At 34.8% G+C, this 72,089-nt stretch overlaps 4 protein-coding genes and 1 long non-coding RNA gene across 5 annotated transcripts; 1 reads left to right on the top strand and 4 right to left on the bottom strand.

The window, feature by feature from the left end:
* The first annotated feature begins 8,155 nt into the window (after positions 1-8,155).
* LOC112765463 (uncharacterized) lies at positions 8,156-9,509 on the top strand. The gene is made up of 2 exons (XR_003183786.2): positions 8,156-8,696; positions 9,169-9,509. It is a non-coding gene; the product is annotated as an uncharacterized lncRNA (long non-coding RNA).
* Positions 9,510-22,995: 13,486 nt separating this feature from the next.
* On the bottom strand, positions 22,996-26,497 carry LOC112764998 (uncharacterized). Its single transcript, XM_025810852.3, has 2 exons — positions 26,039-26,497; positions 22,996-25,065 (listed from the first exon to the last, which is right to left on the bottom strand). Exon 2 carries the CDS (start codon positions 25,051-25,053, stop codon positions 23,170-23,172), a length of 1,884 nt encoding a protein of 627 aa, XP_025666637.1. The 5' UTR covers positions 25,054-25,065; positions 26,039-26,497; the 3' UTR covers positions 22,996-23,169.
* Positions 26,498-31,059: 4,562 nt separating this feature from the next.
* LOC112762832 (uncharacterized) lies at positions 31,060-33,723 on the bottom strand. The gene is made up of 4 exons (XM_025808661.1): positions 33,271-33,723; positions 32,128-33,216; positions 31,780-31,836; positions 31,060-31,617 (listed from the first exon to the last, which is right to left on the bottom strand). Exons 1-4 carry the CDS (start codon positions 33,721-33,723, stop codon positions 31,060-31,062), a joined length of 2,157 nt encoding a protein of 718 aa, XP_025664446.1.
* Positions 33,724-36,444: 2,721 nt separating this feature from the next.
* Positions 36,445-41,200, bottom strand: LOC112764619 (probable methyltransferase PMT11). The gene is made up of 9 exons (XM_025810304.3): positions 40,313-41,200; positions 39,881-40,030; positions 39,512-39,782; positions 39,095-39,205; positions 38,568-38,724; positions 37,939-38,196; positions 37,725-37,847; positions 37,524-37,601; positions 36,445-37,077 (listed from the first exon to the last, which is right to left on the bottom strand). Exons 1-9 carry the CDS (start codon positions 40,967-40,969, stop codon positions 36,870-36,872), a joined length of 2,013 nt encoding a protein of 670 aa, XP_025666089.1. The 5' UTR covers positions 40,970-41,200; the 3' UTR covers positions 36,445-36,869.
* Positions 41,201-52,019: 10,819 nt separating this feature from the next.
* LOC112762831 (blue copper protein 1a-like) lies at positions 52,020-53,605 on the bottom strand. Its single transcript, XM_025808660.2, has 2 exons — positions 53,377-53,605; positions 52,020-52,428 (listed from the first exon to the last, which is right to left on the bottom strand). Exons 1-2 carry the CDS (start codon positions 53,540-53,542, stop codon positions 52,064-52,066), a joined length of 531 nt encoding a protein of 176 aa, XP_025664445.1. The 5' UTR covers positions 53,543-53,605; the 3' UTR covers positions 52,020-52,063.
* Positions 53,606-72,089: the final 18,484 nt, after the last annotated feature.

Raw genomic sequence — 72,089 nt, 5'->3', positions numbered from 1 at the left:
AATCTAAAACGATGGTTAAAAATAAATAAAGAGGATAGATTTAATTCTTCTATAATTGTATGCGTTTTATTTTTTTCTGATTTGCGTTTTTATCACAATCCACAAGTTTGATGTATTATAAATTAATGTTAATTCATATGTAGTATATAAATAAATTTAATTAGAATAAATAACAATTTATTTATTTTATTTTAGACTTTATAAATAAAAAGACTAATTCACTAATATAACGAATTATAATTAATGTAGTATAATTAATTAAGTAATATAAATTATAATAAATTATATTAGTTATATTAATATATCTAATTAAATCAATTAGTTGATATAATTAAGTTAGTGCAATAAATTATATTGAATGAATTAAAATAATTAAATCGAAAAATACTCTCCAAAACATATCACGTTAACTTCATTATTAAATATAGACATCTAATTTTTATATAATAGAATAAATTCTGACAACTATGCTATGTTCTAAATAAAGACACTTATATATTTAACTGAAATTTAAAGGCTTCAAGATGAAGAAACTTCTACGCGTACGGCGTACGGCATACGGCATACGGCATAATATAAGACACTGGTACATATATTTGGGAGAATTATTTGATGTTCATCTTTTCTACAATATACTTATATATAATATATTATTAGTTTAATATATCTATATGTAATGTGAATGGTGATCGCGTTTATATAAGCCATAATAGAATTTATTAAATTAATAAGTACTATAATAGTATTTATTAAAATTAATATATTAAAAGGAGTTTATAATGTCGGCTAATTTTTTTGTAAATGGAGAAGTTCATGGAGTAACACCATGAAATGGAGGCATAGCAAAATATTGCACTGCTATGGGTCAGTGATTGTGTTTATTTATTTTTTTTGAATTTTAAAATATACCAAACGTAGCTTACGTTTTGGTTTTTTTTTTTTTTTTTTTCGGTTTAATACTAAACGCAAGTTGCATTTTACTATGTTAGAAAAAGAAAAAAAAATTTGAAGCCCACAAAACGTAGGTTGCGTTTTGTTAGGGTCAGAAAATTTTTTTTAGAAGCCCCAAAACGCAGGTTGCGTTTTGTACACAAAATAATATTTAAATCCACAAGTTTGCCTATAAATATGAAGTCCGGTGATGTTCATCTTCATCTTCACTTCTTCTCTTGTTTTTTCTTGCATAAAGTCCTTAGAGAGGTGTTTTTTTGGCAGATAACTGTGTCAAAAAAATAGAGTTAGTTAAGGCTGAAGTTATGGAATGTGTTGCAAACTTGCGAGTATATTATAACGGTGAGGTTGTAACAAACACACATGAAGGAGTCACTTTTGTTTGTGAATGTCCGTTGTCATTTGCCATTCCATGTACCATGGGTTTTGTCGAGTTGCAAAATGGTCTTTGTAATAACATTCAAAGCCACATTTTGAAAAGGGTGAGCAATCTTTTATACAGAAGTCCTGTGCAAGTATTTGGTGGCTTAATACAGTTTCAAATAATGCCCATCACTGACGATACCAGTATGCAGCAGATGTTGTATATTTATCAACAAACCCGATCTCACGTGCCGATGATAGAGCTATACGTTGAGTTTGAACAGCAGCCGGGGATGAGTATGGTCGACAACGAGATCAATGTTGATGAGCTCGGGGATATAGATTGGGAAGAAGATAATAATGACAGTGAAGACGAATTCGAAGCTAACTATGAAGTCGATGACGAAAACGATGACAGAGACTTAGCAGGCAATCCGGCGGTGCAAGATGAAGCAAATGCGATTGTAAGCCAGCACCCGTTTGGTGTTCCGTCTTTTATGCGGACTCTAGATCTCGAAGCCATGCATGCTCTGGAATTTCCTGAGTATGCGAATACATGTATGTCATAATTATTAACTAAAGTTTTCTATAGTGCTTATTTTATTTGCCTTGTCTAACTGATGGCGGTGCGTATGTCGTAGGTGAAGGCAATGTTGCGGCGGAAGATGACGAGTTTAGTGTCAGAATGGAATTTGGTTCGAGAGAGTCGGTGATATCTGCAATCAAAAGTTACACCATCTCTAGAGGAGTTGATTACACTGTGTATGAGTCTAAGCCGCAGACATTCTATGCGAAATGCAAGGGGTATGGTGCAGGGTGTGACTGGCTTATTCGAGCTAGCTTGATTCGAAAAAAAGCTTGTTGGGAGATCAGGAGATACAATGGCAAGCACACATGCACCATGGGCACGATTTCACAAGATCATGCCAAGTTGGACTCAGACACAATTGCAGATGCCATTAGGCCATTGGTCGAAGCAGACCCCTCGATAAAGGTGAAGTCTGTTATTGCAGAAGTTCAAGGCAAGTTCAACTATACTGTGAGTTACCGCAAGGCTTGGTTGGCAAAGCAGAAAGCTGTCGCAAAAATTTTCGGCGATTGGGAAGTTTCTTACCAGACTTTGCCAGTATGGTTGAAAGCAATGATAGTGAAGATGCCAAGGTCTCGTGTTCAAATTAAAACGCTCTCCGTTTACCGCAAGAGTGAGGAGGTTCAAGGTGTAAGAGTTCTGCACCGTGTTTTTTGGAGCTTCTATCCGTGTATTGTAGCATTCAGACACTGCAAGCCGCTGGTGCAGGTTGATGGTACGCACCTGTACGGAAAATATAAAGGAGCACTTCTGGTAGCGGTTGCACAAGATGGGAATCAAAACATTGTGCCTATTGCATTTGCGATTGTCGAGGGCGAGACAGCAGACGCGTGGGAGTTTTTTCTAACCAATTTGCGGAGATATGTTGTTACCATTGATGGTGTGGGTATTATTTCTGACCGCCATACCTCCATCAACGCTGCAATAGCTCGCAGTAACAGTGCATGGTCACCACCAAGGGCGTGGCACATGTATTGCATCAGGCACATCGGGTCCAACTTCTTGAGGAGGTTCAAGGCTCCATATTTGCATAAACTTGTGGTGAATACAGGTATTTCAAATTGATGTTATGGTTCTATTCATAGTAAATTTGTGGCATCTGCTTATGATTAAATGGTTTGTTCAACAGGCTATTCTACGACGGAGCAGGAGTACAACAAAAACTACCAAAGGCTTAAAGAGCGGGGTGAGGCATATACTCAATGGTGCGATGAGATCGGTGTTGAGAGATGGGTGTTGGCATTCGATGGTGGTCATCGTTGGGCACATATGACGACAAACTCGGTAGAGTGCATAAATTCTGTCCTGAAGGGTGCACGCAACCTTCCTGTAACTGTCCTTGTCCGGTCAACTTTTTATCGGCTGAATGAGTTGTTCACTCGGAAGAGTACCGAGGCTCATGAGCGTCGCCGCAACGGATTCACGTATTCAGAATTTGCAACGAAGAGAGTTGAGGAAAGCTTTCGACGTGCAGGAAACGTTGTGGTCAACCGGTTTGACAGGCGCAATGAGATGTTTGAGGTTCGCGAAATGCAAGATGGTACCATTTACACGGTCAACCTTGCGCAACGACACTGTGACTGTGGCCATTTCTAGGAATTAAAAACAATACCTGTTCCTGTTGCTCATGAGGCGGGACTCCCTGGTGAGGGCCAGCTGGTTCTTCCTGTTGCTGCTGTGGTTCATCGGCGCCAATCTCTCCGCCTGGAACTCTATCTGACAGCCGCAGGTGAATCCCATACTACTGCGTGTACCACTCGTAGTACACTGGGAGAGGATGGAAGTCAATAATCTCCTCGCCTAGCTGCAATGTGTTATAGCGGTCAAATGTCCATCTGTTAACTCATTGACTGTAAATCTGTCCCCAGTCATGGTTCTGTGCTCCTGTCAGCCGCTTGCAGTGATCACGACCAAGGTTGAACGCAGGGCCTGGTGGTAGCTGCTGCATCCCGAACTGTCGTCTGACCCGATCTGTCGCGTGCCATTCTATGCACTCGAATGACACTAAAGGCGACTGAGTGGAGCATATGAACATATGGGCCAACTTACGTCGTCAATTCCCATGTCGTCGAGACCTCGCCTAAAATGCGTAGTGGGCCGCCGTATATATCTCGTATGTCGGCGCCAATGACTCCACCTAACGAAAACATAATAACATTATTAATAAGAAGAACAAAATAATAATAATAATAATAATAATAATAATAATAATAATAATAATAATAATAATAATAATAATAATAATAATAATAATAATAAGCTTAATAATAATAATAACAATAACAACAACGCTAAAAGCCAATACAGTCGCGCTAGTGGAACACCAATATTGCCGAGTTGATCGCGGGGTATAGGTGCCAGGAACGGCATACGCTCCCACGCCCAAACGGCCATCCATTTCCTTACAGTTGTATCGTGAGGCATGACACAACGATCTATATTGGTGTGCCAAACTGGCTGCTCCCCAACTATACCCTGAAATCCGGTGAAAATCCCTAAGTAGCGGTAGAAACTTCGAGTTCAGTGAAACGGTCGACTTATCCGGAAACACAACTGTACCAAGCATGCAGAAAATGTGCGCTCGGACGTACCGCTCGAGAGACTCCTGAGTATCACACGGCTCGGTGTCTCTGCACCGCCGGACCCAAGCAATATTAACCTTTTCCAACACGTGATCGTCCGGACCGGGCTCCCGACTAAAACACGCAATGCAGTTCTCCACCAAAAACTGGTGGCTGCTATCTGATCTACCCGTAACAGCATCCCATTAATCGGGAGACCAAGAATATAGCTCACATCTTCCAGTGTTACCGTCACTTCACCGACCGGAAGATGAAACGTGTGAGTCTCCGTCCTCCAGCGTTCCACCAAAGCACTCAGTAGTGCAGAATGACCTCTCATTTCGCCCACTCGCGAAACATGTTGAAAACCAGTCAATGCCAATGTCACTGCAGCTACCTCATTCAACGTATCTGGCGGATCCAGTTTTCTGGGCAACAAATTTCTGATAGCCTGCAAAAAAAAATGATAATTATTAAATTCTAAATAATACTGGTTAAAACATAATAATAATAAACTGTTAAAAAATCACGAATATTTATCTATTATTTATTAAACAGTATTATTAATTATTAAAAATTAATAATAACTTTTTCTCACTATTATAACTAGTATTATAAAATAATCATAATAACACTCTAGTTATAATAATAGTTATCCAAATATAACAATAATAACAATAATAATAACCATTTATTATAATAACTATAACCTACAAGGCTTGTTATTATTAACATACAGTATTAATTATTATTACAAAATATTACTGAAAAAAACCATTTATTATAATATCTATAATAATAATTTTTTTCCAACGTAAACATTATTAACAAAACCATTTACTGTTGATGACAGTATTATTATTATTATTATTACTATCATAAAAAATAATAGTAAATCACTAAAAAATAATAATTTATTACACATTATTTTTATTAAATATTATTAATAAATTATTTTCATTAACAGATCCACTATAATAATAATAATAATAATAATAATAATAATAATAATAATAATAATAATAATAAAGAGATTAATTTATTAGAATATCATAATTAGGGAATAAAATTAGGAAAATATCAAAGAGGATTAGAAAAAAATCAATGTAATTTATTAGGATATTATTCCATAACGAGTGTACTCTTAACGTACTTTTGGTCTATATATTGATAAGAACTTTATAATCACAAATGAGAAATATGAATAAAAATAATACTTTTTTAAATAATTCTTCATTTTTTTCCTAAACTCTTTGTACCATGGTAACATAATTTGCCTAATAATAATAATAATAATAATAATAATAATAATAATAATAATAATAATAATAATAATAATAATAATAATAATAATAATAATAATAATAATAATAATAATAATAATAATAATAATAATAATAATAATAATAATAATAACGGTATTAAAAAATTTAAGACATAAGGCAAAATTAATAATAACATAATATTAATTATAATAATATTAATAACCTCAATATTACTAATTACAACACAAATAAATAAAATTTAAATAAATTTATATATTTATTGTTAAATATTAAAAAAATTTACTTACAAAATGGGGATGATCCAAATACTCAATAATATGATCTTCTGGTTTGGTATAGTCACGCACCATTTTTTTTTCCTATACCATACCATGTAGCTCTTCTTCACCGAGCTGATTCACAGCTCTTTCACTCTCCCCCAACTATTTCTTTGGTAATGAGTTTACTTCGGTAACTATGCTTCTTCAATCTGCGTTTCTCACTTATAAGGACCCAGCTGAACCCCTCCCAAAACACGTGGCACGCATGCATGTATGGAGCTTACAAAACGCAATCAGCGTTTTGCTCTGGTTCACTAACAAACGCATTCTGCGTTTTGCTCAGTTCGAAGTTGGTCAAGCTTTGGTCCTGTCGGCATACAGGACACGTTTCAATTTCTTGTTCCATTTTCACGCCAATCACAGCCTGCGTTTTGCAGGACCTGCAATTTTCTGTTTCTTGTTCCTGCAAAATGTTACCTGCGTTTTGCAGGTCTCTGATTTTCACAGGTCCACATTTATGGACATCACTCCATGCATCCATTTATCTGCACTTCACCGTTCTGTTATCCATTTAGAAATTAATTTCTGTATAATGTCACTATAATAATATTTAGGGATAAGTACTTTTTTCGTCCCCAAGGTCTGGGGTCAAAATCGATTTCGTCCCTAGCCTTTTTTTTTTGTTAAAATCATCCTCAACGTTTAAAAACGCTTTAAAATCGTCCTTTTCTATTTTTTTGGACCAAATTACCCTTAACTATTAATAAAAATTAAAAAAAAAACTCCACCCTCACCCCCCCACCCCCATCAGATCTCTTCGTTTCTCTCCTCCCCCCCCCCACACACAATTTTCCTTTCCTCCTACACCCACCCTCCATCACCCCCAACCCGCAGCCGCCTCGTGTCCAGCCCTCCGCCGCCGCCGCCGCCCCCGCGTCCAGCCCCACGCCGCCGCCCCGCGTCCAGCTCCACGCCGCCCCGCGTCCAGCCCCACGCCGCCGCCCCGCGTCCAGCCCCACGCCGCCCCGCGTCCAGCCCCTCGTCGCCGCCTCGCGTCCAGCCCGCCGTCGCCCCTGCGTCCAGCCCCCGCCGCCCCTGTTTTTCTGTTTTTGCTTTCTGCCTTCTGCTGCTTCTTATTCTTTTCTTCTTCTTCTGTGATTTTTGATGAAATTTGTTGTTGTTGATGAAATCTGATGATGATGATAATGATGACCGAGTGGGGTGAGGGGTGGGAGGGGGAGTTACGGTGAGGGGAGTGAGGGGGTACGGTGAGGGTGGGGGTGAGGTGAGGGGGTGAGGGGGAGGCAGTGAGGGGTGGGGGGTGAGGTGAGGGTGGGGGATGAGGTGAGGGGGTGAGGGGGAGGCAGTGAGGGGTGGGGGTGAGGTGAGGGTGGGGGATGAGGTGAGGGGGTGAGGGGGAGGCAGTGAGGGGTGGGGGTGCGGTGAGGCGGTGAGGAGTGGAGGGTGAGGGGTGAGGGGTGAGGGATGAGGGGGTGGGGGGTGGGGGGTGGGGGGTGGGGGTTACCGAAAGGGTGAGGGAGTGGTGGTGGTGGTGGTGAAGAGGAGGAGAATGATGATGATGAGGGTAATTTGGTCCAAAAAAATAGAAAAGGACGATTTTAAAGCGTTTTTAAACGTTGAGGATGATTTTAACAAAAAAAAAAGGCTAAGGACGAAATCGATTTTGACCCCAGACCTTGGGGACGAAAAAAGTACTTATCCCTAATATTTATTAACAGTATTTAATATATTAATAGTCATGCTTATTATAAATTTATTAAATAATGAATAAAATAGATTTTTTTATAGAATTTATAAAAAATTTTAAAAATATTTTTATATTTTAATATCTCAATTTTATTTTAATTTTTTTTTAATTTATATTAAATATATATTTTTTATTAACAACGTTTAAATTATGGACACGTATTAATGACGTTGCAAATCATATATCTAACATGGCAATAAAATAAAATAAAAAATATAAATAGACAATAAAAATATTAAATAATGTGAACAATAGATATATCGGAGTTTCAATTCACTAGGTGTACAAATGATCATCATAATATTAAAATTTAGATAAATAATTTAGGAGTATAATATATTTTTATTTTATTAGGCTAATTTTAAAATCTATTATTTACAAAAATTATTTTCTACCTAACAAAATCTAAATAAAATACCAAATGTGAATTTTTTTTATTTTGGATCTTTGTTGGACTAAAGCCCAACACCAACACACCTAGAAATTAGGAGACGAGTTCTTCTTCATCCAGTATGTAGTCACTGCTACAGATGCCACCATATTTGAAACTCGTCAAGTGCCGCAGGTTCTGCCTTGAGCTCCGCTCCCTGAAAGCACCAACCATGTAATCCTTCCGAACGAGGGCTTTGTTTCCTTTTTTTTCTCCATTCTTTCTCCTTATCACCGATCCAAAGCTCCAACCTTTTATGTGAATTAAACCATTAGTCTTTCTTGTTTTCAAAAACCACTCTCTGATTTCTTTTCCTTAGCCACAAAGGAAGAGAAGTGAGAGAACATAGGAACACAAATAGTAATAGGGACGAAAACTGTCACGCCATTCTCTTATCTTTGTCTAGGCGATATGGTGAGAATTATGGGTAGCAACGCTGTGGAGGCTGTAAGGTTGTTCATAGATTGAATTGGATCTCCATATGTGTGGTATTTATTTGAATTTAATTTAAAAATTGTGAATATTGATTTGATTTACAATGCTATTGGGTTAGATTGAATCGAATTTGTTTATTGAATTACGGATTTTAGGTAGATAATAGATTCATATAACATAAATAAGTAGATATTTTTTTTATATTTTATTTTAAATAATAATTATTATTATGTATATTGTATTATTTTTTTATTATTTAAAAAATATATTTAATAATATTTTAGAAGTAAATATATTTAAAAGAGGAAAAAAAATTTATTAATATTTTAATAATTTTTAATAAAAATAAAATTTTTTAAATATTTTTATATTTTGTAAATATATCCGATATCTGATTGGATGTGCAAATATGCGAATCGTTTAAAAAACGCGGATATTGGGTTTGGTCCTACGATTTTAGTGTAGATTGGATTGAAATTTTGGCTATATCTGATTCAACTCGATCCAATCTGCATTCATTCCCAGTGGAGAGGCACATTGTTCGACGATTAACGGAGAAAAAATCATGGCGTCATTCTCTTCTAAACGTTGAAACAAAGCATAACGAGCTTCATTGCTAACGAAGGAACAGAAAATGAGAGCAAAAGTGAGAACGACGAAGACAAGAGAGACGAAGAAACAGAAAAGAGAAAGTGACGACGAAGGATTCTCTTTTCAGCGAGAGTTTTGGTTTGATTTGATAAAGATTGTGTTTATTGAGTTTATTTGATCAATGTATCTGAATTTGTAATCTATGGATTAGGGTTTATTTATTTGTTTGATATTTGATTGTTAAATTTGAAATGCATAACTGAAGGTTGAGAGTTTGATGGGTTTTATGACTCTATTATAGGGAATTTTTAATCATGACAGGGAGAAAAATAGAGGATTTTAGAAGAGAATGAAAAAAAAGAAGAAGAAGATAACAAAGATAATGAAAAAATTAAAATTTAAATTAGAACTTTTATATATTTTTATAAATTTAAAAAAAAAATTATTAACTCAGTCAACCACTTATGAACCACATCAGATATCAGTTTGCCAACTCATATACGTTAGCTTCTAATTTAAATGGTAATAGCTACTAGGAATATAATTGTTGTAACTCAAAAATTTAAAAGACAAAATTAGAATAAATTAAAATTTAAAGATACTTGTAAATTTTTTAAAATAAAAAATACTTTACTCTTAAATAATTTATTAAATTTAAAAAAAATTAATACCATTATTAATTCTATATCTATATTAATAAATTTATATATTATTAGTTTAATAGCACTATTAAATTATTTAGATGCAGATTGTGTTTGATGAAAAAGCCTGCTATTTGGATGTAAACGCAAGGCAGCTAACGCTTTCTGAGCCTTTCTCCTGCATGGCTGCCATTTTACATAACTGACATACCACATACTTGTATATTTTCCCAAATAAAAGTCTAGTGGACCAGCAATTTTTTTAAATTCTGGCCAGCATGTAACCAGAAGAAAAAGTAATCTATTCGATGAAATCTCACACCAATTTTTCACCATTAAAATCATCATTGATGGCTATTTAATGGTTACAAATCACCAAAATTGCTGGCCCCTAGCACTCCTCTTCTCCCAATATCCAATATATTTACATTACATCTTTACTTTTATCATAAAAAGATTAATTTTTGCTTATTTTTACAGTAGCACTTCATCTTCTTCTTTTAAATAAAAAAGGGTATTTCTCACTTTTAATTTTTTTTCCTCAGCATATACTTATCATGTTTTTCTTATGTAAAATTTATTATTGAATTATTAATTATATTCTTAATATATCAAATGTGAAAAATGCTGTTATTATTCTCTATTTTTATAAATCAAAAGTTGTTTGATAAAATTGGTTTCTAAATTACAATTTTCTTAATAATTATGTATTAAAAAAAGAGGGATAAGAAAACGGAAGAGTAATATAAATATAATTACTCAGCAATTAGCATATGTTCTTCACCGAGTAATTAGTTTGCAGTTAGAACTTAGAATAATATAATTGTACCCTATAACAAAATGCCACATAATTTTATCATAGGAATGAAAAATTATAAAAGTTATAGATATTTGGGAATTGGTTCCTGTTGGACCCACTCGAACATTTAATCAAAAGTGGCCACGTTGCATGGGTCTCTTTTTTAAGGGTCACAATCTCTTAGCTGGACTAGATTTGCTCAGATTTGATGCCCTTTTGGTTGGCCTATGGACCAGTTCCATCTAGGTATCCATTTTAATTTCCTAAAATTATTTTCATTATTTCTAGTATCCCTTGACCAAAAAGCTAAAGAATATATTGAATAACATAACATGAAATAATACAACAATTTTGGGATAAAACTGAGATTGACCTTAAATTAGTCACTACAATAATCTAACATGTTCCATAAATACAAAATAATTAATAATGATAATAATAACCTAATGCGTGTTTAAGATCGATTTAGCTTACCTAATTTAGAAATTAAGATAATCTTTTGAATCTTTCTTCATATGGCAAAACCCAGGAGACAAGTGTTATTCTTCTTGATTTGCAACATGGCATCCTCAAATTAAATGCTGCACATGACAACACCACCCCAAAAAAAAAATTATGGATATGAGACTAACTCCAACAATACCTTTTGAAATATATACTAATAAAAAAATTTCAAGTATATTAAGAATATCGGTGTTTTAGTTGTTTTAACCATTGATTTCAATTAATATATATTATATATATTTTTTATAATTCAGATCAACGGTTAAAATAACTGAAACATCGATATTTCTGGTACACTTAAAACTTTTTCTGTATTAATATCTGATAGGTTATCACTTAGGAGGGATAAAAATGTTTAAGAAGTCAAGAAAGAACTAACGACACAAAAATGACATATTAGTTTACCACCCAAATTAATTAAGAGATATTTTTAAAGCTATGATTGCATTAGTCAATCCCCACTCCCATGGATCAAATAATCTTGATAACCAATCCAACTTTTGGACATGAAATTTGTATTAATATGATTAGTCCCCTTAAATTTCTAGATGTATGAGATGGCACCATCTGGTGAACAATAGTCACACATAGTTGATTATTACACAACATTGAAAAATACAAAATACTAAATGTTCAATGAGAATTGAGAACCATGCTTATTATTACATCATCAAAATGGAATTTCTAGACATACATTATTATTGCATTATTGAGTTATCGTAATCTTTCTCCCTCCCCAATTCTAGATTACCAAATTTTCCATACAAAATTAGTCATTCTTTCTTGCATTGACTTAGGACCAAAATTAAATGATTCACATTAATTTACCTAACGTGTAGCATATAGTGCTGGTTTCATGTAACACAAAACACTTTTTTTTTTTTTTTTTTCCCTTTTTGCCTTTTTCTTTATAGTGTTATGAACTGTTGTGAGGATAAGGTTGACATGAACACATTCAAAGGTAATAAGCTAAGGTTCTAAGGACATGAATAAACATAAACCACATTTTCATTCTGCCTCTGGTATAGAATCGGATAAGGATAAAGAAATTTTTAGCAACAATAGTTGTTATATGCTATTATTCTATCCAAACCTTGTTACATAGAATCAATCAATTGCCAACAAAGCACACACTATAGAAGAGTCCTAATCAACAGGCCAAAACCCATAATGAAAAAATAAATAATTAAATAAGAAGAAGAAAAGGAAGTGGCAAATTTAATGTGTTTCCATGCTGGAAAATCAGAAGAGAGCCACGTACATTATTAATATTATCACGAGAAGAATATTATTTTCTTGTTTTCCTTTTTATATGAGAAAAAAGTTACATCCACAATTCCACATGTTATAATATTTTAGGGATATAAAATGCACACGTTTCTCTAACGTCCTTCTATTTTTTTAGATAAATTAGGGAAGGCAGAACAAAACCTTATGAATATGTTTTTATTTAGAAGCATGGTGTTGCCAAATCAACCACACATATCTAAAACTTCCACGCCTTTTATGCTGAGATTGATGGTGAATGTTCCTCTTTTGATGATTTCCTAAATATACTATGATCCATAGGGAATAATGTTGGTAAAGGAATAATAGCTTGAGAAATTAAACCGTTATATTCATCCAAGATTACAATGAAAAAGATTGGCCAATAATTTTTATTTTTTATTTTTTGGACTTTGGAGCATCAGATTCTTGTATAATTTTATTCATGTATGTCGAAGGACAAAAAGTGGATGCAACTCCATCTTACACAGGATGATTGAATAACGCACAAGAAGGATAACACCCTTGTGAAATCCAATCTCTTAAATCTAACTAATGAAATAATAATTATTATTATCGTCGTCGTCGTTATTGTCGTTAAAATTATAATTATTGTCTATGTGAATGTCAAACCACTACATTACTTTTGGCAGATAGCAGCAATTTTTAATTGTCGGAAAATAGATAGTGATGATTTTCGGACCACTCTAAAATTAAACGTTGCTAAATTTTTAGTGGTAGGTTCTTCAAACCACTGCAAGTTAGAATTTTACTGCGGATTATTTTTACGGTAGTTATAACCATTGCTATATTGAAAAATGAAATTGTCTCATCTTTATAATTGCCGCAAAATGCCAATAGAATTTTGAAATTTTAGTGTCCATTTTGCGGCGAATTAGCAACTGTCGCCAAATTTTTTATTTGTGTTTTTTCTTTTGGGTATAACTGAATTTTTATTGTATGTCACAATCAATATTTTTATATCCTTTATTTTGTGTTACTTTTTATGTTAATTTAATCTATTAAAATTTAACTAAAATAAATAACATTCCATCAAATTAAAAAACAAAATGCTAGAATATATATTAAAATACTATATATAATAGTAATTTGTCATAAGTGCATCATTGTTTATAAACTAAAAAAAAATATTAGGTAAACAAGCAATGAACACAAAAAAAAATTCTATAATATCTATTTCAATTGATTTAAACTCATAGTTTTTTTTTAGATCATAATTGCTAGCGCACGATAAAGTCAGTGCTCTTCTCAAAGAATCTAACTTTGCAGCAATATCATGTGGCAAATTATCTTATTGTTGTTGGATTAGGTATTTTTTTGCCATCTCTTCTACTACCTATACCTTTAATTCTACAATCATCTTCTGATACTCTTCAATTTGCATACCAGAGTTCGACTGTTGTGTAGTATTACCAAAAAATTAAGTTGGACATAGTACAAAACCTACACCATGAACTCGTTTTGAGTGCTCATTTTCAAGGACTTGTGCAAATGAATCGTTTTGTGAAAGCTTCTTGGAGGATTCATCTTGACTCTCAATATTCGTAATTACTTTCTATAGACTATTAGAATTGGGTTATAATGACTCTAAATTTATAGCCAATATAAATACAAAAATTGAAGTAGAAAATTTTAAAACAATATTTACACCAATAACACGTGTATCGTCATGGATATACGAACCATCTTTCTTTTTATGAACCATATTTCATATCTCTCCCCTACTAATGTGTTTTTTCTGTAATTACTCCTATAACAAGATTTATATTGACAAAAACATATAACTAACAAATGAATATTACAAAAAAAAAAATTGAAATAAAATAGAAGTTGATTCCCTCTTTTATCTGTTTGTCTTGCGAATGTTTTGAAACTCCCAATATGTGTAAGTTTGCTTTGAACGATTTAAGATATTTTGTCTGCACTTCTCCTATAAATAAAAAGACAAATACAAATGAGCGTGATTTAAATTAATAAAAGTTAAGAAGTCTTTTACGTAGGCATATTTGATTTAGGAAAAAGAAATTAAAGTAAGGATATTTTAGAATTTTGTTATTATCAGAGTCAATTAAGCATCTTTCAAAGGGTTTAAAATTAGATAGAATAAAATACCAATTCATTATTTATTACCTTTGTGTCATCTTTCAACATCTATTGAATCAACCATTTTCAGTGATTTACATCTATTTTTGATGGGTGATACTTAGTATTCTCATCAAAAGTCTTTGTCTCGTCATAAAACTTATGAAATAACTTAAATCTTGTATCTTTCTAGTTTTTTTTTTATATCCTTTGCATAATTTTCTACTTTATTTTTTTCTATCGTCGTCTTCGTAGTGAAAGACTCGCTACAAAATTTTGACATCGTTAATAATCAAAACCATTAAATAGGTATAAAACTAAGATAATGGATTACGGAAAAAAAAGTTAATCAAAATAAGTTAATCAAATTTAAACATGTGAAATACAAATTACGAAAATTCAACTACTTGTATAAAATTTTCAACAAAAAATATTTATAATCAAATTTCCTTAAACTAAAAAAAAAAAAAAAAACTAAAAACTTATACCTTAACTATGTTATAGGCATGTTCTTTGATAGCCTATTCATTGTCCTTCAACTCTTTTCACAAATGAAAAATTGTTAAAGGTCAACACCCAAACTTTCCAAAAACTTATTTAATAAACCAATCGCCTGATCAATTGGTTACAACTCTCTGTTAATTCGAAGTATGATCTTTCTACTAGATGGAAGTATTATAGCCTCCTTGATGCTCAGACTCATCCTTTTTATCATATGGTCCTCTAAGAAAAAAATTTTTTTTTTTTTTGTGATTATCATTATACACTAAAAAAATAGAATACAAAGAAATAAAAATCTAAAGTATTTAACATAGAAAAAAAACTATACAAATGACATTAACAGTTCAATAATCCGTATCTTTACAATTATTAGCACTGTTGTGACCTTCGATTTCTTTGGCTGTTGGCAGCTCACACTTTTTCACTGCAAAATGTCTTTTTTACAGCGGTTCAGGTCAAATCGCCGCTAAATCTTGACAACATTGCAACACTGCCTATTGCACCACATTATTGATTTCTTTTTGCAGCGATCTCGGTGAATCGTTGCAAAATTTTCGCTGTTATTTGCCAAATTTGTTGTAATAAATTCTCAATGCAACTAAGCAAATGACCTAATTTTGACGAGTTGGGCTTGGGCAGATTGGAAATTCAGTTAAGGTCTTTCGACCCAACACTAAACCCTAAAAAATATTGGGTTATATTTAAGAAAAAATGTTACTCCGAATAAACGGACCAATGTTTTAAAGTTGGTGTACAAATCGAATACAAAGTATGGTACGTGAATACGGTATATATTTAAAAAGAGTAATGCTACATGTATACTAAAATCAGCTATCAAAGTCAGCTATCAAAATAAAATATATGTTAGAATACAAATACATATTGAAAATAAATTAAGCACACATGTATTTATACACAAATATATTAGTGATTAATTTTAGTGGTTGATTTTAGTATATAAATAGCATTTTTTATTTAAAAACTATCAAGATATCACGACCCAAAATAAATAAATAAAATCAAGATATGGATACGTTGGATAAACGAGAATCAATATAAATCACCTCATTAAATATGATGAAAATATAAAATATCATAAATTTGTAATTTAGATATCTGAATGCATTTACTTGGTTATTGTTGTAAAACTTCTCTAACTAGTCAACTTCATTCATATTAGTACCAAAATACTAAATTGTATAAACTACAAGTAGAGATATCTATAAGTAAAGTAAAATATCTTCTAATTTTATGATTTAATATGGTTCAAAGTATCAAGTATAACTACTATCTTGAAGCATTCATGAATCTCAATGAGTTGATGAGAAACAATGAACAAGCATTATTTCAACTGTTTGAAGTTGGAACCATTGTCAAAACTCATAATTTCATCATCAACTGGCAGTAGCGTCTAGGCAACAAATATATTAATACTAGTAATGAATGTAAAAAAGAAAGTCAAGAATGAACTACTTCCAATTTGTTGAAATAAGTTTATGGATTATGGATGGCAATCATGGTCAATCAAGTAAGGTAGTTGGCGAATGAACTCTCTACTAGTCTCTTCTAGTCCGACTAATTTTTTGGACCCGTGACTTATTCATTTTCCTTAGTGGTGTTATTATCATTACTATTAGAGATAAGTATTGTTTTGGTCCCTCACGTTGAGGGTCGAAATCGAACCCGTCCCTGGTGTATATTTTGATTTAAAATCATCCTTAAAGTCGTATTTGAATTTAAAATCGTCATTTCTAATAAAATTTTTTAATTTATTCCTAAACTACCCCTATAATAAACAAAATTATAAAATTAAAAAAAAAAAAAGAAAACACGTTGGTTGGGGGAGAAGAAAAGGGTATACAAAGGGAAGGAGGAAGGGGAAGGGAGGGGGGATGGGGGACGGCGCCGGCGGCGAAGAGAAGGAGGAGGGGAAGTGGAAGAAGCCGGAGAAAAAGAGGAAGAAAATGAAGGGGACGCAGGTTCGGGGTGGGGGTGAAGGGGAAAGGGGGGAGGGGGACGGCGGCGGCGGCGAAGGGAGAAGGGGGAAAGGACGCGGGGTGGGGGTGGGGGGAAGGGGAGAGGAGAAGGAGGAGGGGGACAGCGACGCGAAGGGGGAAGGCGGAAAGGACACGGGGTGGGGGTGGGGGTGGGGGGAAGGGAGGGGGAAGGGGAGGGGGGAGGGGGACGACGAGCCACTGCCATTGGAGTCCGCCTTGCCGCCTCGCCTCGCCACCTCCGTCTCACTTCTGCCGCCTCACGCCTCGCCGCCTCCGCGTCGCCACCTCACGTCGCCACCTCTGCCTTGCTTCTGCCGCTTCACGCCTCGCCGCCTCCGCCTTGCTTCTGCCGCCTCACGCCTCGCCGCCTCCGCGTCGCCGCCTCACGTCGCTGCCTCCGCCTTGCTTCTGCCGCCTCACGCCTCGCCGCCTCTGCCTCACGCCTTGATTCTGCTTTCTTGCTTTCTGTTTCTGTTTGGTGTTGTTTCCGTTTCTGTTTGGTGTTGTTTCCTGTTTTCTTGGTGGTGGTCTTGGTGGTGGTGGTGGTGGTTGTGGTTATGGTTGTGGTTGTGGTGTTGGTGTTGGTGTTAGTGGTGGTGCTGGTAGTGGTTGTGGTGGTGGTGTTGGTGTTGGTGGTAGTGCTGGTGGATGAGGTAATTGTGTTGGTAGTGGTGAGGGTATTTTTGTCCAAAAAAATTAAAAGGACGATTTTAATACGAAAGAAAACGTTAAGTATGATTCTAAATTGGAAATTACGTTGGGGACGGTTTCGATTTCGACCCTCAACGTGAGGGACCAAAACAATACTTATCCCTTACTATTACTATTAAAATAAGTATGGAGAACCAAATTTTAATTAGTTACCAGCCATTAGTCAACTCTTTATTGTAAAATTATTTTGTTAACCCTCGTTCCTTTGAAAAATTTGGAATTTGGGATTATGATTTAGGATATAAAATAAAAAAAAATAAAAAATAGTTGATATTGACAAAAAAATTTGACTCCCTAATTGACTATTAAGACATGATGTAACAATATCAATCATGGATCACAAAATATCAGCCATATGGGTCCAGCATGCTTCCCAAACATCCAGAAAATCATAATAATTTAAGAAATAAATTATCATTGATACCATGGTTACAATTGTCCTTTTATTCTTATATGGGTACATTTATCAGTATCTATATCTTTTATGGATACAAATGATAATTTATTCTAATTTGAGGGTGAGAAATCATATGAACCAATATATGAATCATAAGCAACTTCAACGAAAAACAGATGTTATTGTAATAAGCTAGATGAAAATCTACCAAAAAAGAACAAAAAGAAAGAAGATAATCAAGAACATGAACAAGTAAGAATATTGGATGAAGGCTTCATGATTCTAAGACATTTTTCATCATCCTTGCTTTCCCCCACTCAAAAAAAAAAAAAATCTTGCTCATTGTAATGCGTATGATCTATGCAATGAGTAATAACTAATAACTAATAAGAAGGAATATAACTTTTTTTATCTTATTGTTTTTTTTTTCACGATTCTTACTGGTCTTGAGATGGAATAAAATATATATAAGGTTATGTTTGTTTATAAGAATAGGACAATAAAATACAAAATTATGTTTAGCAGGTGAAATATAAATAGAAATATTATGTCTGAAACACATGTGTATTTTGTATTCTTTTGTATGAGAAAGACATAGAGACATAATTTTTTTTTATATATTTTCTTTTATTATCACTATTAACTTTTTATTATTATATTTTTTTATTATTTTATTTTTATTTTAAATTTTATGTGAAAAAAAAATAAATTAGATTTTTTTATTATTATTTGTTCAATTTTATATTTAATTTACTATTAAATAAAATACAAAAATACTAACTTTTATATTTCTATGATTTGTATTCTGTTCTCGGTGTTTTGTCCTCCTATTTTCAAAACTAATCACAATCCAACAGCTCCTTTTTTTTGGTTCGAGATATATTTTTTTTGGGTGGTATTTTTGTTCGAGATATACAACTGCTTGTTCCTTAAGTAAACCAAGCCTAACTCCTCTATTGGGCTTGGACCCCATTACCAACCCCAGCTAAAGTAGACCTTTTTTCTCGAGGCAAAAAAAACCCCAAGTAAACTCCCATGAAGTATTTTTACTTTTACTAGCTCGATCTTTTTTATTTTATTTTTTGAAAAAAAAAAAGAAATTTGCTATTTTCCTATCAATTATCTTAATAATTACTTTGTTGTATCTCAAATAATGCAGTTCAACCCTAACGGATTTGGGGTTGCAAAATATTGTAAAATAAATAAATAAAAAAAATGTACTAAATATAAGATAAAAATGTGTAAATAAAAGACACTAGTATTAATATTTATTAATATAATTATTTCGATATAATAGAAGTAATTTATATATTTACTAGTATATTGTAACTTAAAAATCTACTAGAGAAATAGAAAGAGAGAGTTTTATATTTTATTATTGTGTGTCTTATATTTCTGGCTATGAAGCCTTATTTATACATGTACAAATTCATCATTTTCAACCTTTATTAAAAGCGGTAATGTTAGATAGCCAAAGATTAATTACAATATAAAAATGTCACGTAAAAATTTTTATTCTCTTGATAAGCAAGTGACACACCTTCTTATCACTCACCCTCCTTATCATCCACCTTTTTTCTGCGTATTTAGAGTCATTAATATTCTTTCCAAAACCAATTTCAGTTTCTTCCAAATCAAATCCCTAATATCTCTCAATCACATTATTACTCATTAAAATACAATTTTTTCTACAAAAATTATAGAGGTCAAAATAAAAAATTGTAACAACTTCTACTATACAATTCATATTTTACATATAGACTATTAAAAAATAAAAAATAAAAATAAAATATAAACAAAAATTAAAAAATAAATTTTTAAAAATAATTATTAATTCGTTATATTAAAATCAATAAATAAACATATATATGAATATTAAATAAAAAATATTAAAATAATTAAAATTATGACCTATTAGTGTACATATGAGATAATTTAAAAAATACAATAAGATACATAATTTAAAATTTGGTAATATTAATTATAAAAATTTATTAATTATAGACATCATATATATGAAATTATAAATATTATGAGTACAAAATTATGGATGTAATTAATATAAAATTATGGATGTTATGAGTAAATTTATCAATTGAATAAATTAATTTAAGAATTTGACATTTTTTCAAATTCAATTATGATAAAATTTAAAAATATCTATGTTAATTTGATAGTTACTTATGTAATAACTAAAAAATGATATGTATATGGATGTAATATCTAATAAACATGAATTTAATCTTTAGATGTTAGTTGTATGTAATTATAGATGTTATATATTAGGAAAAACTACCAAAAGTACCCATGAAGTTTACGAACGCTGACAAAAGTACCCATAAACTAAAGAAATTAACGTTGTACCCATGAAAGATAGGTTCCGTATGACAAAAGTATCCAAATTCTAATTTTTTGTTGATTTTTTAATAAAATTCCTAAACTATCCCACCCTAACCCCATTCTACCGTCACTCCCTCTCTTTTCTTCTTCCTCTCTCCTTATTTATCTCTCAAAAACCCTCACAAAGTCATAGAAACTCTCCTCCTACCTCCTCATTGCCGTCCGCTACCCACCTACTCCATTACCGCCAATCTCTTCCCCTCTCACTATTAAGGTGACTACAATACCTTCATCGCACACCTGTGACCCAACCTGAGGAAAATGCTGCCGTGGCGCGCCTGTTGCAGCCGAGGAGAACGTCGTTGTGGCGCGTCTGACCCAGCCGAGGAGAACACCGTCGTCGCACACCTGAGAAGAGAGATGGGTCGTGGTACTCTTGCATGCAGAAAGCGGGTTCGGTAAAGAGAAATCAGAGAAGAAAGGAAGGCGGCAATGTGGATGGAGGTTCTGCCATTGACGATGTTATAGTCGGCCGGCGAAGAAAAAGGTATTTCTTTTTTAAAAAATATTTTTATTTTATTTTTCTTCTTTTCAAAAATTGATTTAGTTACTACTAAAATGATACTATTTTTTTTTAATCTGCTTCTATTTTTTATGAAGGCTGAGATTGATTTACAGAAGATCCAGTTGATGGCTACTTCTACTTCTGATTTTTGCTGAAATAAATTTCAAATTGGATTAATGGATTTGTTGATTTTTTATGGTTGATGGCTTTTTCTATTTCTAGTTTTGCTAAAGTGAATTGAAATTGGATGAATGGATTTGAAAATTTTTATGTTTTGAGTATTTTTTGGTGTTTGATTAATTTGATTTGGGTATGGATTATAAACTTATGAGTGAATCGATTGAGGTCTGATCCTCTACCACCACCACCACTACTATTGATTTCGGTCTGATTTGTTGTAGGAGTAGTTTTGGATTCCATGGCAAATGTTGGTGCAAATTGAGTTATGAAAGGGTGAAAAAGTGAGTTAAGGTTGAATATAGGGTAGTTTAGAAATTTTATTAAAAAATCAACAAAAAATTAAGATTTGAATACTTTTGTCATACGGAACTCATCTTTTATGGGTACGGCGTTAATTTTCTTAGTTTATGGGTACTTTTGTCATCGTTCGTAAACTTTATGGGTACTTTTGGTAGTTTTTCCTATATATTATATATATGAACTTATGAATGTTATGTGTATAAAGTTAGTTAGTATAATAAAATTATAAATGCACATAAAAACAAAAACAAAAAAATTAAATTAGCTTATTACCATACCTCATCAAAACTAATATGGTTTTTCATATTCTCAAAAATTAGTTGACTGATAACAATCTCATCGGGTGAGTTTGTCTTTGGTTCAAATTATTCTTCAACTCTTTCTTGTAAATTTTCTTAGCATATCCTAATTGTGCTTGTAATTGAAATAGAATGGTGATTTTTGGCTTGGGGAATAAATAACTTTTTTTATTCAAATTAACAATGAAAAATCTATTAAACCAAGCTTTCATATTTGCCAATGCTTGCAATGATAATAAATGAATTAAAGAAAATAAAAATCAATTACAATTAAAATTATTTAATGAATATTATTATTACTGTTTTTAATTGTTATTAGTCTTTATTGTATTCTTAAATATAACATTCAAATTATAAAAGGAAATATTAAATAGTGATTACAAGAATGTCTAATAATTAAGGATATGATATTATAATTAATATCATTAATAAGTGAGACTGATAAAAATATGATAAGTGGATTGATAGAAGAGTGAGATAAAAAATTAAAATATTATTAAGTTATATAAATGAAATAAATTATGAAAAATTTTGGCTAATTATGGCTAAAAATTTTTTGTTACCAAATTTTTTCCTATTAAAAGTTGGTCTTTTTAATAATCTTAAGTCTCTCCTTTGAAAATCACAGCTACCTATATTATTAATGGGCATCCTCCTCATTTGTTCTTATCACAACACACCTCTTTTGATGACTATTTATGATTATGCTTCATTAAAACCTTACTAAAGAAAAACCCAATGCGAAAAAACTTTAGTGAAGAAAAAAGAGTACAATATCCGGAAACTGCCTCATTAAAAACCTTGTTAAGAAAAATCCAAAGGGAAAAAACTTGACCAAGGAAAAAAGAGTACAGTCTCCCCCTGTTGTCAACATCATTTAGTGTCTCAAAATCGGCGCATCCTAATCTGATGTACTAATTTTTTAAAGGAGGATTTTGGAAGTGACTTTGTAAATAAATCTCCCAAATTATTGCTTAAGTGGATCTGTTGGACATCAATTGTTTTTTGATTTTGAAGATCATGAGTGAAAAAGAATTTGGGAGAAATATGCTGTATTATATCACCTTTGATGTATCTACCCTTAAATTGAGCAATACATGCTATATTATCTTTAAATAGAACAGTTGAAATTATCTTCTGATCAAGCAGTCCACGTGATGACAGATAGAACTATCTTCTGATTTCAAATAATTATTAGATAAATAGTTTATAATCCAAAATTGATGTCCTAGACCATCTTAAACCGTAAGCTAATTTTATCCTTAACTTTTCTTGACAACATATTCTACAATCTACACAACTGTAGCCTCAATTAAAAAAAGGAACTTGCCTTTAATCTTTCCTACCAATCTCACCATCCAAAATTGCATGCCTAGTTAAGACAATCTCTTTAACAAGATTCCGGTAAGTGAATGGCCTAATGGCTGCTTGCAGAAACATCTCCGGCGGAAGTTTGCTCTTCTTGATCCTTTTTCTAAATGGACCAACCCCAATGTACTTCCACTCTTCCGGTTTAACCTTAGCTCGCTTCCCTCTCAAGAAGGTTTCGTCTCCATCTGCTGATTGCTCTGATTCTTCCTGTCCTTCCATCATTTTCAATTGCTTCTTATATAAATTTGTAGTGAACTCAACACTCTTCTTCGCCAGATTTTCCATCGCGTCTGCACTTTTTGTTGCCTTTTCAAACTCCTCATCCCAATCCTCCTCATTTTCGTCTTCATCGATGAGCGTATCATCTTCCATGGCGTGAAATTTACCGTCTTCACTTTTTTCCATGTCCATAAATTCATCATCATATTCATCATCCTCCTCATCTTCTTCCTCCTCTTCTTCCTCTTCATCTTCTTCTTCATCATCATCATCACTATCTTCATCCTCAATCCAATCAAGAACCTCAGTTTCATTGGGATCACCAGCAAAAGCATGGTTGTCATCATCATCTTCGGGCGCATCACATCCCAGCTCCTCCTCTTCTAACTTGGCCTTCCACTCCTTAGTATACGGATGCAACAATTCCACTGGATGATTGCCCAACAAAAACTCCAAACACTTAGACTTCTTCTCGTCACTCAATTTCTGATACGCATTCACCACATCATCAACAAATGCCTTTTGACTTATTTTCACAATCTTACACAATCCACCAAAATAAGTACATGTGTCAACAGTTCCATCATCGTTTTCCAATTCAAAAAGAAAATCCTGTTCTGTTTTAGGATCAAGAAGTGGAATTAGTGGCTTGAAAAAGTTATCCTGTGGCTCAAACCTACACTGGAAAACTGGCTTCTTCACATATATAATATCCGGTCGCATCCAAGCTGCACATTGCCCTATCAATGACCTCGCCTTGCTTCCAAGTCTTCCCATCAAATTCCACTTATCTAATCTCTGCTTACCAGCTTCAAGTACTACTTCGCAAACCAATGTCCACTGCTGCCAAGGAAGCTCCGAAAGTCTCCACTTTGGGTGCCTTATGAATACCCAAAAATATCTTAATTTACTCTGATCAAGCTGCTTAACTTTTTTCCCAAAATCGGCAGCCATTTCAGCTTTCTCAATTTCCTCCCACTCCTCATGGTCCCTCACTTCAGTCATTAATGTCACGCGTTCATCTGTAAACCGGCCAATAATCGGTTCACCAACAACAACTCCACGCCAAGAGTAGGGTCCATATTGACCATATTTATACCAATCATAAGGGTGACGTATATTTGGATCATCCTTCTCCATGAACCGGACCATTCGATCATACCCTTGACCAATTTGTTGGAGCAACTCCTCAGAGACATTATCAGCATAATTACCCCCTCTTGGGTTTTTCAGTCGGTAGAATAGAGATTCGGCACGTTTCTTGTTTTTTGCCCTGGCACTGCGCCTTATCCGTCTTCGTAACTCAGCACCGCCTTCAATCCGGCCACCGGAAGAGCCACCACCTTTCTTCTTGCTCCGACCTGCATAAGACCGAACATCTCTTGTGCAGGCATTATGTTGAGTAGAATCTAGTGGATTCTGGCCAGAAAAGGGGAACTTGGCAATCTGTTTATGGCCTTCGGAGAATGAAACAACCGGAAAGCATTTCTGTGTCCGGAATTTCAGGTTTGGAGAATTCCGAAAAGGGTTTGAGAATGGTCCAAGGGGTGGAAATTGGAGGTAAGGTGAAGAAGATGGGTTCAAATTTCTAGGCAAGAACTCAGTTCTAAATTGGGGAAGATCCATCTCAAAAACCACCTACCAAACAGTACCAACACAATGTTTCAGTATTCCTAACTTGACATAAAAAAGGCATAAAAGCGTTGTTCAAGTGCACTTCAAAGTATCACCATTTGCAAATAAATAAATAAACCACAAAATAAACGAAGAAAGGAACTTATGTAACTGTAATCTATAAAAGAATTGAAGAAAACTTGGAAATCAAAGAATCATAATTAAGTTAAAAACCATAATTAAAACAGAGGGGGGAAAATCAAAAGAAAAAACTTGAGCGTACTAGCATAGCGCAAATAAAGTGAAATAAAAGCAATATAAAGTTAAAATCAAGCTGCTGAAAAACAGTGTGAAATGTTGTGAATAGTTCAGTTTCAAGGAAACCAACCCAAGTCCGAAAGGTTTCAAGTTTGAAGTAAGCAAAGCAGAGAAAACCGAAACAAAAGAGACAACATGCATAAACAAGTTCAAACATTAATATTTATGACTAAAGGAAATCAAACCGCACCTAACTGACAAACATGATGTTCCACCACCAAAGGAAACAACAAGAAGAAACTAGTTTTAGACACTACTTACATAAATTTCTAATTGTTGAACCCAAACTTACACAAATTACCTACAGCCAACAACTAAGTATTGATTATTGAACACAAACCTACACAATTTCTATTCACATCAGCAACAAGCCAACAATACATACAACCTGAAGATACAAAATTAACAATTACATACAGAACACAAACTCAGAAGTCAGAATTAACAATTCTCATCAGCAATCAACAAAATTATTTTAGAAAAATTAACTCAGAAAAAGAATTATCAAGAATAAGGGAAATTAACAAGAATAATTACCAAAGAAGTATAGATTAATAATAATTCATAATCATAAACATTATTCCAAATTACAGAATCATATAATTAGAAAGATGGAAACTCAAAATCATCAAAATTAAGTAATTAACAAAAGAAAAAAAATCGAACAAGCACTGCTTACCGGCGGCGAGGAAGGCACGAAACTGACGGCGAGGCAGGAACAAAACAGACAGCGAGGGATGGAGGAACGATGAGACAGAGACGCAGAGTGAGCAGCTCGGAGAGAGAGAAGAGAAGAGCTTGTGCGAGAGAGAAGAGGGCCAGACGCGACGACGTAGAGGAGAAGCGGATGGAGGAAAGAGGGCGAGCAGAGCTTCCAGAGGCGACAACGGCACGCTCTGGCCGACGAGAAGAGTTCAGCGACAGCGGGCTGGGCACTGGCTTAGTGGGGGGTTTTTGGAAGCACTGCTACAGTGCTACTGTGGGTTAGTGGGTTTAGAGTTCGTTGCTGCTTTTGAAAGAGAGAGGAGAGGGGTATTCCGTGGGTTGCATTACATCTACTGATCTACATGTCCAAAATGAAATTCAACTCACTGTATGAGATATGTTAGTATCTGAGTTAATTTGATTTTGTTTTTCAGAGGAATGCTAGGGAGCAACTTTTGAGATTTATAGCTATTAAATAACCATTAATGAAGTTTTAATGGTGTGAAATTAGTGTGATATTTCATTTAATGGCTCACTCTTCTTTGCTGGTTGTTGTTGCTCCCTACTAAACTTTTCTATTTTTTTTATTTAAATTAGAGTAAATAGTCATTTTTAACTATGAAAGATTTGGACGCTGACAAAACTGACCATAAAAAATTGAAACTAAAGTTATACCCATATAAGATATGTTTTGTTCGACAGAAATAACCAATTATTAAATTTTTGTTCATAATTCCATAAATACCCCTAACTTTTTATCTTCTTTTATCTCTACACCCAATCTCTAACCCTAGCAATTTAATCCCGCTCACTCCTCCTCTGCCTTTACCCTCAAACCTTTTCCGTCGTCACAATCCCCTTCCACCGCCATTCCCTCCATCCTTCTCACCTCCTTTTTCCTTCAACCATCACCAACTCCAACACCACCACCACTCCATTTCCTTTCTCACCCCTCCTCTCTAACCACCTCCTCTACACTATTGAAGACCTTCCTCAGTCCTCACAAATATATGTTTATTACTATATTAATATATGTTGAGAATGTCAATGAAAATTGAGAAAAAGTGTAGGAATCTGAAAGACACCAAGTTGTGTATTAAAATCATATTCGGACATGAAAAGAAGCAAAGAAACATAAAATATATGACCAACAGGCACACTTATATGCTTATCCCTCTTTATTCTTTCAACAAAATCACTCATTCCCCCATCAAACGAGAACACAGCAGAAGAATTTTAATTCTTCAGTGTAATCAAAATGCAAATTCTCTCTAACTACCACCGGCTCTTCCACCCACAGCTTCACCAAACAAACCCCCAAAATCGTTGCCGCAATCAGAACCAAGAACAGAACCATGCACAAGTATGCAGCACTCAGAAGCCCAAGCCCAAGTTTCTTAAAGAAGAGTGCCGTCATGGTGGTGGTTGTGGTAGTTCCTACTCCATGATGAGCTTGTTGATAAAGTTCTAATGATTCTACGGTGGTGTATTTGGTTTAATAATAATAATAGCATCCTTCTTCTTTTTTGTGTCTAAAAATATGAGAGACGGTTTATTTGGTTTAATTTTGGATTTACTTGGTTCTATTTTATTTGTGAGGACTGAGGAAGGTCTTCAATGGTGTGAAGGAGGTGGTTGGAGGGGAGGGTGAGGACTGAGGAAGGAAATGGAGCAGCAGTGATGATGGAGTTGGTGATGGTCAACGGGGAAGGAAGGGTGAGGGGGCTGGAGGCGATAATGGTGGTGGAGGGGATTGTGACGGCGGAGAAGGTTGGAGGGTAGAGGCAGAGGAGGAGGGAACGGGATTGAATTATTAGGGTTAGAGATTGGGTGTAGAGATAAAAGAAGATAAAATGTTAGGGTAATTTACGGAATTATGAACAAAAATTTAATAATTGGTTTTTTTTTTTGGTGACTTAAAAGAAAATAAACAAAAACTAAGAAAGAAAAAAAATAAGAAACTGCTTAAGAAAGGCAGTCCCGCTGAATACTACTCTCAAACTCCTTCCAAGGCAATGGAAGCTCCACTTGGGGAGAAATAGTCCTCATTGCAGTCTTTGCCATGATGTCTGCTACTGTATTTGCATCTCTCAAGATCAACCGAAGATCAGCACGCCATTTCCAAGACATGATATCTCGGATTTTTAACACCAAAGGATTAATAAACCCAGAGCAATCTTGTAAATTATTGACAATAGTAAATGCCTCCACACAGTCTGTCTCACATATAATGTCTCTTTGTCCCGAGTCCCATGCTAAAAGAAAGCCTCTCCAAATAGCAAACAACTCTCCTTGCAAAATGCTACGACTCTCAATTGTTCCCAGACAGCCTCGTTGCCACCTTCCCTTCCAATCTCTGCTAACACAAGCAAAACTAACTCGAGCACCACTGCCAGGATAGCTAGCATCACAATTAATCTTAAAGGTACCCACTGAGGGGGGAATCCAAGAGCCACTAATGGTTGAGGGGATAGATAGTCGTTGCAACTCAAAAATATTTCGGACCTCCTTTTCTAAGGACAAAGCCATACCAATCACCTTGTCTGTGGTCCAATGCTCGTGAGGATGAAAGATCTCGTTATTTCTCGAACACCAAATCCACCAGAGACCAGAAAAGAATCTAAAAGGGCGCTGTTTGCTATTATATAAGAACCAATTCATCAAATCCACTGGTTGATCGGAGATCCCTAAAGCTTGCCAAACAAGTTGGGCTTTTGGACAATCCCGAATACAATGTAAAACCGATTCCTGACCTGAGAAACATCGTGGACAGCTATCCGTGTGCGAAATGCCCCTCCTAAAACGAAATGCAGCAGTAGGAAGAGCCTCCCGAAGACATAGCCAGGCCAAAAATTTGTGCTTTTCTGGAACATGTTGACGCCAAAGCTAAAGCCAATTACCCCTATCCTCCCAACTAAACATCTTCTTACTGAGCCACAAATAACCACTATGAGCATCATAAACCTTTGAGGGCGCACCAGTCCAACACCAACCGACCTCTGAACCAGCTTGAACATCTGGGTTGTAAGAGTTAATGTTGCTCTGCAGAGACTGATTCAGATGAGAATAGATATTCTCAAGGTTCCACTGTCCAGATGACCAAAGGTCCAAGATCCTGAGATCCGAATCAGAAATGTGAACATAATCCATCTCCTGACATAGTCGTCCCTCTCTTCTCCATTTAGAAAACCAAAAGTTCTGTTCCAAATCCCCAATGCACCAACTAAAACCTTCCTTCAGGATATCCCAAGCTCGACATATACTCTTCCAAACATAAGATCCCCTTCCTCGAGACTGACTAAAACAATCAGCCTTAGAAGAATGGTATTTCTCCGTCAACAGTTGAACCCATAGCTTGTCGGGATGGTGAAAAAGTTGCCAAACTAGTTTTCCAAGAAGAGCAATATTGGCACAAAAAGGATCTCTAATTCCCAGACCCCCAAACTTCTTAGGAGTGACCAACACTTTCCAGTTAACTAGATTCAGGCCTCTACCATCAGCTTGACCCTTCCATAGAAAGTTTCGCATCATGGATTCTATCTTATTAGTTACCCCTTTAGGGAAGAGAGATACTTGCATGCGATAAGTAGGAATCGCAGTCACTACCGAGTTGAGCAAACAGAGTCTGCCTGTCTTATTAAGCAATCTCCCTTTCCAGCTGGCTAGCCTTCCCCGAATCTTGTCCAAAACATTGTTGAAAGTTGCGCGTGTCACCCGAGAGTGATTAAGGTTCACCCCTAAATACTTTCCCAAGTTCTGGACGAATCTGATGGAGGAGACTCTAGTGAAAATCTCTTTTCTTGTCGCTGAAACATTCCTGGAGCATAGCGCTTTAGATTTTTCCACATTAACCTTCATCCCAGAGGCTCTGCAGAAATTTTCCAAAGCTACCATTACAGTTTGAACTTGTTATTTTTCAGCTTTACAGAAAAGAAGCAAATCATCGGCAAACATCAAATGAGAAATTCTTGGACCCCCTCTAGAAACCGCAACTGGCTTCCACAAGCCCTTATCAACTTGCTGATTAATAGAACAGGACAATCTCTCCATACACAACACAAACAGATACGGTGATATAGGATCTCCTTGCCTAAGACCCCTGCTCGGAGTAAAGCTATTTAATCTATCCCCATTCCAGAGGATAGACAGTGAGGAAGCAGTGACACAACGCATAATCAGATTGACTGTCGGAGGAGGAAAGCCAAAACTCACCAGGGTTTGTTTCAGAAATCCCCAATCCACTCTATCGTACGCTTTCTCCAAATCAATCTTAAAGGCCAGGGTGCCTTTCTTTGACTTTGTCTTCTTCATAAAATGGAGAACCTCTTGTGCTACAATGATGTTGTCAGGGGTTCCTCTCCCCGGGATAAACCCTCCTTGAAGGGGCCCAATAATCTCTTTGAGATGGGGACGAAGTCTATTGACCAGGACCTTCGTTATAACTTTGTAAACCACATTACAGAGACTAATTGGTCGGAAATCCTTCATGGAAACCGGGTTTTCTACCTTCGGAATAAGAACCACAAGAGTTTCCATCATCCTTGGATCCATATCCAAACCAGAGAACGCATGACAAACCATAGTCCAAACATCAAAACCAACAATCTTCCAGTATTCTTTAAAGAAGAAAGCATGAAACCCATCAGGGCCCGGTGCCTTAAAAGAATGCATACTGAAAACAACCGACTTAACTTCTTTCAGAGTAACTGGCGCTGTGAGGCTACAACAGGCTTCATCATTCAGGGAAGGCAGCGGCACATCACCAAGACAACCTAAGTCTACATCCTCCGACTGGCAGAATAGGCATTTATAGAAGGATTCAGCTTCCTTTCTAAGGACATCCGGGTCCGTTTCCCACACCCCATCTTGAAGAAAGAGACCATGAATCTTATTATGCTTTCTCCGCACAAGAGTCTGGACATGAAAGAACTTGGTATTTCTATCCCCAAATTTTACCCACTGCTCTCTGGATTTTTGAAACCATAGAAGTTCCTCCTACACAAGCGTGTTATTAAATTCCTCAATCAGCTGTTTTTCTTTTTGCCGCATAGACAAATCTTCCATTACTTCAAGTCGCTTTTGAAGGAAATTAATCTGTCTCTCCAATTTGCATTTCCTAATGAAAATGTTGCCGAACACTTTAGAATTAAACTCCAAAGAGTTCTTCTGTACTTCTGAAAGCTTGCCATGCATCTCTCTGTAGCCAGCCTGCCATGACTGGTTCACAATATTTATGTACCCCGGATGAGTTGCCCAAGCTGCAATAAACTGAAAAGGTCTATTCTTTTTCGGTTGGGGACGACCTGTACAGCGTACTAGGATAGGACAATGATCAGACTGAAGCCTATTTAAAATTTCTGCGTAAGCCTCTGGAAAGAGAGATAGCCAGCCACTATTGATACAAACCCGGTCAAGTTTTTTCGCCACCTCAACACCATTTTTAACCCTTCTGTACCAAGAAAACTGTCTTCCAATAGTCTTCAAGTCAAACAGATTACTATCCCCTAGAGAGGCAGCAAGCCGATCTGCATGACGACTCGAGAAGAGGCAACCCTTAGATTCATGAGAGAATAGTACTTCATTAAAATCACCAAGAACAATCCATGGTCCGCAGAAAGACGAAGACTGAGTAACAAGATAATCCCATAGCAGAACTCTGGTATTAAATTGAGGACTACCATAGATACCACTGCACCTCCAAATCACATTATTTACCTGAACCTCAACTGTAACACACTGATCGAAAGCATCAACCCATTTGCAGTGAACACCCTGTATTGCAGAAAGGAACCAAATACCCCCCTTGTGTCCTGACGCCTCCACTATACCAATAGGGTGATAACCAAGTCTTTCCCAGAACAGTTTCAAGCGTTGAAAAGGACAGTGAGTTTCAACCACAATAAAAATTACAGGTTTAAATTTCCTAACCAACTCTTTACAATTCACCCGGGCTAACTTATTAGAAGCACCCCTAATATTCCAAGCTATTATATTTAAACTATCCATAATATAAAATATAAAAATATAAAACAAGGAAATCAAAGTGCTTCACCAACCTCAAACCGAGGCTTGCCCAGCGGAAGTGACTCCCGTGACCTTCAGGTTTGCCGAATCTCCCTGAAATATCTCCTTAATCCCGCCTACCGACGCAGTAACAGCCGGCAATGCGCCTTCCTTCTCCAATGGAACCGCCACGGTAACACCCTCCTTCACGGTTGCAGGAAGACATGACGATGCTTCCACCACCGTGCCTCCATTCTTCTCAACTGGCGAGCTCTGTAGGGACCCCGGCCTTGGTCGTTTCCGGAGAGAGGACCCGCAAGGCACTGGGGTGTGTCGGGTTGAGGAGATCGACGTCTCACTAACACGGGAAGCGCTGTGTCCGACCTTGACTCGTGACCCGACCCTAGCGCGATAGGAGCTGGATCCATTCGTGTGAGAGAAGTGAATGGTGGGCCTGATTACTCTACTCGAATCGGTTTTGGATTGAATGCCTCTTTGGACCTTGTTAAATTGCTTCTGACCCAGCTTGATTTTACCTTTCCTCACAACTTGCTCCCAGCCTGGTTCATCATGCATGCAAGCCTCCTCAACATTATTTCCTTCCAAATTATTAGCCTCCAAATCCTCTTGCAAATTCGATGCAGGATTCTTGCCAGTAACGCCACCTACCACATTAGGTTCTACTTCATTTGAATTGTGAATTTTTGTCTCAGGATGTGGCACTGCCTTTATACCGTCCCATGGCTTGGTGGCATCGGAATCAACACTCTTTCCTTCCCTAGAGTCTCTACCCAAGCACTGTGCCATATCGTGACCATAACGTGCACAAGAGTTACAAATTAAATTTAAACTTTCATACTCCACTACATGAGTTACGCCTTCCACAATGATACGCTTGATCACTGGCAGTCCTAAATTTATTTGAACACATACTCGGACATATCGTCCCCTCTCAGCCAACTTAGTGGCTAAGTCCACTTTGATGGGAACTCCTATTGCAGAAGCAATACGCATCATGGCCTGTTCCTGATAGCACCAGATTGGGAGCCCCGAAATCCGAACCCATACAAGCGTAGACCCGAAGGATTGCTCACATGGCCGAAAATCTATATCCCACGGTTTTACAGCAACATAGTGCCCCTCAATCAACTACGGGCCACCAAGCATGACCTTCTCACGATCTTCACATGCATCGAATTTTACCATGAAGTACCCAAACCCCACATCAAGCAGATCAAAGCCACCTTTGATGCGCCAAACCATCCGAAGCTTGTGTGAAAGAGCTGTGTAACTATAATTTTTATCAAGAACCTTAATCACTAAAGCTTCTCGATAAGGCTCTGCCAAACAAAGCTTGGCTTCTTCAGTGAAGTTTACACATGGAGGTTGGGAATCGCCCTGCTTGCCCACCACCGTGGCTATACTATCCCCAGATAGAGATCCTGCAAGTGCAAACGCCTTCGATTTCTCTGGCCCAATGACTTTATCTCTAAAGGAGATCTTTGTAGGATTTGAAAAACCCCCTCGTGAAAAACCCTCCTTGACACCGGATGCACCCCCACCCACACTCTCCCCCTTATCTCTTCCGACGGCATGGCCGCCATCCTCACTGTGTTTCGCCCTCAAACACTCGTTCCCGCTCTCTCCTTCTCTCATTCTCTAATAATTGGTTATTTTTGTCAAACAAAACTTATCTTGTATGAGTATAACTTTAGTTTCAATTTTTCATGGTCAGTTTTGTCAGCGTCCAAATCTTTTATGGTTAGAAATTGCTATTTACTCTTTAAATTATGAGGAAGTATAGGAGCGAATGAAATATCTGTACAATGTGTACAATGAAAGTTTAAGGATGTCCGAGAGATATAATTATTAGTGTTACTTTTTCCTATCAGCTTAAGCTTAAGTTTTTGGAATGAGTGGTTTCATGACATGGTATCTTCTAGATCCGAAAGGTCAAGAATTCCATTTTTGGTGAACCCCAAAATCAGCTTAAATTTTTGGGATGAGTGGAAAATCACATTAACACAGCATGATTCAAAATATTATATCAAGTTTAATTTTGATGCATGAAAGTGTAAAATTTGTTTGGATGACTATTTACGCCGTTAATATAAAAAGTAATTATTTTTTTTCAATGTCGCGTTACGTAATTAGATGCATGTATAAAACTACTTTACACTAACCGTAACCGTAACCGTGTATTAAAATTAAATTCATATTATATCAACAAATTAGTTAGTTTTGCACATATTTTAAATGTATTTAAAATTTAAATTATTATTTTTTAATTTAAATACTTTAAATTGTTTTTTTTAATTGGATATATAAACATAACTAATCATACAAGTATAATAATATGAATATGTTTATTTGTATTGAATTAAATAAATTATTAATTTAAATTATATTCGTCAAAACTTTAAATTAAAAAGTTTATAATTTTAAAATATTAAATTATTTGAAAAAATTGAATGAAATAAAAAAATAAAATAAATCATATCATAACATATTTTAGATACACAATTTCTTTTGGTTTTATCCCGGTGCTCAATACTTTAAATATGTACATCTATGCATATGTATTTTGAATGTACCCGAAATTTTTTTAAGTGCATAATATCCGATTTTTGTGCTTTTTGTCTTCTATTTTCTGTACCTGAAATGCATAATGACTAAAAAAAATGTAAATAATTAAATATACTCAATAACGTGTATATTGGTAAATAAAATAAATCGTTTGTTGAAGAATTAGGAATAGGAGAATTCTTTGGAAAACATATGATTGACTTCAAAATTACTCCGGTTATTTTTTTTAATTTATATTTATATTTATAAGACTTTAGTTAATATGTGTCTTAAAGTAATTGGTTCGGTTTACTATATAGCTATGTAGCAGTCTGATTTTCTTTAACGGTAAATGTTATGGTGCCTAAAAAGTGGTTCCTATTTATTAAAAAGGGTTAAAAATTATTATTTAATTTAAAAGATATAAGAATAAACAATTTTTAAAAAATTAAAATTTACTATAAAAAGTAAGTTAGATAAAATTTAAGCAAAAATTTATAGACACCATAGAATTGGTCTTCTTTAATAGCTTAAGAGAAAAAAATCTTTTATTAGTGAATCAAATCTTTATCTCAATTATAGCTGGTTTTAAATTTAGTTCCGATTTAATATAGATTGATATTTTTCATAGATACTAAATTGTTAAAAATATTTTATCAATCATTTGCTTTGATAATATATTAAGAGAACAACGTGTTATTACTGTTTTTTTTTTTTTTGTAAATATTATTATTTTTGCACAGATAATACAAATAATTTAATTAAATATATTTAATAAAATTTAGCTAAATACTTTAATACATGAATTATATGATTTAACACATAAATCAAATCTTAAGTATGAAAGTTGCCATGGTATTATTCTTGTTGTTTAATTTTGTTTAATTTGAATTTGATCTTAAAAAAATAAAATATCTTTATACTTAATTTTTAAACCACTAAATAATCTTTTAGAATAATTTTAAAAATACTATTACACTTTAAGAAGTAGAGTTGTTTGATTGTGCGAATAATTAAAAATTTGAATTTGATTTAATTAAAAAACTAAAATACAATCTTTTAGGAATCAAAGGATTATAATACTTATATAAGTAAAGTTGTTTACCTTTGCTAGAAGTTAGAAATTTGAATTTATGTTAAAAATACGATAATAATACTTTATAATTAATTTTAAAAAGATAAAATAATACTTTTTTGGACTAAAGTTATTTAATTCCGGTAGATATTAGATATTTGAACTTGATTTATTTTAAGAAGAATAAAATATTATTTTGTTAATTAGTAAATGAGAAAACTATCATTTTAGTTAATTTTAAAAAAACTAAAATATCCTTTTATGATTATGGTTGTTTAATTGTATTAGAAATTTAAAACTTTGAATTTAGTTTTAGAAATATGGAACAATGCAAATCCACAAAGATCAGTTATTAAATCATTCACTATATATATATACACGAGAAATATTCAAAGTTTGTTGTTTTTTGCCAATATTTTTAGTTATCAACCCAATTCCTTTAATATAGTAATCCAACTACATACTTTTAGCTCATATTTTTAAATAGAAATTATTAATTAATACTTAAATTTTACCATAGTTGATAGTACTCCTAGACTCCCTATAAATAGGGATGTCACATTTCTCACAAGGAACAACTACGATTGTCATTTTTCATATTCTAGAGAGAAACTCTCACTTGTGTTTGATTAGTTCTCTCCATAGAATTTAGATCCTCTCCATAAGAGGAAATGAATTCAGCGAGACAAGCTGATTTGAGCATATGCTTTGTTGGAAACAACCGAGAGAGGAAAAAGTTGACAAGAAATGAAGGAAATCTCCTTTGAAGAAACACACAAATCAACAAGACAAAAAGTATTAGGAAGTGCAAATACATAGTTGTAAGTAATTTTTGATGGTCTAAACCTTAATAAACAAATACAACACATGCTGGGCCTAAAAACTTTGTACTAATATACAAATAAATTGAATTTACAAACCTAAAATGGTGTAATACACCTTGACCAGCTCTTTTGTGATCTTTTGTAATGAATCAATAAACAAATGAATGCTCTCAGCATTCACTACCTCAGCAACCCTCTATTGAGAATTTGATACTTACACTTCCATGCGTGTCATGTATTTATCAATAAAATTGTGACCCTGTTCTGTTGGCTTTACCATTGCAGGGATCAGAAACAAAATCATGGGTTTTGATATTATATAATGATCTCTCACTGAATCAACCGCGTGGAAGGCGTTTATCACCTACCAAGATTCTATAACTTGCGTGAGGACCCTCGGCTGTGTCGCGTACCGATACATGCCAACCGATAGCATTGCCAATCTCTACAAGCTCATCCATGATGGAAAGAGAATCACGGATGTATACCCGTCCACCAGGTCTTAGTATCCGGTCCATCTCCAGCATAATAGTTGAGACATTGCATCTGATATATTGAAAAATGACACTGAATAATTACTGCAGAAACTACCCCAACATATTCTATCATAAAACACAGCTACCCTACATGATTGTGTTCTTATTTGCAATCGACAGCTGAAGTCATAAGTGCATGCTTTAAATGAACAATGAAAAATGTGGAATAAGAAGATTATGAATGAGAGTCATTTCAAGTTGCACAGATATTGAGATGTAGACTCCTAATGAATATTTGTACAAGCTTTAAAATTTCCAGTGGATCACTATGGCAAAGCATGATGGGTAATAGATGGGAAATGGACATCCAAACACATTTTACTTTCAGCCTTGATTCAGATATATGAAATATCGAGTAGTTAAACTTGCTTCCCAAGGAAGATAAAAAAGGAATGAACAGGTGAAAAAATAACAGCATGTCAACCAGAGCTGACAAGTGAAAATTGAAGAGAGTACCTTTTCTTCTCAACAGAAAGCAAGCTTGCAGCATGCAGTAAATCATAAGTTCGTGGGTAGGTGTCAAATGGTTCGCACCTGAATTACATACAATTAAGAAATCACGAAACAGTCAAAAAATGTTGGTACAAGTTATTTAGTAAGTGGAGCATAACACAACCAGAATATTTGTGTGAAACATAAATAAGTTCAATAAAATACCAGTCATGCATAACTCCAATCAGCCCGCGGTCATATATAACAGGTAAGGTGTTCGGGCTGGAAACAGGAACAACGTTCATAACCCAGCAATCAACAGTCTGATCAATCAATGCAGCTGCAAATCTGCAAATGACACAAATATATTGAACAATCTAATCACAAAATAGAAAATACATATTTACAATAAGAAAAGAAAAAGAGATTAAAACAATACCCTCCAAAACCAGCTCTCATGTCCATAATATTTCTTAATTTCATCTTCTTCCAGTGTAAAGCCCTTACATAGCCTGATATTATCTCGTTCCAGTATTTTGATTCTGCCCTAAACAGCTCTTTCCTGGATATGAAAGCATCGATGTTTATGCTCTGAAGCCTATCAGGCGAGGTGTGCAAACGTGCGGGCCAATTAGTAATATTTGCCCCATATCCATTCTCGGGCAATCGAGATATGCATGCTTTAAGATCAACATACCTAAATTAATCAAGCAAACAGTGAGAATACCATTTATGTGCCAGTTAACTTTAACATAAGACTATGGTATGTAAAATGCTATCATAAAGCCTGATCCAAATTGTTCAGTTTAATAAAAATGATACAACTAACTTCAACTACCAAAAGGTAATTTGCCAATTAAAATTTAGTCAAGGACCGATTATATCTTTCTAATGTTGGTTCAACCTACTAATAGGCAAAGTGCACCTCTTTTCTTCTCCCTGATTCCATTCTAGAAAGCTCTACCGCATAAGGTAATTAGAGTAAATTTTTACGCGTGCCAATAATCATATAACTAGAAGGAAATTTCATATAAGCATCAGTAGATTAGGAAGCCAAGAACAAAATACCAAATATTGTCTGGATTGTCAGTTAGGTCACATAGTGGAGGGCTAACTCCTTCTCGGCTCATATAGCAGCTATTGTCGAAAGGTTTCTGCCATATTGCAACATAGCCATCTTTCTTCAAAAACTTCCAGCATAGACGAGAAGTAAGATTAAGCATCTCTGACAATAACAAACCCACTGTTACACTCACCATAGAATATAAGCAGACAGCAATCTTACATATCCAGAGTTAGATCAACACCAATAAAATATTGAATATCCAAGTACATTTGATATGAACAGCAAAACCAAGATTCTAAGAATGAAAATTGGAGCACATAAGCAGCTTTTTGAACCCAATGACATTTTTATATGTTTCTCCTTCAATGTCATTTTGAGTCAAAGCATGTTAATCGGAGAATAAAAAATCAACTATTAAGAAATTTTAGACAGGAATTTGCATAGATATAAATTTCAGAAATCCCTAAGTACCAAAACTCTATAGTGCTTCAATAAGTTCAATCTATATGAAAACCACATTCAATGATACCTTCCCATTGTCCTTCTAAAGCTTCCTCATGCTTATAAACTGGTTGGGCAGCCCAGACAAAGTACCCTCCTGCCCTTAGCATCCTATTAACTTCAAGCAGCAAGATACCATCTATATCACAAGTTAAAAAAAAAGAGTGTTACAGTAATTGAAAGCGGGAAACTAACGCAAAAGTGGGAGGGGCACAGTGAAAGAGCCTTCTTTTATTTTCCCCAACCCCAACGGTATTTTGTTAAGAAACATTTCTGGCAATTCCATTGCCGAATAATAAGCCAAGAATGATATCATGATAAAATTGACATCAACAGCTATAAATCTCAAGTCTCAACAATAACAATATATCATGGGGATGATATCAGGATGCAAGAAGAGTTCCAATAATGAAAAAGAGAAATGATGTGATTCCATTCTGATTACCATCTCGAGTCCAATTAATTCTACAGCGTGAACAATGTATCAAGTCAAAAGCTTGACTTGGATATAACAAACGTCTCGTCGCAAATGCAGCTGCCATTGCAGGTACACCACGCTCAAGAGCAAACTGGATCTGATTCTCATGGACATCTTTGGGAGCAATCGACATGGTCAGAACATTTCGGGACATCAAGTACGCACCAAAACTAGCCACTCCACAGCCAACATCGAGAGCAACTCTTATATGCTGACCAAATGTAATTTCAGGAATCATCTACAACCCAAAATGTAGACATGTAACATCAGCATCGTGGAAGACGCACCAAAACCATATTCAAAAAAATGAAACCAAAGCATGAATAACATAACAACCTGAGAAATATGATCCAAGTATTGATCTGCTCCATGTATAAACTGAGTACCACCCCCAGGAAATTTAAACTTATCTTTTTCTCTGTAAATCCAGTTTTGACCTCCCTTATCTTCGACTAATCGAGTGTGAGGAACGTTATTGTACCACACCTACAATTAAATCATAATAATAAAAAAACAACAACCTTCTAAGAAGAAATCAATGTACATCAAAAATAAATAAATAAATACAATAATAATCTGCCTATAAAACATCCAAAACAGGGAGTTGACTCCATATTCTCTCATCAACTTAAGATACATAGAGAATGCTAGAAAACTATTTTACATTGCTAGTGCATCGCAATTAAACTCGTAACAAAGAGAACTTCGATTAGATGCGATCTTAAGCTTAAAAAACAAAAGTAAGCTAATCCAAACACACGAATTTACCTCATCCCTGCTTCTAGGCCATGGGATAGGGGCACGGTACCCTTTCGGCGGCGGAACCAAACAATTTAACCCTTTCCCTTCTTCGGGACAGTGTCTCTCAAACTTCTCTCCTTTCTCCGTAGAAACTAGCTTCTTGAGCGCATCCACATTATCCAAACAAGGTATATATTCGCTCATGCTTCGAGGGCACATCCCAAAATTTTTAATCCCCAATCTCTTAGCAGACGCAGAAGCAGAACCTTCAACTCTTGTATCGTTCTCCCAATTCTCCGCCATTGAAGGGTCGAGCTCCCCAACCTCGAATTCCTCCGACATCGTGCCATCTGCGTTCACGATCCCGAATTTCCTAAACGGATCAGCAGGCGGCGGCGGCGGCAATGCCGGCGGCGGAGGTAGCGGAATCGACGGTTCTAATTTTTTGGGGGGATTTTGATCAATTAGGGTTGAGGCATTGAAGGAGACGTTGAAATTGGGGGATATGGCGACTTGCGGTGTGGTGGCAGTGGTGGTGGTGGAGAAGAAGATGATGTGATTGTAGCCATTGGAATTGGACCATTGCTTGCCAAAGTAAAAGAAGGTAACTGCGAGAGCGAAGAATGCGACGGTCTTGAATATGAACGGGGTTTTGAAAGAATCGGCATTGATGGAAGGTTTCATGATTAGATTAGGAGGTCAAAGAATGGAAGGTGCAAGTCTAAATTGTTTCTTTCTTAGTCTCTGCATGTGGGGTGTTGTATGAATGAAGATGAAGGTGGAGGTGTGGCTGTGAGTGACGGGAGTAGTGAATTGCAGTTTGGACGATGAAATGGTGCAGTGAAAGTAAAGTTGCTGACTTTGATGGTTTTCTTTGTTGATTCAATCAATGTTGACACCGACACAGTCAGATTTACTCCCTCTTACTATCTTAAGTTCTTAACACTCAGAAAGTCAAATAAAAGTCATGCTAATAACAGTGCCTGCTGAAATTTGATGCTAATAACTTGGTAAAAATCTTTTACATACAAATATATTGATATTGTATTCAGAAATTTGAGAACAAAATAATCTTGCTCTCTTTAAAGGTTATAGAATATATCCATCTTCAAAAGTGATGAAATATTATTGTATAAAGCAATTAATATTATTATAAAAAATAGAAGATTATTATTGTATAAAGTTTTTTAAGAATATATTTTTCTCAACTTGTTTTAATTTAACTGATTTTTATAAAGTGTAATTTTTATATTGTACAAATTTTTTTTTCATATATTCTGTTTATCATACTTAAATTTTATATAGTATAAAAGTCATATTTTACAAAATCAATTAAAAAAATAAAAAATTCCATTCACATCATAACGTTTTATATATCTTTTAGATACGACGATTTCTGGATAAGAAACATTTGTCTCTATATATCCTCATCTCACACGAATTTCACCTTTTTTTTTTCCTTTTCTTCTTTAGCTGTGGAAACACACAAAGCTTAAGCTCAACATGAAATTGAATATCAAATAACACAAAAATAAAAGCATATTGCTATTGTTTTTTTATTGATATAATATATTTTGTCCATAGGATAATAATGTACAATTGTGGTCCTCCTATTTTAGAATTCAAAAATATTTGATAATTAAAAAATATTAATAAAAAGTAATTAAAATTTAATTTTTTTAATATTTATTAATTATTTTTCCCCATTAATTATTAAAAAATGAAATACAAAGATGTCCAAAAGCAGAACAGCATAATAAAAGGTGGAAATTTTCCAAAAACACTACACTGAAGGTATTCATCCAACGGTGCGTGGTCGAAAAACGAAGAAAAATCTTAAAGAAGAAATAATGATAAATCAAATTGAATGCAACTAAGAGCTTGTCTCATGGAGATGACGACCTAAACTGGGAGTTCTTTGGATTTCACGAAGCAACTTGACAGAGCTTGCTATAATGGCAGACGGCATAGAAGTAGAACCTTCAAAAATCAACTGGTTGCGAGCTTTCCAGCAGTTCCAGCAAATGATGGCAAGCAATTGAGGATTACGGTCAGCATTCTTCAACGGGTTAAGTATCTCTGTTGATGCAGTCCACCATGTCCAAAAGTCGTTAGAACTCTGAGGAGGAAGACAGTCACGAAGATAACTCTGAGACCATACGTCTTTAATTCTAGAGCAATCGGTCAAACAATGAGTGACTGTTTCCGTTGCTTCATGACAGCAAGGGCATATTGGTGATATAGATGGGATGCGGTGATGAATCTGAGCAAGCACCGGAAGTCGGCCATGGAGAGCTTTCCAGATAAATAGCTTAATTTTGTGAGGCAAGTTCAACTTCCATAGATCAATCCACGGCTTTTTCTGCTGCATATAATTAGGGCAAAGCTCCAGAGGCGGATGGTAAAATAAATAGCCAATTCTGTAACCTGAAGCTGTATCATATTGCTTGGATTTGTTCAAATCCCATTGCAATTTGTCCCTACTCTGCTGAATTTTAACTGACAAAATCCTGTTTGCAACGTCTTGGGGAAATAATTCTTGAATGAGATTCTGATTCCAATTTCTATCTTCAGTAATTAAATCTTTAACTCTTGGAACCAACTCAGAAATAGCCTGTCTATTTGGCATGTCAGAAATCATTAAAGGATACGGAGGATGCAGCCAAGGATCCTCAAAGGTTCGGATATTCTCACCAGTACCCACAGCCCAATTAAGACCTTTTTCAACAATCTTTCGGCCTTCCAATATGCTCCTCCATCCCCAAGAAGGTAAGACTCCAATTTCTGTCGTTATAGCATTATCATTGCTAAAGTATTTACCTCTTAAGATTTTGGATAATAAGGAAGTAGGCTGTGTTACAAGTCACCAAAACTGTTTGCCTAAAAGCGCCAGATTTTGGATTCTGAGATCTTTAAATCCAAGGCCTCCTTCTTTTCGTGGGCGAGTCATAGTGTCCCAGCTAATCCAAGCCATCCTCCTTTCAAAACCTTTTTGTCCCCACTAGAACTGAGAAAGTAGAGAGTGAATTTCCGAAATTAAACCATCAGGTAACTTGAAACAAGGCAATGTATAAATAGGAATAGCTTCTCCCAGTGCCTTAAGCAATACGTGTCTACCACCTGACAAAAGAAGATTGTGCTTCCACCCTTGGATTCTTTTCTGAACCTTTTCTTTGATCATACTAAAAGAAGCCTTTTTTGATTTAGAGACTGTAGAAGGCAAACCAAGGTATTTATCCTGAGCCCCAATATGATTAATATTCATAGAGTTAGCCAGTAGTGTACGAGTAGTGGACGGAGTGTTGTGGCTAAAGAATACAGCAGATTTATTAAGATTTACCCTCTGGCCATTGATGCTTTCATAAGAATTCAATAAATGCAGGATATTTGAACATGCTTCAGGATTAGCCTTATAGAATAAAATGGAATCATCAGCAAACAGGAGGTGATTGACCTTGGGACATCGCCTATGTATCTAAAGACCCTGAATTAGTCTGTTTTGTTCTGCCTTGTGTAGCAAGAAGGAGAGACCTTCTGCACAAAAAAGAAAAAGATAGGGGGATAGAGAATCTCCTTGTCGAATACCTCTATTTGGTTTGAAGAAACCATAAGGTTGTCCTTCCATAATAACAGAATAAGAAACAGTTGTCACTAATTCTCGAATCCACATGATCCATCGGGGGTCAAAACCAAACTTCTCCAATATAAACCAAAGAAAGTGCCATTCTACCCTATCATATGCCTTACTCATATCTAATTTTAGCACCATTTCATTTTTGAGACCCCTTTTTTTGTTCTTCAAGTAATGCATACACTCGTGAGCAATTAGGATATTATCAGAGATTAATCTGCCTTTAATAAAAGCACTCTGCGTAGTGCTAATTAGTCTATTCATCATACCCTGAAGCCTATGTACAAATACTTTGGAGATAATCTTGTAAAAGACTGAAGATAGGCTTATTGGTCTTACCTGAGTCATATCTTTAGCATCAGAAATCTTGGGAATAAGACAGATCTGAGTGTGGTTAAAACCCTTCAAGATTCTGCCCCCAGAAAAGAAGCTCTTAACTGCTCGAAAGACATCACCACTAAGTATGTTCCAGAAGCTTTGAAAAAATTTTGCTGTCATACCATCATCTCCTGGAGCACTTTGAGGATGAATGCTAAATGTTGTGCATTTCACTTCCTCCATAGTCACTGGTCTTTGAAGCCTACAGTTCATGTGAGCTGTAACCTTAGGTTCAAAATCAATAAACAGAGGTTCAGGGTTCTCATGACAAGTGGAGGAAAAGATGTCCTTGAAATAAGATTCAGCCACAGAAGCAATACCAGCATTTGAAGTAGCCACTTCACCATCACTGCCAGTTAGTTGCCAAATTCTATTCCTTCGGGTTCGGTTTCTAAATTTCTGATGGAAGAAAGCTGTATTCTGATCACCAAATTTGAGCCATTTGACTCTAGACTTATCTTTCCAATAAGATTCCTCATTTTGCAATGCTTTTTCAAGTTTGTCCTCTATTTCTGAAATGATGTCGCCTCCATGAATTCCTGCTAAACGAAGTTCCTCTAATTCTGACTGTAGTAAATCAATCTCCACATTCGAATTAGATCTCTGTTCTTGCTGCCATCTGACAATCTTATGCCGACAACGCTTTATTTTTTGAGCTAGGATATACATGGCTGAACCATCAATCTGTTCATGCCAAACCTCTCTATCAATCTGCCTTATTTCATCATTAGAACACCATCTTTCTTGGAATTTGAATCGGCGTTTAGATCTCTCAGTTCTCGGGTTAGAGTCTAGGAGAAGACGGGCATGATCCGAGCCTGATTCTGACAGTCTAAGAACCGTTGCATTGGGATAGAGTTGCTGCCAATCAACTCCTACCAGGAATCGGTCCAGTCTTTCCTATATCAACTCATCACCCCTCCGTCTATTTGACCAAGTGAATGGTCTTCCGACCATACCAATATCAATCAGGGAATTATCATCAATAAAACTATTAAAAGTTTCAATAGAAGGAGATTTAGCACCCCCACCTTCTTTCTCCAATTGATTAGAAATGGCATTAAAATCCCCCATTAACACAACCTTACCATCGAACTGTTGGGTGACTGAAGTTAATTCAGCAAATTGAGCCATTCTATGTTGATCATTTGAACTGAGATAAACACCATAGGGATCATTAGAACCAGCTGTCAGAACTGATGCCGCAATGAAAAATCTACCATGCTGTAAAATCTGAACAGTGCAACCATCCCTCCATGCCATTGCCAAACCCCCTTATAATCCATCAGTATCTACAATAAACCATTCCTTGAAACCACAAGATCTTAGTTTTCCTTCAACTTGTCGAGATTGATTTTTTATTTCACAGATAAAACTAACCTCGGGGGAGTAGGATTTGCAAATCCCTTTAAGATTGTGGATTGTCAGGGGTCTCTCCAAACCCCGACAATTCTACAAGAGCAGTTTCATATTTCTTTGGGTGCCACTTGAAGGCTGGCACCCTCCACCGTCATAGTAATTATATGAGGGTTCTGAGTCTCTAATTTGTTGCTCATGGTGTAGAGAAAATCAGAATTGGTATTTAATGATTCCAAAGAGACATAAGATATATGGAATGAGTGAATTAGAAAATGGAATGAATTAAAAGAGGAATGAATTGGGAGAGAAAACGAAAATTAGGGAGCTAAGTGGAAAAGAAATTAAGAAAAGAAAGTAGAAGAAGATGGAAAAGAGTTTGACGAAGAAAAGACAAAAAAAGGTGTAACCATGGAGGCGGCACAGTAAAACCCTAGCAGAGCGTCGGACACTAGATGAGGAGTACGTACTCCCACACAATAAATTTAAATGTAGTGTAACTTTATCTTTAATATTTATTAATTATTATATTCATTAATTATAACTATTAAATAAAATAAAATTTGGCCTTTTTTATTTTTTTATTCGTTTAGAATTTTAGTGTTTACCTTTACGGTAAGATAATACTAAAAAGAATAAATAAAACTTATTTTATTTAATAATTAATAAATATTAAATAAAAATTTTTAATTTATTTTTTATTAATATTTTTTTATTATTAAACATTTTCGTTACCATTAACTTTACTTTTAAAGTGTAATGCTTCTAATGATATCTCAAGGTAAGCACAAAATTGTTATGCATATTCGAACAGGATAATTATTAATGTTGCAAGGGTGAAAATATATGAAATTAGTCTTACATTAAAATAAAATAAAAAAAATAAAAAAATTATAAAATAAAAGATATATTAATTTATTCTTTTAAAATTTTGAGTTAAACTTAGTATTTTTTCATTTTATTTTTGAAATCTCTCCACAGTCACAGGTAGGCCCAATAGCAGTACATAAATGAATTGTATTATCAACCGTAGGACTCATAATGTGGTACGGTACGTGTATTAATTAATTTCTTAACAATCTATGAGTTCAAATATTGATAAATTATTAAACCTCATCTTACATTTGCTTAAATAATTGTAGAGTGTTTGCGAATGCTAAATTACTCCCTCTTAGACCAATGATTTCCATTGTAAACCCAAAAAATTTTGTCGAGCTTGTTGAAATTGAACAACAGTTTTACGAATAATGGAGCTGAAAATCAAGGTGGAGTTGAAGAAAGAATCTATTGAATTCATCTATCCCATTTGAAGATCATAATGATAAGTATCACTACGCATTACACGCCTACTAATTCAGTAAAATATGGATACCAAAAAACAACACCAAACAATAATATCTCTTTATTTTTAACTACTACTATTTATGTAAAAATGTATTCATATAAAAAATAATAATTAAGATGTAAACATATATTATATTAAATAATTTAGTCAAATTTATTAAAAGTTTAATTTTAATACATTAACAGTGTAAAATATTTTACACAGTTGTGCAATCACATTTGTTATTTTGGATGATCATTCACGTGGTCAACGTAAAAGATAATTATTTTTATTACTATGACATTACGTAATTAGATACACGTATAAAACTACTTTACAGATAATACATCAAAATTAAATTCATTTATTAAACCTTCTAAAAGTTCTTAACATCTTCATGTATGTGAGTATACACCTTAGCTTGTTTTTATAAATGAAGATTTAAATTAAACATGTATGTAATTGCAGTCTCAAATGATAGATAATAGAGGTTGAATTCAAGACTTATTAGGCCAAAGAAAAGCACCCATAGCAAACTGTCTCTTGTAGGTTAAATCACCATGAGTAGGTAACCCATACTCTTTAAGCAACCCATCAAGCTTCCACTCAGGCATGTCTTGGTAATCCTTCTCAGTGTATCTTGGATAATGAAGTGGCATCTGAAAGAAGCTACTAACACTAACACCAACACCACTACTATTCTTTTTGGGACTCTCCATATATATCTTCAATTCTCTCTCTTTCTCTTTTCTCAATATTTATTTAATGGTGTGCAAGTTTTTCTGTATTTAATCAATGCTTTGAGATAAAGATAAATAGTGCTAGCTATTATAGTTTACTATTTATATATATATATATATATATATATATATATATATATATATATATATATATATATATATATATATATATGGAGTGTGACTACTATAGTTAAGTTGATGGGAGGTTCTTTTGGCATGAGTAGTATCACATGAATGGGTTGGTGTACCTTCTCTCATCATGTGCTTGCATTATATAAGTTGTATTAGTGGCTTCAGAGAGAGATCTACTTCACGTCATGTGTGTGCTCTTTATGCATGCATGCATACATGTGTGGGAGATGAATTAAGAGGTATGAAAAGATTTGGAAAATAGTTTTTTTTTTTTTTTTTTTTGCCTTCAACACTATTTATTATTGTATTTCATGCTAACAACACTTAATATTATTATTAGACCAATAATTCTTGTATGGCTTGGCTACACTTTCAATTACTATGATAGTTATCTAATAATGAGTACTTGACAAGTGGCATAAGGCACTACAATATATGTGTCAAATAGAGGCGGTTTATTTTGGAATTTGTGGCGATTTAAAATCGTCGCAAAACGACATTCTACCAGTTCAATAACTGATGTGATTTAGAGTGTGGGATTAATATTTGCGGCGATTTCTAGCTAGTAATTACTGGTATAATTGCGACTAAATAGATAAAAATTATTTGCAGCATTTTACAACTGCTTTTATTTTTAAAATAGGTTTTAAAAAAAACTCTGACAGTTTTGAACCGTCACAATTTAACATACAGTTTTAAAAAAAATAGCAGGGGTTTATAGCCCCCTAAAACAATGCAATATCATTTTACATATTTGATATTTTATTAAATTATTAATAGGAATCTAAAATTATAACATTACAAAATAAATACAATTTAAGGTTTAGGGTTTTGAATTGGGGTGCTTATTACATTTTTGAGATAAATAAACAAAAATCAAGAAATGGTGGCAATGAGTACTGCCACGCTGAGACAACTAAGAGCCATTATATGTATGAGATATAGCATGGATATTTATAGAGAGTTCTTGAAGAATAATTCAAGATTTAATTAAAAAAACCTTTTCTCTATAATTTTATATTTGTAATGTTATAAGTACTATATAGGGGACGGCATGCCAGCTGAGTAGAATTCTAGTTTCGATTGCAATGATATATAGCATTTTTTTTTAAATTACCACTTTGGATAAAAAAAATTTGTGTGTCTACTTTGAATGATATTCTATTATATATTATTCACCACAAAAAATTAAATAATCTATTATATATTCTTATCATTAGTCCAGGCAAGAAAGGAAAAAGAAATGGATAATATCGATCCAAATTCAGCAACATAATTTTGTATTTTTTATTTTACCGAATTAAGAAGAGACTATTTATTTTGTTTATTTTTTCTTCAATAATTGTGGTGAAAATAATGTGGTGGCCTTTGTTACAGAGGCACTCAAGTCAGACAAAGATTGGTACCTATGAAGGTGATAGTTATTATTAGTATTTCACCGTAAATGAAAAACTCTCCCCATCAAATAATAATAATAATAATAATAATAATAATAATATAATTCCACTATTTTAAATTTACGATTTTCTAAAAAAACACTTCTTTTTAACAATTGAAACACTGTTAATAGCTTTGAATTGCTTGTGTGTAGTGAGTCAGAGAGAAATTAAACGAGTTGAAACAGATGAAGAGGGTTAATTTTACTAAATATATATCATTAGACCAATCCTTATCTCTAATATATATCATTTTTAATAATTTAATAATATTATTAGGATTTAAGATTTATGTTTTACATATAACATCTATTTAAAATAAAAAACTTTAATTCGATAGAATTTGGATCCTCTAAATTATGAATGTTTATTTTAGAAGGTAAAGTGTAATTTTTTACTATTAAATGGTTTCTCTATTATATTTATTTTTGGTTCCACTTATAAAATAGATGATAAAAGATTACACTTTATTCTCTAAAATAAAATTGAAAATTTAAAAAATCCAAATCTAATTCGATAAATGTCATGGTAGAAATTTTATGAGTACCGACAATACAGGATAGAATTCAATTAGAAGTAAATAAAGTAAAATACCATATTTTTATTAAAGAGAGGTGTGACCATTTCCTGATTAATGATGACAACAGCGTGAGAGTAAGATCTAAAAGAAGGGTGAATAGTTGTATTTATGACAGTTTTGTGAACAACAAAACGGAGACCTACAACAACCATGCCAAAAAATGGGAGAAAAAAGATGATGATGTGGAGAGAATAAAGGAGAACAACATTATTAAATGAGGTGGGTGCAGTTGATGATATGTTAGTAGTTTTGTCTTAGAAAAACTCAAAAAAATCTTGAAAAAAGAAAGAGATAATCTTCTAAATATGCAAGATATATAACTCAGAAATAGTGTTGATAACTGAATTTCAACTAAATGCTTTGAGGATGACAAATATATGGATGAGGTGATTCAAAATATTCAATTAGATTTGGTTGGTAGCCCAAATCAAGGAGTGGTCTAAAATGAAGTGAAACAGGGTGTAATTGTTCATAAAGTAGAAAATGATGAGTCTATTATTAAACTACTCTTCCACCTCAGCCCATGACAACAATAAAAAAGTTTTGTGACCTACAAATTCAACCTAATAGAATACATAAATTCAATTACAAATTTAATTATGGGTTGAGGTAGAAGAGTAGTTTAATATCTATATCTACCCCTCTATATCCATTGGGTTTTGAAGAAGTTATTATATATGGGAGCCTCCATAATGGACCGAGTAACAACAACAACAAAGTCAAGAAGAGTAGGATAGAATTATGTTCTAAAATCATAAATGGAGAAAAAATAAAATGTATATCAGCGAGACTTAGAAGAAGATTGAGAGCAGATATTGAGATTAATAAACGCGTGAAGGTTAAGAGAATAAAGATGAATAGCTCTAAAAATAAGAAGAGACCCGTAAAATAAAAGTCAGCAAAAGAGAAGCTAGAAAGGTGCTCATAAAAAAAAAAGAGAGGTTAGCTTGGTGCAAAACCTTAGTAGCGAAGATGAGGAAATAGAGTCTGAAGATGAAGCTATCAAAACTTAGAGAGTGAGAACTCATTTAAAGTTGACCTATAGTGATGAAGAAACAACCGTAGCGTATCTTAGAAAGGAATTAGCTGAAACAAAAAAAATAGATGTGATTTTCATGGGAACAAGATTAAGAGGAAAAAGAACCGCGAATTGTAAACCGTAAAAGTGACATAATTTAAGGACTTTATTCAAATATAAAGATGAGAAATGTTACATAATAAAATCTTTTATAGGTGATATTAGGTTGCTTATTTAGTGTTTTTGTGATATTTTACTTAAATTTAGCGGAGTGTAAAAATTTTTAAAAAAATTTTAGTGTTTATATTTTAGTTGTTTGTCCTTTTTTGTTTAAATTGATGTGAACTCCTGTTTATCGTCTAAAGCACAGTGTTAAATTTTTTACAAATGGAGAGTTTCACCAACGATCAACAAAATCTATTCAAGATCAAAAGGTACGTAGTAGCGTGAAGACTGAAGAGCAATGCATCAAATTTATATGGGAGCAAAGCTAGGTACTGTTCAGAAAATGATCCTAGCCGAAGTTGTAATTAAAATCTATATATATATATATGGAGTCCAGTTAACTAGAACAACTCAAGCCTCTAATCATATAAAAGTAATTGCCGATTAACACTATACTTCAATATTATTATAATGTTTAAATAATTGAGATTGTGCTCTTTAGTATATATATAAAAGCAATGTTACATAATTGATAAAATTTATTATTTTTTATTAATATTTGATTAACAATTTATTTTATTTTAAATATTAAATTTTAAATTTTAATAATATAAAAATAAAATATTAATCTAATTTTTTTAGTTAATATTGATAAAATGAGTTGGTGCTGTATATATTTGTCTCTGTCTCAAATAAAATCTCTATCCTCTTAGCAGTTTATAACATTCAGTAATAAGAGAGTATAGCTAAGCTAAGGTAAAAACAAATAACATTATTGAAAGATAAAACAATGATATATATGGTAGGAAGGAAAATCCTTTTATTTCAATAGAAGTTGGATTGAGCATACAATGCAATCACAACAACATTCCAGTATATATGAATATTGAAACAGAACCAATAATTTATTCTGAGGAAATTAAACCAAATTAAAACAAGCATAACAATATAGTAAAATTTAAATTAAAGTCAGAGCAACAATGAAATCCCCCCATCCCCCAAAAAGAGGTTTAATTAATCAATAATGCTGAAAGAATCTTTTAAATGCCCTCTTATTCTTGTTCTTCGTGGACCATGGACCCTGTTCAATAGGAGCAGGTGCAGGCACAAATCCTACAGGTGCAGGTGCACTCGGTGCAGAAAGTGATGGTCCAGCTGGAGCTGGTGCTGGAGACAAGTTTGGCAAAACTGTAATAACGAGTTTTTGGCCAGCAGAGCAGTGACCAGCTACACCACAAATGTACCATTTTTTTCCTTCAGTTGCCAACAAGATATGGTCATCTCCACTTGTCATTGGTGTACTGTTTGTTGGTACCGTACAGCTCTGGAATGAACTTCCATCCACCTTGTACACATTGTGTTCTCCAACACCATACTTGAACTCTGCAAAATTTTTTAGTTTTTATACTTTTCAGTTTTTGCAAATAATATAAAAAAATATTTATTTAAGATAGAGATATTTTGTTGGTCACCAACTTAATCAAACTATTGTTATAGAATATATAAGAATATAAAAAATAATTATTTAAATTAGTTTATGAAATTTTTAATATTAAACACTTTAATTCTTTAAATTTTAAAATACACAAAATAATCATAATATTTATCTCTGTTAGACAACACATTTTTTTTTTCAATTTGATTCGTTTAATTAAAATAACTATTTTAAAATCTTTAAAACTTGTTAGAGATCAGTTTGAGATTTTTTTAAATAATATGGAGACTGTTTTATACTTCACTTTTCGGATTAAATTAGAGAGATAGAGATAAATGTTAATAAAGATTATTTTGTGTATTTTGAAATTTGAAAAACTAAAGTATTTGATTTTAAAAACCTTAATAATTACTCGAATATATAATATATATTGAAAAGGGGAGTGCTAGATAAATAATGACCATCTTGAACAATATAAACAACCAACCAATCAAATAAAAATACACTATATTCTAATTTAATGCTACTAATTAAATTTAAGATTAATTTACTCTTTTAACTCTATTAATTCACATTGTTCACACATTATTCAATAATATAATAAACAAATATAAATATGAATAGATAAGATGTGTTATCATTTATCAACACCTCATTTCGTTCATTAGATGTGGCACTTAACTCACATGAGATTCGTGTTTCACACTATAATAAACAAATATGTATTGACTTGTTTCATATGGGACATAATTGGTACATGCATATAAATGTTTTTCTAGTTAGATGACAATGTAAAAAATCTGTTGAAGTTATCCAAAATTGAAATCTTAATAATTTATTAATAAAAGAGAATTTTTGATGATTATTGCACTACATAATATGAGAGATTAGCTTACCAAGTGTGTCTCCAACATGGAAGACCTTGCTTGCTGCCCAAGAATTGTAATCAAAGCCTGGTCTCCATCCTTGATCATCCCCAACAATAAATTCAGTTGCAATAGCAATGGAAGGAAGGAAAATGGTGGCAATGACCACAAGCATGCTGAGACGACTAAGACCCATAGCTAAATTATTAATTTGATATATATCTATATATCTTTGAACTTTTTTTTTTTGCTGTATGAATATCACCTTAAATATGTTTGATCAGAATACTTGTGGCAATGATAGCATATGTAGGTTCATATATTTATACAAAACTTTTGAAGGAGAGTTCAAGAGCCAAGCTATAATTTTATATTCCAATGTTAGTTATAACTTATAACTACTATGTTAGGGTATTGCATGCAGACACAAACGGCTATGGACGGCATGCCGAATAGAATTAACTTGGATAGGAATCTACTTACATGTTAATTTAAATAATTTAGGACATGTTAAGAAATTTCTATGGTATATGTTAATTTAAAGAAACCATTTAGATAAAAATGTTTAAAATATTTTTTTTAAAAGACTGTTTATAGTAATTAAAATTTAATATATATAATCGATTAAATCATATTATTTTTATTGAAATTAGGTCAGACAAATTAATTTAACCAAAAAAATGGTAAATTAAATTTTAAATTGGTCTAAATTAATATTATTTTTTACAAAAAATTACTACAATACTCTTATTATAAAAAATAACTAAAATATTCCTATTATATATATTAATTTTGAAAACTCTAAATCCTAACTTTATGACCAGAGAAATAAAGGGTTAGAATTTAGAGTTCTCAAAATTAATAAGGGTATTGTAGTCATTTTCTATAATAAGGATATTGTAGTCATTTTTTATAAAAAATAATATTAATTTAGATCAGTTCAAGATTTGATTTATCATTTTTTCAGTCAAATTAATTTGTCTGGCCTAATTTTAATAAAAATAATATGATTTGATCGATTATATATGTAAAATTTTAATTATAAGAAAACATCTTTAAAAAAAACGTTTTAGACGTCTTTATTGAAGTGGCTCTCTAATTTAAATAGTCATCGTGGTTATATTATTCTAAAGAGTAATATTAGATAGCCAAAACATTATAGACAATAAATAAAAATACATGATCAATAATATTTGCACTGATAAAAAAGTATAAATCACTCATAAATTAATTGACACAATTAATATTTTTCTATAATGATCTTCTCTTATTTAATTATACCAAAAGTTAATTCAAAATTTACTATGAATCAAATCTCAAAAAATCCTTTTTCATTATTACATTCATAATTCTGTAATTTTTTTTCAAATAAAATTTTACATTCTGATATTTTTAATCCTAAAAAAAATTAAATCATCTCAATACATTTTATAAAAAATAAAAATATCTTAAATTTAATTAGTCTCTGATACGAATTTGTATCAAGAACTAGAGAGAATTAGAGATAATCAAAGAGAATAGAAGAGAAATCATTAGTATTAGGGCCAAAGAGAGAAAGTAGAGTTTTCAATTACATTATGCCTCTCTTACATTATTACACATACTCTTATTTATAGTATAATTCTCTAATTGGGCTAGCCCAATACTAGTCCTATCAGTCTCTATTTATTAAAAATTAGAATTGTCCAAAATTATTAGTTTTTGACCTGCAAAATAAAATAATAAATATTAAATTAGCACCAATTCATTAATTATAGATATTATGTGTTTAAAATTAGAGTAATTCACATAAATAATCCAACATTCATCCAATATTACGCATATCACCCAAAATAAAAAATGTAATGTGAATCACCCCAATCATATTTTTATACAAATCGAAACAGATAGACTAGATTTAGATCTCTATATAAATCGAAACAATCTAGTTCGATTTATATATATTTGCATGTTGTCAAAGTAAATCTAATCAGGCTGTTTCAATTTATACATGCATGTATGCTGTCCTAGTAAATCTAATCAGTCTGTTTAGATTTACTAGGATAGTATGCATGCATGCATAAATCGAAACAGCCTGATTAGATTTACGTTTCGATTTTCAATATGTAATTTGAGAAAAATAATTAACATACTATATTAACAAAATTATCATAATTTATGAAATTAAGTATAAAAATTATTTCTTTAAAATATTGATACAGTCTATCTCTACTATTATTTGAAACCATATATTTTAAATAGTTCAGTATAAATAAATATGAAAAAAATTATTAATTTAAAATTTAAAATATAGATAAGATATAATTTAATTAAAGTCGATCTAAATAGTAACAAAATATATCAATTTTTATTTTTTAAATTAGTCTAAATTAAATTATTAATATTATTTTATTATTTTCAAAAGTTATATTTTTATATTTATAACTTCATATATCTCGTTTATAGTATAAATAAGATAACTATGAATTTATCTCGTTATGTGTATTTTTTAAAATTCTATTATCTCATTTGCAAATAAGATAATGCCAAATAAAATCGTATCTTATCTCATTTACCGTGTAAATGAGATATAAGCAATCTTAATTTGTTTACACGATAAATGAAATACGTAAAAAAATAAAAATTGATAAATATGCTATAAATTACCTATATCCATAAATAAAATATTTATTTAAAAAATCCTAATGAATGTGTATATATAGTGTATCAATATTTTAAAGAAATAATTTTTATACTTAATTTTATAAATTATGATAATTTTGTTAATATAGTATGTTAATTATTTTTCTCAAATTACATATTGAAAATCGAAATGTAAATTTAATCAGGCTGTTTTGATTTATGTATGCATGCATACTATCCTAGTAAATCTAAACAGACTGATTAGATTTACTAGGACAGCATGCATGCATGTATAAATCGAAACAGCCTGATTAGATTTACTATGACAACATGCAAATATGTATAAATCGAACCAAACTGTTTCGATTTATATAGAGAGCTAAATCTAATCTATCTGTTTCGATTTGCATAGAGATGTGATTGGGGTGATTCACGTTACGTTTTTCATTTTAGGTGATATACGTAATATTGGATGAATGTTGGTTTATTTATGTTAAATTACCCTTAAAATTATAGATGTTATACATATAAAATTATGGATGCTAAATTAGATAATTTTAACAACTTTATTATATCATTCATATTTTACATATAGACTATTAAAATAAAATATAAACAAAAATTAAGAAATAAATTTCTAAAAATAATTATTAACTCATCCTATTAAAATCAATAAATAAGAATATATATGAATATTAAATAAAAAATATTAAAATAATTAAAATCATGATCCATTAATACACATATGAGATAATTTAAAAAATAAAATAAGACACATAATTTAAAATTTGGTAATATTAACTATAAAAATTTATTAATTATGAGTACAAAATTATGAATGTTATTAATATGAAATTATGGATGTTATGTATATGAACTTATGGATATTATGAATAAATTTAGGGTTAAGTATTTTTTTTCATCCATAAGGTCTTGGGTTAAAATTAAAATCGTCCACAATCTTTTTTTCTTATCAATATCATTCTCAACGTTACAAAACATTATAAAATCGTCCTTTTCAAAAAAAATAATATTTTTAGACAATTTTACCCCTGATAATAATAACCACCTTAACCCTCTCCTACCATCTTCACCACTAACACAATTACTGAATTTCTCTATCTCCCTCTTTTTTTTTCTTTATACCATCATCGTTACTACTATCACCATCACACCTTCTTTTCTCTTTATTACCAGTTTATCACCCTAAATCACTACCACTTCACCTATTATTCCCAACCCTTTACTTCTCACCTGAATCCTCTCCCTTTTTTTTAATACAAAAAAACTCACTAGCTCCCAATAGAAGATGCAACAACAGCAATAATCACAAAATAAATCAATAGAAATTTCATATTAAATAACAATTCAATAACCATCAACTATGATTTTAGATCCAAAATCAGCAATAACAAAAATTATAGGATTGCAAATTAGTAAATGAAGTAGCAACACAAATTCATCAACAATAGAACCATCTGTAACAACTAAAAATTTCATGTCAAAATTCAAAAAATAAATGAAAATTTTTTTAAATAACTATTGACACAAATTTAGTCACGAAAGAGAAAAAAAGCTAACTACATGAATAGATCTAGAATAAGGTGAGCTCCAGAGAGTGAATGGTGGAATTAAGGTGAAGGGTATTTTGGTAAAAAAAATTAGAAAAATGATGATTTTATAACATTTTGTAATGTTGAGGATGATATTAACAAGAAAAAAAAAGTTAAGGACGATTTTAATTTTGACCCAATACTTTAGGGACGAAAAAAATACTTAACCCATAAATTTAGTAATTGAATAAATTAATTTAAGTATTTGACATTTTTTTCAAATTCAGATAAAATTTAAAAACACCTATATTAAAAAACTAAAATAAATGATTGTTCCACTTTGAAAAATATGAAACAAATTTTTAAATTATCGATGACCGTGATTTAAAAAACTATATGTAATTTAAATGTATAATACCTTTAAAAAGAAAAATTAAAACAATTTAAAAACATGATTTATTATTGTATATGTGAAATAATATGAAATTAAATTAATTTATTATCATATTTCATTTGATCTAGTGTGATTTTTCATATTTTAAAAAATTGGTTCACTGTGAATAACTTCATCACATGAATCTGAAATCAAACTCAAAAAATTTCAATGAAGGAGACCAATTAGCATGCACATGTTTATCCAACACATGTAACACCTTCTATTCCAAAGCCCATTTCACTATCTCTCTAAGAATTGATGCATCAAGCTTTTTGATTGTGCTGCAGCTGAGACCTAGTTCAACTGGTTAAATCATATGTTTTTTAATATATTGCAATTGGGTTCAAATTTTAGTGTATACATCAAGTATTAAATATGAACTCTTAAATATTATGTGAATGAGTGTATAATGTGTTGTGATATCTAAGATTGAAAATTGTCCAATTCACCTCTTAACGTTATTTTATCTGTTTTCAATGATAATGAGATAAATCAATAAATTAGTTAAGGATATGTTATTATGATTAAAATGTGAGAGCCATTAAAAATGTGATAAATAAAGTGATAAAAGAGTAAAATGAAAAATTAAAATATAAATGAATTATATAAATGAAGTCAATTTTAAAAACATTTAGCTACTTATAGCTGAAATATTTTAATTCTCAAAATTTTCCCAGCATTTTAATCTCAACCATGTTAAGGTGATACATTCTTGTACAAGTTTTTACTTTTTATATGTCTCACTCTCTCCTCAAATAAAGTCATTTAAAGAAATTATTAAATATCATTAAAGATGAGTTGTTTTCATTATAAGTAATATTCGATGAGATTCACTAATAATTAATCATTAATACCAATTAATTATAGTATGTATTAATATAAGAACCAGTTTAAATAAACAGTTTAATTAAATTCCTTTTAGAAAAATAGTTTAAACAATAAATATTTATACTAAAAGTAGCTTATAAATAAGTTAATTTGTGTTTAATTTTTTAATTTTAAAAGTATTTATTTTAAAAAAAAGTGATAAAAAAATATTTTTTATTATAAAAAAAATATTTTTTTAATTTTTCTATAAATACTTAAATAGCTTCTTAGAAAACTATAATTTAATTTTAAAAATTATATCAAATATTAATATTACTATCTTTTATAAATCAAAAACTCAAAAAAATAACTTCTAAAATTTTCTAAATTGGCCCAAAATCTAAGTTGCTGGAATTTATATGCCGATGTTCTCGCTCCAAAATAAATCCTATTTAGCTACTGCAACTTATGTGTAAATGATAAATTGGTTGTGTTAGTTGTTATTACAGTATGTAATTCCTTTTCACTCAATTTTATGTTGAGGAAGTTGAGTGAGAATACCAGAATAACACAACTGAAATTTGAAGGTGGAAAAACAAATAAAATTGAATATATATATATATATATATTGTTACGGATCTGACCCACGGATCCACGATCCGGGAACAAACCCAAACCCGGTAACTCGGGTCCGACCCGCCAGGTTCTTTTAGAAGGACCAAAGCCGACCCTCTAAGACACCTAACCGACTTTTGAATACCAACGCCTCCTTTATCTTAACCAAACAAGATAAGATAAGATAACCACCATCACCTATAAATAAGAGGACCCAGATCCCTCCAGGTATTCATTCATTCCACACACCTTATACCTCTTAGATCCATTCTGACTTGAGCGTCGGAGTGTCTTTGCAAGTACCTCCGCCCGTTGCTCCAGTCAAACGATCCGGCATCCACCTCAACTCGCAAGTTCCCGATCCACCTCTCAACCTATACCGGAGACATCTTGTACATTGGCGCCGTCTGTGGGGAACAACGCCGGTTGAGTCGGAATGGCGGACGGATTTGAAGAGCATTCTATCAGCCGCCAAGACGACTCCAGAACACGTAACCCTACCTCCGAACACCAAGAAGCCATACTCCACGGAAGGATAGCAAGCGCCGTCCATGACAAAGAAAACGCTGCTATCGTCACTTAAACCCGACATCCCAAGAATCCGAAAGATAGGTCAGCCCAAATAATCCAAGAACTCTGCCACCGAGAATAAACACAACAACGGAAACGAAAGTCACGCGACCTCCAGATCCAGATCCCGCCACGGCAGATCGCCAGAACGGCGACACGCCAAGAGACATGGTAGAAGTACCTCGCGTGAACAAAGACGCGACAGATCACCAGAACGGCGACATGCCAAGCGATACGACCGCAGTATCTCCCGCGACCCCGTTCACACGGACGACGACTGACGACACCGAGAAGCTAAGCGCACGAGAAACGACCACACAATCATGAGAGCTACTCCCTTCACAGAAAGGATCTTAAAAGCAAAACTCCCCAAAGGTTTCGATAAACCCACGGACATGAAGTATGACGGAACCAAAGATCCCCAGGAACATCTAACCGCCTTTGAAGCCAGAATGAACCTGGAAGGGGCAGCCGACGCAGTCCGATGTAGAGCCTTTCCGGTAACCCTAGCTGGGCCGGCAATCAAATGGTTCAACGTTCTGCCAAACGGATCCATATCCAGCTTCCACGACATCTCGCGAAAGTTCATGGCCCAATTCACAACCAGGATCACTAAAGCTAAACACCCCATCAGCTTACTAGGGGTCACACAGAAACAAGACGAATCCACAAGAAAATACCTCGACCGCTTCAATGATGAATGTCTGACGGTCAACGGACTCACGAATTCCGTTGCGAGCCTCTGTTTAACCAACGGACTCATGAACGAAGATTTTCGCAAACACCTTACCACCAAACCAGTATAGACCATGCACGAAATCCAAAACGTCGCTAGAGATTACATCAACGACAAAGAAGTCAGTCAGGTTGTCGCCGCCAATAAACGGCAGCACAGCAACGCCCAAAACGGCAACTCGGCGCCCCGACATAACCCACCACCCAGAGAAAGTCAGAGGGACCACCCTAAGCCAACGAGCACAAACCGACCACCCAGAATCGGCAAGTTCTCAAATTACACACCCTTAACAGCCCCAATTACCAAGATATACCACCAGATAGCAGATCGAGGTATTATCCCAAAAGCGCGGCAACTGAAAGAAAGAACGGGCAGCAGCAAAACCCTTTATTGCAACTACCACCGAGGTTATGGGCACAGGACACAAGACTGTTTTGATCTCAAAGGCGCCCTCAAACAAGCCATAAGATACGGCAAGCTCCCATAATTCACCAAAATCATCAGAGAACCAAAACGCGCGGTAGCAGACAGGTCGCCAGAAAGAGAAGGACGCAACCCGAGAACGCAAAAACAACCCCCAGGGAAAGTCCAAAAGACAACCCAACCATAATATTAAACGTCATCACAGGCAAAGACGTGTCAGGCAAGTTGAAATCAACACTAAAAAAGGACCTCAAAGTCCTGGCCGTCAGAGACCAAGCTCCAACCACCACTGCCGACAAAACTATAACTTTCCTACCCGAGGACTGCCAGCACGGCACCTCAGTCGAAGATGCACCTTTCGTCATCTCAACGAGAATCGGAACGGGACTAGTTCGAAGAATACTGGTGGACACTGGCGCAGACTCCAACATCCTTTTCCGAGGAGCCTTCGACAAGCTCGGACTCCGCAACGAAAATCTCCAAACACACCGCAACGGTGTCACGGGACTCGGGGACAACTTCCTTAAACCGGACGTTTCCATCACCCTCCCCCTCACCATAGGAACAGGCAACCAAAGGATGACAATTCTTTCCAAATTCGTGATCCTAAAAGATTTCACCGCCTACAATGTCATCCTCGGAAGAAAAACAATCAATGACTTCTCTGCCATCATCTTCACCAAATACCTCCTTATGAAATTCATAACGGAAGACGGCTCCGTCGGGACTATCCACGGAGACTGGGAAGTCGCGGCAGAATGTGACAACACCAGCCTGGCCTTACAAAAAAAGTCCCGCGACGCGGCTGGAATATTCCTAGCCGACCTGGACGCCCGACAAGACGGCCAACCTAGGCCAGAACCAGAAGGCGACATGGAAAAACTACAGATAGGGCGAACCAAAGATGAATACACCTTCATCAATAGGAACCTCCCATACGACCTTAAAGAAGACATCTCCCAATTCCTAAAACAAAATAGAGACTTGTTCGCTTTCACACCAGCCGACATGCCTGGGATTGACCCCGACTTAATGTCTCACCGGTTAGCCGCGGACCCCAACGCCAAACCCGTAGCACAGAGGAGACGAAAAATGTCGTCAGATCGAGCAGCCGAAGTCAAAAGACAAGTAAAAGCCCTACTCGAAGCAAACTTCATCAGAGAACTACCCTACACGACGTGGTTAGCAAACGTCGTGCTAGTAAAAAAGGCCAACGGGAAGTGGCGAATGTGCGTCGACTACACGGACCTCAACAAAGCCTGTCCAAAAGACGCCTTTCCCCTACCAAACATAGACGGATTTGTAGACGCCGCCTCCGGCCACCGATACCTTAGCTTCATGGACGCATACTCCGGCTACAATCAAATACCCATGCACCAACCCGACGAGGAAAAAACAGCATTCATCACCCTCGACGGGACGTACTGCTACACAGTCATGCCTTTCGGCCTGAAGAACGCCGGAGCCACCTACCAAAGACTAGTCAACAAGATATTCCAAAACCTCTCCGGATCCAAATTAGAAGTCTACATAGACGACATGCTCGCCAAAACTGAATCAGGCGAGCAACTCATCAGCGACCTCAAACTCATAATGAACACCCTACAAAAGCATCGAATGCGACTCAACCCAATAAAATGCGCCTTCGGAATGGAAGCAGGAAAATTTCTCGGCTTCATGATCACGCAACGCGGAGTCGAAGCTAACCCGAAGAAATGTCGTGCCATCCTCGATATGACAAACCCAAAAAACCTCCACGACATCCAAAAGCTCACTGGCTGGCTCACGGCATTATCCCGTTTCCTCGGGGCATCAGCACAAAAGGCAATCCCCTTCTTCAAAATGATGAAGAAAGGAGCCCCCTTCAGATGGGAAGCAAAATGCGAGGAAGCATTCCAGCACTTCAAAAGAGTACTAGCGGAACCACCAGTTCTCGCCAAACCCCAAACAGGGGAGACACTCTACTTATACCTCTCCATAACGGAAGAGGCACTCGCAGCAGCACTCATCCGCGAAAACGAGAAAAAAGAACAAAAGCCCATATACTTCATAAGCAAGGTCCTACAAGACACAGAAACTCGCTACTCATGCCTAGAAAAGCTAGCCTTCGCGCTCTTCACGGCCTCCTGGCGCTTACGACAATATTTTCAGGCCCATCCCGTAACGGTCCGGACCGACCAAGCGATCAAACAGGTACTACAAAAGCCCGACCTAGCGGGAAGAATGCTAGCATGGTCCATCGAGCTGTCCCAATTCCAAATCAAGTTCGAACCCCGAAACGCAATCAAAGCACAAGCCATGGCCGACTTCATCGCCGAAATGACTCCGGGAAACCCCACTCCCTAATCATGGAAGCTGCACGTCAACGGCTCATCAAACGTCACCTCCGGGGGTGCCGGGGTCATACTCGAAAGCCAAAACGGGGTCGTAATCGAACAGTCAGTACGATACGAATTCTCAGTGTCCAATAATCAAGCAGAATATAAGGCTCTCCTGGCAGGCCTAGCCCTAGCCAAGGACGTCGGAGCAAAAGTCCTAGAAGTAAGCACCGATTCGCAAGTAATCAGCTCCCAAATCAACGGAGATTACCAAATGCGAGACCCTTTACTCCAACAATACCTCGCCAAGGTGAACGAACTGAAAGAAGGGTTCAACCACATCACCAAACGGTACGTTCCCAGAGAACAAAATACCAGAGCAGATCTCCTCTTCAAGCTAGCCAGCACCAAACCAGGACATGGCAACAAATCGCTAATTCAAGAAGTCGTTAAATCACCATCCATATCAACAACGGCTAACGCTTGCCTGACACTTTCCAACCAAGGATCATGGACCTACCCTATCCTACAATACCTCCTCGACGGAACACTACCTGAAGACCCCAAAGAGGAAAAACGGACAAAAAGGGAAGCCGCCAACTACACGATTGTCGCAGGACAACTATACAAACGCGGATTCTCGCAACCCCTGCTCAAATGCGTCGAACCCGGGGACACGGAGTACATACTCCGCGAAATCCACGAAGGCTGTTGCGGCCACCACATCGGAGGTAAAACCCTCGCCCAGAAAGTCATCCGGGCCGGCTACTTCTGGCCCACGGTTATCCGGGACTCCATGCAGTTAGTAAAAAACTGCGATAAATGCCAAAGGCACGCCAACATCCACCAGGCCACCCCGCACCAGCTCAGCATCATATCGGCAGAGCGTCCATTCGGCACCTGGGGGATCGACCTTGTCGGACCCTTTCCTACGGCACCCGATCAACTCCGATATCTCATCGTCGCCATAGATTATTACACTAAGTAGATCGAGGCCGAGCGCCTGGCCTCCATCACGGCAACCCAATGCCGAAAATTCTTCTGGCGACAGATCATCACCCGATTCGGGATCCCCGAGATCGTCATCTCGGACAACGGAACCCAATTCGCTGACAAAAAATTCAGAGAATTCCTAGAAAGACTACGTATATCCCACCGCTTCAGCTCGGTAGAACACCCCCAAACAAACGGACAGGTGGAGTCTGCAAACAAAATAATCGTCAAAGGACTCAAAAAACGGCTCGACAAAGCCAAAGGACTATGGGCCGACGAACTCGAATCAGTCCTATGGTCATACCGAACAACACCCCAAACGACCACGGGGAAACTCCTTTCCGATTAACATACGGGACGGAGGCCGTCATCCCAGTGGAGATAGGAGACCCAAGCCCCAGGAAAACGGTCGGAAGTAATGACGAGGAAGCAGAACGGGACCTCATCGACGAAGAAAGAAGCATAGCCCATATTAGAGAGCTAGCCCTAAAACAAAGAGTCAGCTTAAGGTACAACCACGGCGTCATCAAACAATAATTTGTACCCAACGACCTCGTCCTACGGCGAAACAACATCGGAGTCCTGACCCCAGGGGAAGGGAAACTCACCCCCAATTGGGAGGGACCGTACAGAATCAAAGCCACAATCGGAAAGGGAGCATACAAGCTCGAACGGCTTAACAGCGACGAAATTCCGAGGACATGGAACGCCGCCAACTTACGATGATACTATACTTAGACCGACCCCCCTAGGTCACCTTTTTTATTTTATGTCTTTTCTTTACTTATCTTCCCCTTTTACAATTTTAAATTTAAATTTCGCTTAAGTGTCAATCTAGGGTACTCTTTCCCGCCATAGACGGAGGCTTTTAACGAGGCCCAACCATCAATAAAATTCCATTAAGCTATTTCTATCTTCTCTTTCCTTTTAAGTATCCCAAATACGGAACAAAACCACGGCCACAACTGGGGGACCGATCACCCCCAGGCCCGAAATATGGATATCCACGAAAAACCGACCTCACGATGGTCCGCTCATCCCAAACAAAGGGAACAAATAAACAAAAAATAGAAACAGCTTAAAATGGAATATACAAAAGAGGCTCGAACGGCCCAAAAGTCATTAAACAAAGTTCAAAACTACGAATTCACGGTTACACGGCCCACGGCCAACCAAATATCTAAAACAAAGACTAAAGTTCAAAGCAAATTCAAATTACAAGATGTAAAACTACTCTAGGTCGACAATTCGGCCATCACAGACGGTCTTGAAAGCCCCCCATCACAGACACGTTCACACCCGGAGCCAACACCAAAGCCTGAGCCCTCATCATCTCCTCGGTGGCAACGATCGCACCCTTAGCATCGGCCAACAACTCCGACTTCTCTTTCTTCAGGGCAGCAACTTCGGCCTTCAAAACTTCCAGCTCGCCAAGAAGCACGGCAGCCTGAGAACCCGCGTCGGAAGCCCGTTGCCGCTCCGCGCCCAGTTGGGAAAGAAGCGAAGTCTCGACCTCGGAAAGACGGAGGATCTCCGCCCCAGCTTCCTCGGAAGACTTCACTGCCTTCTCCCTCGCAACCTCGGCAGCCTCGAGCTGCTCTTTCAACGTAGCCACCTCAGCTTGCGAATGATGAAGTTTCTTGTCCAACAAACCGACCTGAGCCATCACAGGCTCAGCCTTCTGAACAACAACAGCAGACCAGAGGAGGGCACGATACACCGACTTAGCCTGGAACGAAACATCACAATCATCAAAAAACGGCTCTGTGCCAGGCATCAAGTGCTGATCTATGAACCCCGAAGCATCAAAACGCCGATCCATCACACTGGGCACATCACCCTCCTCCTCAAAAGTCTCGCTGCTAGGTTCCTCAGGCCTCTTTCTCTTCCGAGAAGCCTCGGCAGCCGTAACCACGATGACTTCAGGCGAGTTCACAGGACCAGGCGAAGCCAGAGCGTCGGCCCTCACCCCCGACAAAATGACCTCCTGAGAAAAAGCCTGAGAATCCATAGCGGGATTAGAGACAGGGGTAGCAGGAGACGACGATCCCTCCTCCCGACCCATCGTTGCCTTTAGCCGCGCCAGAGAAGTCAAACCGCCAGCCATCTCAACTGAAAGAAACCAAAGAAAAATCAAGTTACAAAGACTGGAAAACAAACATGAAAACCAAGAAAGAGACAGCCACACACCAATATACGTCCGACAAGCCTCAGGATCCCCCATGACGTCTCGAGGATTTAACGGGCGCTCGCCAAACAAATGCCACAAGACACTAGCAATGTCCTTATCCTCGGGAGACAAACCATCATAAGTAACCTTAGTCAAAACCGACGGCCCGGCACAAAAATTCCAATAGGTCGGAAACCGGCGCTCGCCCTCTACCATTAGCCAAAATGGATGATGCCCCTGGACGGGGCGCACTTTAAAATACTCTCTCTTGAAACCGTGAAAAGAATCCTCAAACAACCCCAAAATACGGCGATGAGGTTGAGCCCGAAACGACATATACCCTTTCTTATGCTTCCCCTCCTTAGTCGGAAGAGTGCATAAGAAAAGAAAGAGAAACACAAGAACAGAGGCCGGAAGATCAAGATACTGACACACCAGCTCAAAAGACCGGACGGCGGCCCAACTATTCGGATGGAGCTGAGATGGCGCCACGGAACACCGACTCAGCAAGTCCTGAACAAACGGCGAAAAAGGAAACCGCACGCCGAGCCGAGTGAACATCGACTCATAAACCCACATCCAGTCCGGCACAGTGGGCGAATCGAGGTTCAAATAGCAAACACGCTCATCGGCATCCGGAAGGGCAAGTTCGTACTGCCGCTCTGCGTCGCCGCCGCCACAAATCGCCCCCTGATCACGGAGCCTCTGAAGATCGGCCTCCGTCATCCGCGACGGAACGCCCCACACATCGCTAGTCACCCAAGTGTAGCGAGTGGGGACGCCCCTGGAAGGGGCTATCGGAGTACCCACACCCTCACTCCTCCGCCGGTGCATACCTAAAACAGGGAGGAGCACCACCATCAGCCTACTAACCCTACGCAGAAGCAAGGAAGACAAAAACCTACTACCCACTATCGAATCAACACGGCGGTGCTCAACCCCTTCAAAAACGAATACCACCACCCAAAAAACACGAATGCAGCATGAAAGAAAAAAATGGCAAAATAACGCATGGCAAAAATAGAACAACAGATACACCACAAAAACAAAACAAGAAAGAACGAGGCATGCCAACCTGATAATACAGAAAAAGAGCCTGGAGAAAGCTTGAGAAGCAGAGGCAGCAGCTCGAAGAAACACCAGAGAGCACCACAGAGAGAAGAAGAATTTTTTCAGAAAAGATAAAATGAAATGAACAAGGGAAATGAAGTGAAAAGCCAAAACGGTTTCAAAAGGGGCAGAGAGAAGACGCAAATAACCCTAAATTATAAAAGGCGCATAGGGGCAATAAAGGAAAAGACACCTAGAAAACGTCCCCTCACAATAAATGCCCCCTTGGAAAGAGAAACCAATAAAAGAACGCCTCGAAAAACGTAACAGGCGCATCGAGCACAGAAGAGACGCGTCAAGGCCAAAACGGCCAGACGAATCCTCAAAACGACCATCAAGACTAGGGCCGACACACCGGCTTTCCGAAGAAAGCCAAAGACCCAGCTCACGGTCAAAACATCTCCCAGCGACAGACTGACCTTGCTCGCTCTCCCGCTGCGGGGGCAACTGTTACGGATCCGACCCATGGATCCACGATCTGGGAACAAACCCAAACCCGGTAACCCGAGTCCGACCTGCCAGGTTCTTCTAGAAGGACCAAAGCCGACCCTCTAAGACACCTAACCGACTTTAACAAAGTTAACCTTAGCAATCAACTAGTAGCTCTTATCATATTTTTTAACAAAGTTATTATTTACGAATTGAAGAACATAAATAATATGTGGCTGTGGGCCTGTGGCAGTTAAGAGATTAAAGATGTAATTCTAATTTTTAATTATAAATAAATTTGTTTGTTTCATATAATTTCAATGTCATTTTTAATTTAAATACCATACATCCAACTTAACGAAAATATTTGATAACCAAAAAATATTAATAAAAAATTATTACAATTTATTATTTTTTATTTTATTTAATACACTTTATAATAAATAAATACTAAACAAAATAAATTTAAATTATTTGAGCTGATTATTTTTTGTCTCATTAGTATTCTTGCCAACTTAATTATCATTCCAAATTTGTAATAGCAGCCATCTTTTCGGTATAGAAACCTTAATCAGTATGCAATAAGTAGTGAACTTGCATATTCTTGCTTCTGTGAACTAAAAAATAGTCTAAGGATTTTGAAACCTTAACCAATTACAACATAAGTCAACTAAGTCAACTCTTTTTTATTTTTTATTTTGAAATTTGAAAAATTAAAATAGTTGGATTTTTTTAATAAACATATGCTTTATTGCTTTATATGATGTTAGTATATGGTAGCAAGAAAATCCTTTTATCTCAATAGAGAACTAACTAATGTTAACTTAAATGTAAAGAAACCTAATGAAAACTGAAAATTTCTCTTATTTGAAGGTACTAAACATTTTTTCCCCAACAATGATGCTTTGGAGGACTATTATCAAAACTCTATTAGATCAAATATTTATTATATATAGATTTATTATAGACTAGAAGACATCATTTTGGTAACTACAGGACTTCATTCAAGTATCAACTCACCACTAACTTATTGTAAAAAAAATCAAAATCAATTTGATGCATGGTGGTCAAATTATGGTTAGATATAATAAATGGCAAAAGTTTGAATAATAAATATCATTAATCATAGTTGTTCAAAGTTTGATTAATTAAGCTCATGAAGCTCAAGTTATATGCTGGTTTTGAAGAAATGTGAACATGCGGTCAAATGAACAAAGATCATACTGAAATTCGTTCTTTGGATGTGAATGTGCAAGTAGTTGTATTTTTACATACATATATAATTGGTGGTTTGATTGCATAAACTAGAGATTTTTGTAAATGCAACAAGTATGTTCATATGCACATACGGTTGATGTTATAAATAGTTATATATGTAGTGAGTGGTTACTTGACAAACAATTATAGTGAAATAAGGTGTTTTATGGGAGATGTTATAAAAATGAACACATGGAGAAACTGTACTTCAAGAATCAGAAGATGCAATTCGAATTTTATTAGAAGAAATGAATTATGTATCTATATGGTGAAGGTACATATGCTTAGAAATATATAGTGGCCTAATGTAATTATGCATGTGCTCTATGGTAGTGGGCACAAAATTTATATAACATGATAATAATTTTTATAATAAAAATAATATGTGTATATAAAAATTAAATATTAAATTATCTATTAATCACTATATATTTATGTATAAATACATGTATTATTTAACTTATTTTCAAAGTGTATTTTATATTTTAATATATATTTTATACAAATAATTATTTTTTATGTGCATATAGCATGATTATTGTTATGATTATATTTTGTTATTGTAAAATATGATTAGCCTTCAAAATATCTAATATACAAATTAAAACACTAAACTAGTAATTTAAATAATAATATATAATTTAAAATTTTATTCTTTTAGGTTTTATATTTTTAAAAAATTAAGTAATTTTTCTCTTAACACTACCATCAAAATTTCTCTCTTTTCATATATATTACTAAACAATTATTTAAAAATTCACTTCCTAATACAATTAGAAGCCGACTCTTATTGATATTTATAGTTAAAAAAGTTCTTTCAATTAATATAGTTGCTATGCAAAAATTAAAGCTAATTTGAAAAGAAGATAAATAATATTCTTTTGAGTTGATTTTTAAAAAAGAATACTAATTTCGTTTAAATCTGAGAATTGATCATTCTAACGAATATCTAATATAAAATTTTTAAATTGACAATTAAGTACCAAAAGTTGAGTAAAAAATTATTGTGGGATCAAATTTAATAATCTAATGGAGGCAAATAAATATTATTATCATATACTACTCAAAAAAATTTTAAAGTGTAGTGGGGGCACTTGCCCCCACATCACTGCACTTAGATCCGTCCCTCGCTGTGATTAGAGGTATTTATTGAAATGGAATTATAGGTGTTATTGTGGTGTTGATATAATAGAAAATACTTAAATTTTGTTATTATCATTACAAGATGTACAGTAAATAGAGGCACTTCATTAGAGACAGTTACAAAAACAGTTGCTATCTTTTAGTTTTGTGGCAAATTTGAGAGAAGCTGCTATATGTTTTTAATTTGTTACGAACTTGAAAAAAAACTAACCACTATTTACTTTTTTTTTTATTTTCTTTTAGGGATTTGACCTGTCTCTCTTTCTCAAATCTCTATCACATTTTTTAATTTTTTTTTTCACTTACAAGTTATAACACTGAGTTCTTTTTTTTCCAACTTTTATTATTGCCTTTGTTTTTTTTTCCAAGTTTTTATCGTTCTTCAAATGCCTGGCCCTCTATTTTATCTGCTTTGTCAGATCTACTTATCATCTCTTCTGTATAGTGCTGTGCGTGGTTCGAATATGTTGTAGCTGCACGAGCGCCCGATCACCGTCGTCTCCACCGTTGTCCACACTGAATTCTTTTCTCTCCAACTTTTATTACTGCCTTTGCTTTTTTTCCAAGTTTTCATCGTTGTTCAAACGCCTGCCCCTCTGTTTTATCTGCTTTGTCAGATCTACTTACCATCTCCTCTGCGTAGTGCTGTGCGTGGTTTGAATATGTTGTAGCTGCACGAGCACCCGGCTACCGTCGCCTCCACCGTTGTCCATAGTAGATTTTTCTCCTTTCTTTTTTTTTGGCTAGGTTCTCATGTTTTTACAAGAGGAGAAAGACTCTTCACCTAATCCAAACCATGCTTCTATCCTAAATCTGCTTGCTTCTCATGTTTCCTTCCTTTGTTTTTGGTTTGATATTCTCTCTACACGCTTTCAATTAATTAATGTGTCTGTTTTTATTCTTCTTTGATGTTAATTTTTTTCTTGCTAATTCTCTTCAAGTTCTAATCAAAAATTCATGTGTCATCTGCCCTTAATTCTCTTTGGTTGGTAACACCATTCTTTATCATTTGTTTTCTACATTCTTCTTTCTTCTTTTTTTTTCCTTTATGTTCATGACTTGTTTTCTAATATATCTATCTATTTAGCTATGAGTTATGAATGATTGCCTATAGTACTATAGTCTATTATTGGCTTTTATTTTTTTGTGGGTTGTTCTTATTAGAATATCATAATTAGGGACAAAATCAGGAAAATATCAAAGAAAGTCAGAAAAAAATCAATGTAATTTATTAGAATATTATTTCATAATTAGCGTACTCTTAGTCTATATATTGATAAAAACCTTGTAATCCCAATGGAGAATAATAACAAATGATACTTTTCTAAATAATTCTTCTTTTCTTTCCTAAATCCTTTGTACCATGGTAACATGGTATCAGAGCAGAGTTAGGTTCTAAGAACTCAAAATCAACCATTTCTAACAAATTGACATTACAAATTGTAAATATGCTACGCAATAGTCTTGGAATACGATAATCACAAACCAATTCTGACAATTTGTCAATTGGTTTCAAATTAAATGGAGATAATTATCCATTATGGGCAACTCTGATGAAAAA

This window comes from Arachis hypogaea, chromosome 17 (assembly GCF_003086295.3).
Source record: "Arachis hypogaea cultivar Tifrunner chromosome 17, arahy.Tifrunner.gnm2.J5K5, whole genome shotgun sequence".
NCBI lineage: Eukaryota > Viridiplantae > Streptophyta > Magnoliopsida > Fabales > Fabaceae > Arachis > Arachis hypogaea.
Note: the sequence above shows the minus strand (reverse complement) of the source record. Positions and strands in the feature narration are given on the sequence as shown.

Coding starts and splice junctions, on each gene's coding strand:
- LOC112762832 (XM_025808661.1), bottom strand. CDS start 33,723: ATGAGAGAAGGAGAGAGCGGGAACGAGTGTTTGAGGGCGAAACACAGT. Junction 33,217..33,270: donor TGGGGTTTGGGTACTTCATG/GTAAAATTCGAT, acceptor GGTGGCCCGTAG/TTGATTGAGGGGCACTATGT. Junction 31,837..32,127: donor CTTCCGCTGGGCAAGCCTCG/GTTTGAGGTTGG, acceptor TCTGCAATACAG/GGTGTTCACTGCAAATGGGT.
- LOC112762831 (XM_025808660.2), bottom strand. CDS start 53,542: ATGGGTCTTAGTCGTCTCAGCATGCTTGTGGTCATTGCCACCATTTTC. Junction 52,429..53,376: donor CCATGTTGGAGACACACTTG/GTAAGCTAATCT, acceptor AAAATTTTGCAG/AGTTCAAGTATGGTGTTGGA.
- LOC112764619 (XM_025810304.3), bottom strand. CDS start 40,969: ATGAAACCTTCCATCAATGCCGATTCTTTCAAAACCCCGTTCATATTC. Junction 38,725..39,094: donor TTTAGAAGGACAATGGGAAG/GTATCATTGAAT, acceptor TGTTATTGTCAG/AGATGCTTAATCTTACTTCT. Junction 38,197..38,567: donor GACAATCCAGACAATATTTG/GTATTTTGTTCT, acceptor TGATTAATTTAG/GTATGTTGATCTTAAAGCAT.
- LOC112764998 (XM_025810852.3), bottom strand. CDS start 25,053: ATGGATCTTCCCCAATTTAGAACTGAGTTCTTGCCTAGAAATTTGAAC.